At 31.9% G+C, this 72,089-nt stretch overlaps 2 protein-coding genes and 1 long non-coding RNA gene across 3 annotated transcripts; all 3 read left to right on the top strand.

Moving 5' to 3' along the window:
* Positions 1 to 1,561: 1,561 nt before the first annotated feature.
* Positions 1,562 to 24,453, top strand: LOC132732793 (neural cell adhesion molecule 1-B-like; the record flags this gene model as incomplete). Its single annotated transcript, XM_060719304.1, has 6 exons — positions 1,562 to 1,861; positions 3,229 to 3,416; positions 4,364 to 4,418; positions 7,220 to 7,403; positions 23,663 to 23,805; positions 24,092 to 24,453. Coding segments are annotated over 6 exons (1,232 nt in total), but the record flags the coding sequence as incomplete, so codon positions are not given.
* On the top strand, positions 20,783 to 22,929 carry LOC132732795 (uncharacterized). Its single transcript, XR_009626096.1, has 3 exons — positions 20,783 to 21,500; positions 21,857 to 22,030; positions 22,380 to 22,929. It is a non-coding gene; the product is annotated as an uncharacterized LOC132732795 (long non-coding RNA).
* Positions 24,454 to 35,889: 11,436 nt separating the features above from the next.
* LOC132732792 (protein amalgam-like) lies at positions 35,890 to 57,920 on the top strand. The gene is made up of 6 exons (XM_060719303.1): positions 35,890 to 36,011; positions 36,691 to 36,966; positions 38,141 to 38,250; positions 39,703 to 39,877; positions 53,046 to 53,393; positions 57,793 to 57,920. Exons 1-6 carry the CDS (start codon positions 35,963 to 35,965, stop codon positions 57,918 to 57,920), a joined length of 1,086 nt encoding a protein of 361 aa, XP_060575286.1. The 5' UTR covers positions 35,890 to 35,962.
* The last annotated feature ends 14,169 nt before the right edge of the window (positions 57,921 to 72,089 follow it).

Genomic DNA, 72,089 nt, shown 5'->3' with positions numbered 1-72,089 from the left:
GCTATATCATTAGAGGTGAAAAAATTCCATTTTTTTTTTAGATCAATAGAACAGAGCCTAGTAAATGTTTCCCAATCTGCTTTCTTAAATTTAAAAGTTTGGCGTCCTTCATCTGGTATAGAGTCATTTGATGTAAGTAACAATGGATAATGATCACACATAATCCATAAAAAAGCATAAAATGACAAAATTGAAAATGTTGCAGGCTCGGTTTTTTTTAGCCTGTTCATGAACGGTACTGGGAAATTAAAGTTGCCGTCCACGCCCACTAATACAAGCAAGCAGAATTCAACGTTTAAACACAAAAATGATTTGAATTCGGAAACATCTACAGATGTGCTCATAGGACGGTCCTCGTGGTATTTTCAATTGAAATTTCATTTAATAAAAGCGGCGTAGGCCCCCGTAAAACATGGGTGCCTTAACAGAGAACAAGGGGGAACAAAAAAAAAGTTATTTTAAAAGGGGGTTTAGGGGTTGAACCCTCATCACAGAAATAATAAAAAAGACAATTTAAAAGCAGAAAACATATCCAAAGTCCAGTCAGATATATACGAAACCCATCACGAATCAGAAAAAACACGATAACAAGAATACCAATACAAAATATCAGTATTACAAAATTTAATTTTCAAACATTTTTTTTATTTTTTTCAAATTTTTTAACATAAGAATTTTTTTAAATTAAAAACTTTTACCTTTTAGGTTAATGTTAAATTGCAAAGACCAAAAATAAAAAAAAATTGAGCAAACAATATATGGGGGAAAACTGAGCCAAACTGTTACCAAATGAAGTCAAAAGCACCTGTGCCCGGGTTTTACTAAATAAAAGGAAATTTTTTAGCTTTTAAGCCAGAACTACGCCCCAGGGCACTATCCAACATCTAAAAGAAAAAAAATCCAAAACTTAAAAATTATAAACTTAAAATTTTATAAAAACCCCTTGTAAATGTATAAAAGGGAATTTGATAGAATGACTTTAAAATATACATTCTTAAAAATACTTTAACTTTTTCATAAAAAGTTAGTACACTTCTTTTTAAAATTTTTGATGTAATTTTTCTAGTATTTGGTTAAACTGAGTAAAAATTTTTTAGAAAAATTCGGGCCCTAAAAAATGTACATAGATAAAAAATAAATCGTATTATAAAACCCCAGGTTGTTTAAGTAAATTATTAGGTTAATAAAACGGAAGAATAATTTAAATAATTTTATGTTAAAAAGAAGGAGGAGAGCTAGGGATAAAAATTTTGGGATATGTCATTGGTAATTTTATTTGAGTAATTGTTAAAACAAAAAATTGGGTTTCATTAGTCTTTCCAAGTTTTAAAAACCCTGAAATGTAAATTTTCGTTTTTTTGGTAAAACAGCAGACCTGTAAAATTTCATTAAAAAATTTAAAAAAACATATTTTTTAAATTTTTATAAATCGATCATTTAATTCTGTCTAAATGACCTTTTAATTTCCATTGTATATTTAAATTTTCACGCACACATTCAAGTGAGGTTAAGGAAAATAGGAACTGTTTTGAATTATCTATTTTAATCATACAATTTCCAGTGTTGTGTACAGCTCAAGATATACAACAACAGACAGTAACAGCTGAAGATGATGTTACTTTACCATGCACATTTGCAACAGACTATCCAACATGGACTGGTCCAGAACTTCATAATGGATATACACAACAATATAACAATCACGGTCAGAGTAGCTTCCCAAACCCAAATGTTCCTGAACAGAAGAGGTTACGACTCGGTTGGGCCGATGATAAAAGTAGTTTGATTATACGTGATGTGATATTCAGTGACCGGGGACTCTATCAGTGTTCTCTTGTTAAAATAAATCTATCTATCAGAGGTATGTTCCAGTTGATAAAAAATATTTTATTGACTAGAAATAATGTTTTGATAAATTTTTCGATTTTTTATTCGTATTTTGTTTATTATTTAAAGTAAAGAGAAAATGTCTTAAATGACAAATACGACCATTACTGCATTTTGCATCGCAAATAGAAGTCCAGAAGTCCATGAACGAGTAAGTGGTTATAATTATAGTAAATATTACATTGCGAAACAATTGAATAATGTATATGATTCAAACGATGTGAATCATTATTGTCATTACTCATTATATTGTTAATCTTCCACGAGTCTCATTTCTCATGGTTTAAATGTTATCACAAATTATTCTACAGAGATAATACAGTCGATATGAAAAGTATTCATTTTCAGTGAGAATAAAAGTGTTCATTGGGTGTTGGATCGAGCTGCTCGGGAAGCCAACATTTTATTTTTTGTACTTTTTAATTATTTTGTCTATCTTAATTCGTTTTTTTTTTTGGGGGGGGGGGTTATGAATTAAGATAAAGTTACACATTTATATGTACTTTTTAATATTACATTATGAAAATATGGCATTTTTACAACATAAAAAGTTAATATTCCCAAATCAGGATGGTAAACCTCCCTTATTTTTGACATAGTTGTCCATAATTGTATCCAGATAAGTATTTGTTGCAAATATAAGGATGCCCCATTATCAAATAACAAATATGGTCAGTTTGAACCATCTCCGCTTTCTTTTTGATCAAATCTGACGTATACCTGTTTCAATTAACCAACTTTTTTCTAAAATGCTTCTACTTTTGCTTTTGTTTTCTTTGTCATTTCTAAACGCAAGAATGGGAGTAAATTAAAACTGTTCTTTCACTCACAATAACACACATATTTGTCTGATTGGTTGTTTTGTTTTGAGTTAATTACTGGTACACAAAAAATGCTGTGAAAATTGCCCCATATTCTTTCAACAGTATGGTTATGGATTTGTTAATCTTTTTAAGATTTCTGTCAACCGAGAGTAGAGATAAAAGCTATCAATAATTTACGTTTTTAAATGAACTTTGAAACACTGAAAATTATAATCAAATACCTTAAGTAACACCATATGCCACAAAATTTTAATATCATTTAATTTATCTACTTTAATTCTGAAATCATGATTATATATGCGTTTACATATACAATTCGTAACATTGTATGACAAAGGTTTTAAACTGTCGTATTTGTGGGAAAAATCTCAATGGAATATTTCTATTTTGTTTTGGTACATAACAATCATATGTTAGCAATACATTTCCAAAGTGATTTATGATTAATTTCGAAACAAGATACCTAAACTATGTCAACATGTCAATTTCTAATGTGAAGTTTTTTTCTATGTTCAAGTACCACCAAGATCTCCAATGATATCAAACACAGAGATATCAGCAGACGACACACTTATTATCAAAACATCTGAGTCACAAGAAACAAGCCTAGTTTGTACATCGTCTGGAGGTTATCCTCAACCACTGGTTCAATGGTACAGAGGAAACACCCCGGACGCAAACCCTTACCATCTCGTCACATCTCGAGTGGGGCATAATTATCAATTATGGATTGTATCCACAGGAGAAATTACTTAATTAGGTAGTTAACGACACAGACTATACGTTTTCACCTCAGGACAAGATGACGTTTTAGTTCTATCATGTTATTGCAGTCTTCAATTCCAGAAGCACCGTGCACGTACATATTTAACAACAACCTAGAGTGAATTGTATTTCTTATATTGTGAGTAGATTGAGTTGTAAATACTTGACTTCTCAATTGCTGAGATATAAAAAACTGATTTTTGACTCTGATTTAATCGAAGAATAATTAAAAGTGCTATAACTCTTATTTATTTATTTATTTATTTTATTATAATCATGACCCTTTAACGCTAGGAAAGCTAATTAATTCGATCATTAAATAAAATGCCAATTATTATATTATTATACATTGATTTTTCTGTGTCAGATTTTCCTTTTTGATTCATCGCGTGGCAGTTATGTAGTGTTTGACTGGTATATTTCTATGTACCATTATAGTCAAATATTAATTTAGTGATATTGTATTTATTATTTTCGAGAAAGAGAAATAATATTATATTCGGTTTGAATAATGTTTAATCTTTCAATTTACTGAACGTAAGAAAGCAACCTGGCTCACTATGTTCATTGCAAGTGTTTCTTGTTTTCAAAATGTTTGCATCATTAACGGACCTTATATCATTAAAGTTAAAAAACACAGTATTCACACCAACAAAGTGTAGCGAATAGCATTATCTCAGGTGTTACAGCGGCACCATATCAAGAGCGACGTAGTAAACGTGTACAACTACTAGGAGAGTAAGAATCACGGCTGCCACTATTATTATCTGGTCGTTAAACAGAATAAGAGCTATGATGATACAGTATATACGGACTGGTTGAACAGACGTTCATGTGCATGGTGAACATTAGACAAATTAACTTATACGAGATGGTATCTTTGTTAGTTCACTCATGATGATTTCAAGCTTGAAGAGACCAATGAGGACACAAACTGGTCCAGTGAGTTAAAGTGAACACACTGATTGTGTATTAACCTTAATAAACTCGGCTCCAAGCTGAATGAGAGCGAGCGATATCAATATTAGAGATAGACATTGTAAAGTTTTAGACCATTATATGTATAGTTTTTATTGAAACTGTTCGATATATAAACTGACTCCAATCAGATTGTTAATAAAGTTAATCAAAGATCAAATTAATATAAAAACATGCTTGTACCTTATCTTGGATCTATCCATGTCGTTCCAGACATCGCCTACATTGACCTTACCAGTACTGATGTATAGTAGGGATCGGATACACCATTTCTGAATTTGCAGATATTTTATGTATATGCAAAGCCTTCCTTTATTTAAGCATGGACCGTAAATGTTAGGATATCTCTCTTTTATATCATCATAACTATGATTTCACGTGAATAAAAGCGTTATATATAAAGTTTTTTTCAAGGTATAGGCAACTGTGTCAAATTATATTTTTGTCATTATATAATAGTATACTGGAAAGATTATATTTATTTAACGTCTCGGGATTAGTAAATATAATACAATGTACTCACATGGATATCGAAAATAAATTGTTAGAAAAATTACTTTTTAATATTATCAAATCTATATAAGAAATGAAAAAATTTCCCATTTATTGAAATATATAACTCGGTGACAGTTTTGTAAAATGACCATTCTAAATTCCCATAGAAATAAATCATGTAAATGCTTTCAATATAACGAGCTCTTTACAGAAGTCACATTAAGAATTAATGAATACACTCTTTTTAATAATATTATTCTGACATTCTATGAAACAGAATAATATATTTCAGAAAAATTGCAAATACATTTAAACCTGATACGTGGTTATACTTGAACATTATAAGCCAAATCTATCATGTTAACATAGGCCATAAAAGGAATATGCGGAAGTCAGATGGGCGAGATATACCGAACACGTGAAACGTATAACAGGTCACTTTATTAGATAACTTTGCGTGCCACAGTGCTTGCCTATTTTAATGTCCAATTAAATGAGTTTTGGAACACAATTAGGGTGCACCTTTACCTCCTTTATCTTGTTTATTATGTGTTATTTGCCGAAGCAACATCTTAGACGAAGATATATCCTTTTTTTTATATTGCAAGGTATTCGAATCAACGACACTTTTTTGAACATTTTCACATCTAATCGTTAATCAAAACGAAAATGCCATCGCGCCTTGCATATTAGTCCATTTCCATTTGTTCGTTAACGAGGATTACCAGACACCAGAAATTTGAGCATTCAGGATGCGTTGATCGGGTTGTTGGCGAATTATATTCCGGATTTTAGTAGACATTTTGCAAAATTCTTATAGTTGGTTTTATTTAACTATACTACAGGGCTGGGACATGGTTTACACAGGGCATTAAAGGTTGTCTGTCCTTGGTGAGAAGGTGAACGAACAGGGGGTGGTGGTGGATGGTATGGGGGGTAGTGGCGACTGTACTCGAGACTGTAATTGGTATGGCATATCAAACGATAGATCATCCTGGCTACCATCTAGCTCCCTGTAACTGAATTTTAAAAAAAAAATTTAACATTAAAAGACCTACATTAATTTTGAAATTGTTATTTATATTTTGGGATATTCAAGCAAAGTAGAATTTCAAAACAAGTTTTATCCAGTTAATTTACTTAAAGTCCAATATAAGTAAAACATTTGTAGATTTTTTTTTGAGAGATTGGAGCCATGACCAACATGTTTCTTATATACTAGGGCGGTTACGAATAGCCGTTCTATATTTTTATCTGAAATTATAATTATTCAATGTTATGTATAGAGTGAATGAATTAATTGTCGAGAATGCCGCGCGCAATTGTCTCTCCCTGAGCAGTGCACACACAACAGATAATAATAAGAACCAGAGCCCTGCCCCATCCTTATCCTGCCGAATTGGCATTAATAAAGGCATACCCAACAAGTTAAGGTGGTAGTAGCACTGAGCGATGGTGGTTCGAACATGATTCCAAGATTGTGTCCAGGCGTATGACTTCTTGCCCGTGTTGAGTGAGTATCAGTAACACGGAAGTGAGCAAAACACTTGATTAAAACAGCTTTAACAACTACGATTAGCGAAAACTCCCGGTTTTTGTTACACCCCTTGTACGGTTGTCCTAGAAACAATAATACCCGGAAATTAAGATTTTTGGTACAAACACAGAATTTGTAGAGGCGAAGCAAAACGGCGGAGCATAACAAAGTTGTCTGGTAACATAAAAGAAATGTAAATTGATATCAAAAAACATCGATTATTGTACACCACTAACTATTTCCTCACAAATCTGTTTACAACGTCTTAATATAATTATATTGCTATGCTTGGATGTTTTATTGACTGTTCTTTATTGCCATATTAAATGCAATTTACTCTATATCTAAGCAATGCAATCTGGATCACAATTATTTTTTAAGCATAAATGACAACTTATTTTTATCAACTTTGTGTCGACTTAACCAAGCAAAAGCATCCACAATTGGAATTTCCTAGCTTCTAAATAACGATACCTAGTCTATAGACAATTTTTACTGGCTAGATGCGAATTTCATTTATTTCATGAATGAAACTAATGCTAGAGGGTGCCCGAGTTTTCTTATAGGAACACTTGATAAATTTCCGGAGTCGATTCTCGGTCCTTAAATAAATTCGTATTCACAAGGCTAGTTATGTCGCTTTTGTTTTTGTCTTCTACTTCTAAACTGATTGTTATCCATCTCATGTGATAACATTCTTAAATTTATACCATAGCACCTATATGGTTTTCAGCCTTTCCAGTCATTGTCAGTTTAGATGCTAAAATTGCCAGCCGATTAAATAGAAATATAACTGTTGAAGTTGAATATTTTTCAAACATAGCAGGATCAGATGTGAAACTGTACAAAATTGTAAATGATGCAATGAAAGCAGTGACTTTATTGTCTGTGAATCCAGTTGAAATCAAAGTACCAGTGTTTTCACATTAATGTGACGCGCCCAGCGATTTTTGGCCCAATTGAGTTTTTAATCATTGTGAGAAAAACGCTTGTAAAGTCACGCGAGTTTTCATGTCTTAATTTTTAGGGTTTCCCTTCAAAACAGAGTATGCTTTTGAGAGTTGAAAGAATAAAAATAAACTAGAAAGACCATCAAAACAATACTTTTGTGGTGGAACAGTCGCGCACCTTCGTACACTTAGCTGTTCACCAAATAAACTTTCCCAAAATCTATATTTAAGAATAAATAACACCGTACCCTTGTGTAAACCTTAGAGAGTGCAGGTCAGGAGTAACAAACACATGATGTTCATCTACATTGTACAGTCCAGAATACTAACCTTACGATGGATGTTACTAGAAAGTATTTATATCTTGGAGGGTTTTCAAAAACTATAATTGAAATACACAAAGTAAGTATCTGGCCATCTTTTATTTTAATTTTTATGCTTATATATCTATGTTTCGATTGGAATACATTGCAATTATTTTTTCTGATATTTGAAAATAATGAAGATATTTAACTCCATAACCCGTATATTTACCTTTAAAAGAATGAAGAATATTAATGGGGAGCACATGAACTTGAACTGGGTTTATACTAATAAAAAACCATTATGGCCGTGTAACGTATGTAAAAAGTGACCTTGCCACCCCCATAAGAATAATGACCCCGCCGGATCATTAATTCATAATAGGGGAACAATAATGACCCCCTTTCTATAAAATATTTCTGACTCTCCTTTAGTAACAACTTGACCCCCAATTTTATCTTGTAAATATTTGACCCCCACACTTAGCTGTTAATAAACATATCTTACATATCAATTCAGTTATCTAAGTCGTGTTTTTCTAATTTGTTACATTTTATATTTGTGATTAGAGTTAGTTTAAGTTTATTTGCACTTTCACTGGAGACCGAGCTATGCATGTTACATATGAGCTGCAACGAAAATGATGCTGTGTCTACATACTATTAGTTACAATGAAATATAAGGATTAGCTATCCCATTTGATTATTCACTTATAAAATTATCAATCATAGGTGTAGGAGTACAAATAATACATTAAAAGGTGGCTTTAAAACAAGTAATAATGATATCAATTCTCAAAGACAAACATTGTTCGTGAACACTATTCATCTGACGTATATATAAATGCCTATTTGTTTTCATTTACTATGAGTGGAGGCAAGTTGCTTAAAAAACGGTAATGGTTCATTAAAATATGCAAGGACTTGTGGGAGTGAGCTTATATATTATGCATACATTGTTATAAGTGACATGACTTTACATTAAGTTATCCATTGATGTACACTGAGACGGTGAGATATATTTTTATGTTTATATTTGCAGCCTTGCATCAATTTCTAACAAATTAGATTTCAGTATTTGGATTTACCTTAATTCAGAAAAGACGCGCTTAGTTTCAAATCATCAAAGAGAAGAGAATATTAAACAACGTACACAGCGAGAACCGAATTAGCACTAGTTCTACGTAAAACGGCGTGTATATAATTTAAAGGTTGTGATAGCAGTTCAGTCTCACGGGACCTTAAGGCAGGTTGCGATGGAGACAGAGAAAGATTACAACAGCTGTACTAGAGTTATGTTAAAAAATGAGGAAGATATCTACGTTTCGTAAAAGAGACAGCATAGAATACATAAATAGAGGAAGTTAATTATCGTAAGAATATTGCTATTAACTCCTATATAGTTTATCTGATGACAGGGTTGTATATATAAAGAATATCACCAGCTCAATCAAAACGTCTGCACAAGTATTGTGTAAAGTTACAAGGAAGACATAATGACATCATTCAGAGCTAATAAGCAATTCGTACCAGAAATCACGAGGAGGACATTTTTAGGGGAAAAGCTAGTCCAACAACGTTAGGTTTTAGCGGACTAGAAGACTATTTTCAGCATTTTTTAAATATATTTATACACTTATCATAACACCTTTTGGTTCTTTTAAAATGTTGGGCTATTTATTTATAAATTACCCTTTTGTACTTTAGCAAAATTTAAGGCTAATTACCCAAGAAAAGGAGTATAAGTATAGGAGGAACAACAAGCGGATATTGTGTTTAGGTATCCGCGATTTTTCATTTTCCTTAAGATTAATATTTTGTATTTTTGGCTGTTCCAGAATTAAATGCATTCATTTGTTATATCATCTTTATATGTCCAATTTATTGTGGCATGATACGGTTAATTTTAGATTAATTTTTATAATTTAGATTTTACGATTAAGCTCGTTATATACATCAAGCCGTACCGTTGAATCCGACTCCGACAAGTAAATTACGGGAAGATATTAATATTCGTCGTAATAAAACGAACTCAGATTTCTCCGTTTTAATAAGAACGAACAATTAGTCCGTTGTTATTAAGATTGCCACGGGATTATGACGTAGGACCAACGGACCCAATCGAGAAGCGTAATACAACCGTTATCTAGGCAGGGGATTACCCATCAAAAGTTAATTTACATTAATTAATTCTTATAAAAACCAGTCATGTATTGTGATAAAACAAAGGCGATATCAGATGATATATTCGTATTACAAATCTTAAACATTAAGCCTCTAGATCTTTGTATCAGTATGATTAGAATTTTTTCGGAATTATACAATAACTAGTAAATATATTATGAGAAACAGTCCTTCGAAACGCAAAGTATTTTTATGGTTTTCGCTGACAAAACACATTATCTGGAAAAAAGGTAACAGAATATATAATTAATGCGGATAAACGTGTTATATAAATGTGAATTAATATAGATGGATGAACAGGATTTGGATCATTCCAATATGATTAGATTAAAAATAAAATATTAAGTGTTTATGTCTATATATTGTCCGCTTTTTCATGCATTTATAGGAGTTAATATGTATAGGAATAGATCATGAGTACCAGTTGGATGTGAGATTTGATCAAACTCGCTTCAAAGCTCGTTGATAAATCTCACATCCAACGGTAACGAGCGTCTAATCTGACTTGACCACAGGTAGTTTCCTTATGTTTTAAAAGAGGTGAAAGAATTTAACATTTAAACGAATTTATTTCGTCTTTTCACAAACAATTACATAGGGATATCCAATTTTTCCTTATTCATTATTTTGGCCTTATTGTATCCAAATTGCAGAGGCAAAATGGCCAATAATTCATGATTTCTTGGTGAGAATCGAATAAGTTAACTGAATACAACATTATTTATATAGTGAGAGATGTATTGGTATTATGTGACATTCCTTTATAAAAATTATCTAATCACGGGAGATATTGGCAACATGACGGTGCGTTTTGAGATGCGTCAGACAGGGAGTCTTTCATAAATCAAGATTTCTATCGAATATGAATTGACTTATAAGGTTAATAAGTTTTGATTTTTATACTATACGTCAGGGGACGGTTAGTAATGAAAAGACAGGTCGGTGAATACGTGCAAGGATAGTAGAGTATTACATAATTAAACAAGTGAGGATGCGACATATATTTGGCAGGGTTGAACAGTTATGTTTAGTTATTAACGGATTAGTTCCACATAGGTTACTAAATGAGTTTAAATATGTTTTGCTGCAATTTGTTTATCAGATGAATAGAAATCAATCGACTCAAGGAGTTTATACTGGAAACGGGAGTGTATTTCGAAGAAAGTATGTAAACTACACAGACGATACATATATTACAGTACTTGCGTTCATACTTCAATCTTGTCAGAATTAGCGAGAACCCTGAAGACAGCAAAGGATTAAGTCCCAACTGCGAGACATCACTTACTATAGTTTCCCACCGAGGCCTTTCAAAGCAAGTGGGCATGGACATTATAGGTCATCTACCTTAAGAGGAACCATGCTTTAATACGGAAGGGTAAGTTTTGTCTGTCCGGTTATGAGTTGGTGACTAACTGTGGTCTGATTGGTAGACCCCGCTGGTTGACTGATCGTAGACAAATGATATGTCGGGGCACTCTTGCTCAGGTGCCCGGGCGGATAGGTCGGATGTTTGTCACTATGAGGGCAAAATAAGATTGTCAAGGAAACTTTTTTTACGCGGGCGGATTTTCAACGCATAAGAGGGCATGTTTTAGGCGGCCAGAAAGGCCCCCCTTTCGCCGCATAAGAACCCAATATACATTTACTAGATTTATCACTTTCTATGAGAGTACAACAAGACCAGGATCTAGTTTTCATCGTACTCATCTCTCTTTCCCCTGAAAAGTCTTAAGTTAGGAAGTTGATCATTCACCATTCTTCTCAAGTGGAGGACATGTTGTTTTATCTTCACCTATAAGGCATTTATAAACAACATTTGGGATAAAAACATTGATACAGCAAACTACTCCTGAACACCCCGCTTGGTGGATTTCGTTCAAACTTTCACAGATGATCAACCTTAATGTGTAGATGATCGTAAAGATCAGGAATTTTGGCTGTGATTGGTTTTAGCAAAATTATGGCCTTTTGATGTTTTATTCACTAAACATTATATGGAGTGCAGATAAAAATTGAGTGGGATACCTGCAATAACTTCTCCTAACACAGCTTGGGAGATTTTGTTAAAAACTTTCAACACCCAGAGGTCAGGGATGATCAACCTTAATATGTTTGATGATCCGGTAAAAGACGGAATTTTGCTGCGTTTTAGTCTTAACAGAATTATGGGCCCTTTGTTGTGTTAAGTTCACTAATACATTCATATAAGAGGAATTGATTATTGTGTGACAAAGTAATACACTTTTTGTAGGTGGTAATATATAATTTCATGTATTAATTGTGACATTATTTGAACACCAACAAGCTTATGTGCTGTGACCTGATGGTTCAAGAACAAATTCAATTATGAACGATAACCTTGACTCTGATGACTCCTTGAACGTTCAAATTTAAGGGCCTCATAAGGCCCATCTTGTTGTTTGGAGTGGCTGGCCACTCAATTTATCTGAGTGACTAAACGTAAGCTACAAGAAATTATATATTCTCATTCCAGTTAAATTATACATAAGGAATTAGTGAACTGTTTTCCTTAAAGCTTTATTTAAACAGATTTGTCGTAATGATCCAATAAGCATTATAAGGCGAAAACACAATATTCTTTTACCCGCCCAGTCCCTCCTTATTCTTTTTACCCAATTATGATTTACATGTAGAAGGTATAAAAGTAGGAGTGTTTCTTTTACGCTTTATTGTTCGACCATTCATAAATTTCACGACAAATGTTAAACCCATTTAACAATACAAACAATGGAAGAAGCCTTTACTAGGCGATTATTAAAGTTTGAAATTTGTCTCCCAAATGTTGTGAGACTAACTATTGCCCTATTCCTACGTTATTGACGTTTTTCTTTCATTCTTATTAGGTGTGAATAGCACACACACCTTTTTAAAGTAAGACAACCTTGACAATGCGCTATTAAGGTTTTCAAATTTATTTAATATGGTGTAGAAGATGTCAATTATATATCATCCATGTACAGGGGGGGGCACCAGTAGTGCATAATGTGATTATCATAATCTAGTTGATATTTGCAGCTTGCTAATGTATCACTCCGCATTTAAAGGTGGGTCACCACTCATATGATGCAGGAATAAGCAAAATCACCAGCAATATAAACGAGTTCCGACGCACCTGTTATGCGGCAACAACCGATATGCGGCACCACAGGGCATGATTATATGTTTATGACCCCCGCTACACTAATAACACTATTTATGACTGGGTCATAAATAACTAATGATGGGTTCATAATATATACCGGGGGGTCATAATAATGTGACCGGGGGTCATAATATTACGACTCCTCCACACATAGGAAAATGAGTCTCACACAAAACCACTATATGAGGGTTATTTTCTGTGTGAGGCAGAGTCATAATATTGTGCCCCCGGTCATAAACTGTGACTGGGGGTAATAATTTTACAACTCCCCTACACATAGAAAACGCCATTCACATAGTACAAACGGTTGCACTGCTCATTTTTAGTCACTTTTATGCATAAAAGTAATGATGCGACTCATATTTCTATAAGGATCAGTTTGCTAAGTTACAATATACTTATATTGTTAAACTCACCATGTCCAGTCTTCACGTGGTTTGATGGTGAAGTTAATGCTAAATGATGGTGGAAAACAACCTACTGGGTATTTCACCTCTGTACCACCGTACTCATTTGAAACGTTGTAATACATTGTGAGATTTTTAGTTACTGGAGCGGTAGAGACGTATCGGTAATGCACCTGTTGAGTGGTGGTAAACTGAAATAGATTTTACGCAGTTTACTATTAGTTACAAGCAAAGCGACCGCCAATGTGAAACAGGGCCATGTGCGAAAGCAACTGCATTTCTTTTTAAGCACTGTAAATATATGTCCTATTTTTACAGGAAAACCATAGTTTATTAAGTTAAATTTTGATAGTTCTGTATTTTTACGGAAAAACCATAGTTTATTAAATTAAATTTTGATAGTTCTGTAACTTAAACGCCGTCGACGGTTGCCAGCTGATATGTCAATGTACCAGCTGTTTATGACCTGTCAGTCAAATATGATCAGGCTTATTAGTCCCCTACCGGTGTAATCGGAGAGAACTATAGGAATGCCCTCCGTCAGTCTGTCCGTCCGTCCGTCTGTCCGTCCGTCCGAAAATCTGGATCCCGCGATATCTCCAAAATACTTAGAATTTTTTCATGAAACTTGGAATAGTGATAAAAGGCAATATGGAGATTATGCACGTCTTTTTATTTATTTTTTTTTTTCGTTTTTGCGTCCGTCTGTCTGTCTGCTTTAAAAAACATTCAACACATCTTGAACCTAACTGGATCCCACTATATCTCCAAAAGTACATTGAATTTTTTTATGGAACTCCCCTACCGGTGTAACCGAGATAGAATTGCCCTCCGTCCGTCTGTCCCGTCTGTCCGTCCTTCCAAGTTTTGTTTCCGGGCTATTTCTTGAAGACTATTGGCCAGATTTCAATTAATTTTTTTTAAGAGTTATAGCATTTGACTAGCAATTTGCAATTTTCAAGCGAAATGAATGGGGGAATTTTTTCTTAAAGTAGTTTGTATAGAACATATCAACTGTAAACTTGAGAAAGATATTATTAAGAAACAGAGTAGTGCTTTTTTTATTTTCCTTCCATTTTTGTCGAGCCCACCTTCGGTGAACTCGACCCTTAGTCGCCAGTTTTTGATGTTCGCTATATGTGCGTGCATGTGTCCGTCCTGATTTTTACGGACCATAACTCCAATTTGAATGAAAATGGAGGAATTTCTGTAAAAACTTCACACAAGTGATCACCTCCATGAGTTCTAGTTCTGCGCGCATGAACTGGGTTTATGGGTCAAAGGTAAAGGTCTTCTTAGAGATCACTGATAAATGCTTGTGCAGGGCATATCTGGTAACTGCATGAAGAGATTTTTTTACTATAACTTCACACAAATGTTAACTACCATGAGATCTAGTGTCGCACGCATCAACCAGGTCTCCAGTTAAAGGTAAAGATAACAGAGGTCATTAGAAGTGCTTTTCTAGAGGATATCCTATATGCATGAGGGAATTTTTATGCAACAACATCTTAAAACTGCGATGCTGGCCCGTAGACATGCAGAATGAAATTCTAGTTTCTATGCAAATTCAAACTTGAAAAGAAACATCTATCGGCTGGGGATATACTAGTATTGTCTTTGACAATGCATCGTTGATTAAAATAAGTATTGTAAAATGCTTTACATTTATACATTTCAGGAAACAAGTTCATTGTCGTTATAACAGAATATTTGACAAAATGGGTAGAGGCAGAAGGGATTCCAGACAAGTCATCTGAAACTGTACTATCAGTATTCACGAAGTTTGTCACGACACATGGTTGCCCCAGCGTATTAATAACGGATCAGGGGAGAGAATTCTGCAACGACTTGAATGAAAAGTTTTGCAAGCAGTTTGGGATAGAACATAGAATTGCATCAGCATATCACCCACAAACAGGAGGACATACTGAAAGATTTAACAGGACTTTGTGCGATATGCTTGTGCACAGTGTAGATTTGTCGCAGAAAAATTGGGACATTAAGTTACCATACGTACTGTTTGCCTATAGAACGTCTAAACATGAGTCGACGAAACAAACACCATTCTATCTTGTGTTTGGAAGGCACGCACGCTTACCAATAGAACTAGACTTAGCAATGCAATCGGATGATAACCAAGACTCTGAATTGTCACTAAAGGAAAGAATAGACTCGTTCATTAAACTGTCGTGCAACAGAAAAATCCAATATTAAAACGGCACAATCGAAGCAGAAGAAATATTACGATTCTTCACTACACAAGACGATACAGCAGGTTTTGAAGTCGGCGACCAAGTCCTTCTTCATAACACCAGAAAATTGACGAGAAAAGGAGGGAAATTGGGTCTTAAATGGAAAGGACCATTCAAAATAACAAAAGTAACTAAAAAAGGCACTTATTTCCTAGAAGGAATGAAAACAAGTGTAAGTGGGAACAGACTGAATCGTTATAGGCAGAGTAATGACGATGCTGCTACAGATAACACAGAAAAGCGACCAACTGAAGGTCCAAAAGATGACCACAGTCTAATAAACAAAGAAACAGGAACCCAAGCAAACGAGAAAGCGTTTGAAAGACCTGCAAAAAGAAACGATAAATCTGACGACTGCAATCTCCCTCCAAAAAAGAGAAGAGTATCGCGAGAAGATGTTGCAACACAACCTACCAATTCTACAGAATCTACTAATCAAGAACCCCAACCATTTCAATTCAGACCATCTAATCAAGAATGGCAGGATCAAATCTCGTGTGTATTTAAGTCGACAGTAAAAAACACGTATGCATCCGGTCCAGACAAATATATACGACGGGACGCCAAACCTACTAAAACTGTAAACACGCGTTGGGATGGCAATTGTTTGTTTAGAACATTCAGTTATTTAGTTTTTGGCGTACAAACACACCATAGCTTGATAAGGCAAGCGATTGTTGACTTCATGAAAGAAAACGAAACACTAATATAAGGCATTACACGTGATTCGGTTTCCAGATATCTAGACACGTCAATGATGGCCTCCGAAAACACTTGGGGAACAGAAGTGGAGATATTTGCTTTTGCAACTCTCACCAGAAGCGTTGTGTATGTTTATTCACAGTATGGCAATAAGGAACAGTGGCGTTGGTTAGAATACAAACCGTTAGGCCTCATTGGTGGTAATTTAAGGGGTCGAGCAGTGTACATTCAGAATACCAGCGACCATTTTGTCCCGGTGCTAGAGGTAAATGGCGAAGAGTTCTCAAGAAAGCCATACAAACGAATTCGAAACCACATTCCAGAAAGATACCACGCCCTTATAAGTCATGACCTATTAGATGCTGCTGTAGTGAATTGTTACGCAGACGAAGCCTTGCTATTAAAACTTGACAAAAGTGTAAATACTGTATATGTGAAGGCTTTTACTAACACGCCTTACAATGTAGATGGGCTGCGTGGGTATCTGACGTGGTGGATGCAAATATTTTCAATATAGTATGTGACTGGAGCGATGTCGAAAACAAACTTAATTGATAAGTGACATGTGCAAGAATAAATCAACAAATCAGTGGAGAACGATACAATTTATGCTAAAGTTGGTTTAAAATATTGCATCTGATGAGCATAACAATGCGTGCTAAATATACCTTGTGTGATTTACTAACTAAAATAATAGCTTAAGATATAATTAAACAGATGTGACATGTAGTTTTACCAAAGCACAGGTCAACACCCTGGGACATTTTGTTGGACTTGCCTCTATCTATATTCCATACAGTTTTAAACAAAGAGTCCTTTCGTTTATGAGTTGTCCTTATTATATACCGAACAACACTCCCGAACCACGGATATATAGGATCTCAAATGAGTTGTCATATGATATAAGATTTTATTAAACGAGCTCAAGAAAATGTTATATAGCGAGCCTCGGGCGAGCTTTATAACATTTTCTTGAACGAGTTGAATAAAATATTATATTTTTGACAAAGAATGTGAGATTCGTTTTATCACATGACTTAAAACATAAAAATAAAACATATAAAATAAACCCTTTTTACCGCTATGAATACGCACGCTTTTCACGCCTTTTTTCTATATGGAATGTATTGGCGGAAATGAGTCACGTCAAAGTTATATTACACGTGTTAAATATAAAGAAATTCGTAATGATTATATTACATGAAAAACAAGCGATTTCATGTGATAAAATCAGATCTAGCAAATTCAACGATAATGCTACCAAGACCCGTATCTATATTCACACAAAAGTAAAAACACTCTAGAGGCCACATTTTTATACGAATCTTTATAAAATTTGGTCAGAATGCTAGTTAATTCGAGTGAGTTTAAAACTGAGTCATGTTAGGTCAAAATTAGAAGTATGTCCGTCCGTCTGTCCGTTTGTCCGTCCGTCCGTCTGTCTGTCTTCCGGTAAAGTCAAACACCCCTGAGGACGTACACATGGTTGCGCTTCAAAATCGCAAGAAGGTTTAAAGAGTAGTTTAAAAAGATTTAAAAGAATGTTTAAAAGGGTTAACTAGAAATACATTCTGCATGCCCACGGGCAGAATGTCGAGCCCGCTTTGTAGGTTTAAATTTTCACAGAAAGATTCATAAGAGACATTTGTGAAGATGAAAGAATGATAATGACCTTGACTTTTGATATTGTGACCCCAAAAACAATAGGGGTCATTTACTCAATATGGGTGATCATCCTATCAGGTTTGGCAGCTGAAGGTTGAACAATAATTAAGTTATTGAGCGGAAACCGTTTTCAGTTTTAAGGTCTATGTAACCTTCAACTTGTTATTTGACATTTGACCTCTAAGTGTGACCTTGACCTTTGCCACAGAGACCTAAATTTTTCGCGCGACACACCGCCTTGCCATTGAGAACATTTATGCCAAATTATATTAAAATCCCTCCATCCATATAGAAGTTATGCTCCGGACACGGATTTTGCGCCGACTCCAAGTGTGACCTTGACCGTTGACAAGCGGATCTGTGTGTTGTGCGCGCACGTCTTCTCATTAAGGTTAAAATATATCTCAAGTTAATGTTGAATTCCTTCAAAAAATGAGCGAGATATAGGCCGGACAAATCCGCATTATTTGACCTCTAAGTGTGACCTTGACCTTTGACGCAGAGACCTAAATTTTTCGCGCGACACACCGCCTTGCTATGGAGCACATTTATGCCAAATTATATTAAAATCCTTCCATCCATATAGAAGATATGCTCAAGAAACGGATTTTGCGCCGACCCCTAAGTGTGACCTTGACCTTTGACGAGCGGATCTGGGTGTTATGCGCGACACGTCTTCTCATTAAGGTAAACATACATCTCAAATTATTTTGAATTCCTTCAGAAAATGAGCGAGATATAGGCTGGACAAATCCGGACGGACGGACGGACGCACATACACCGAACCAAACTGCCAAAAGTGGCGACAAAGTCGAGCTCACCGCAAGCGGGCTGTACAACTAAGGCGAGACATGTTCAATGCTAGATATAGCTGCACTGAACTGCTCAGGGGTAGGGAGGAGGGCAACAGTAAGTGGTATGTTATTCAAATGGTACGTATAAGAGGTTGCTATCATTAACCTGTAACTCTAAGTGTGACCTTGACCTTTGACGCAGAGACCTTAATTTTTCGCGCGACACACCGCCTTGCTATGGAGCACATTAATGCCAAATTATATTAAAATCCTTCCATCCATATAGAAGATATGCCCGAGAAACGGATTTTGCGCCGACCCGTAAGTGTGACCTTGACTTTTGACGAGCGGATCTGGGTGTTGAGCGCGACACGTCTTCTCATTAAGGTAAACATACATCTCAAGTTATTTTGAATTCCTTCAAAAAATGAGCGAGATATAGGCCGGACAATTCCGGACGGACGGAAGTACGCACATACACCGAACCAAACTGCAAAAAGTGGCGACAAAGTCGAGCTCACCGCAAGCGGGCTGTACAACTAAGGCGAGACATGTTCAATGCTAGATATAGCTGCACTGAACTGCTCAGGGGTAGGGAGGAGGGCAACAGTAAGTGGTATGTTGTTCCAATGGTACACAGTCCTGGGGAAGAAAGAAAATTTATGATAATAAGAGGTTGCTGTAATTAACCTGTAACTCAGATCTTTTGCATGAATTGCTTATCCTTTTTGTGCTAAATGATTTCTAAAACCATTTTTCGAATGGTCATGAAAAGAAAACAGGGATAATATTTTTAAGTTATTCATCATTGCTAGTTCCATTAGTTTAACTGTGTGGGACGTTTACTCACTATTCAACTTTGATGACTACGAAAATGATTCAAACCACTAACAAACACTTGTCACTTACAGTGCACTTACAGTGATTCTGCTTGCATAATTAATAATTATTTGATTTCAATCGCAGAGAGGTTTATATAGTTGACTCCTAATCCAGTTGCCCAGATTCGATTCCCAGGCTAGGACGCTATCGAAGTATGTTACATCAGATCAGGATTAGACGAGTTCTGGTAAGAAGTCCAACGATACTAGATTGAAATCCAGCCACCCTCGCCCCCTGAAAACTAGCTAGTTCTGTGATTATAAATATTTTTGATGATTGATATTCAAACAGGCCGTAAATTACAACAAGTAGTTGCGTATTTTGTTGATGGAACGTTCCTATGCAGTCCATCGCCTATGTTTTAAATGATAAACTGAGCAGCGCACAGTTTGTATGCCTGTCACCCATACACGACCCTGGTAGGCGTCGAACTCACAACGGTGAGGGGCAAGTGATTCTCAGTCGGAGACTTTAACCATTTTTTCTTTCCACACAACCTAGTGGTAATCCCTGAAGCTTGGATCAATTCCATCTAACTGCGGTAAAAAAAAAAAGCGTGCAGTATGGACGCATGCACGGACGGGTGCCATCACTCCTCCGATGTCTATGGATGAAGATAATTATGTTGTGTAAGAGTACCTTAGATAGGTTAGGTCAAGGTTTGGATTGGGGGGTCCTTATTCTATAGGGGGTCACATTTCTACGTGAGGGGTCATTTTTCTACGTGTGAGGAGTCATAATATAATGACCCCCCAGTCATAATATAATGACCGCGGAGTCAATACTTTATATAAAATAATGACCGGGGGGTCATTATTTTATATAAAATAATGACCGGGGGGTCATTATTCTATGGGGGTCACTTTACAACGTTACACCGGCATCTAGGTCAGCTCATGACAGACATATTTTTTTGGGATACATTAAAAGAAAAATGAAAACATAAGTTGGCACTTCATTTTTGTTTACACATCACTATGACAAAAAGTGTAACTGGACACATAACATATTTTGCAATTTGTTTACAATGAATGAGCTTGACATAGATCTACATCAAGTAGATTTATACTGAGTGTATAAAATATTTCTAAAAAAGGAAATATATGACAAGGCTTCAGTACAGTATTGTAATTATTGACAAATGAATTTCTATTACAATTCAAGATCAATTTAGTAAAGGAAATGTTATCCCTGTACTGCATGCTGCTTTTGAAATACAATGAATATATCTGGTACTGTGATTGAAGATGTGACCATAGATAAATATTAAAATGCATTTATTTTTATTAGCCCTTTGCCTTTGGTAGTATCTACAATAAATCATATTATATTCACATTACTAATACCACATAGCATATTCTACCAGCAGGGTTTCCGTTAAATTCCAAACATTGGCAGTCAAAGACTGCAAACTGTATATAATTGGAAGTCACTTTGTAGGTAAAGAATGAAAAGCATTACATTTTGGAAGCCAAAATCAAGATGTAAATGATTCCCAAACTTTAATAACAGAAGCCCTGCTACCAGGATATTTTTAACATTTATGAGCCAGCACTTTTTGCTGATGAAATATTTTGTGTTGTTGTTTTAGGTCTGACAGCCAATTGAACATACATTTAAGATCTTCAACATAGTTCATCAGAGTTTTGAAGTAGATAATATGATTATCCAGCATGTTGGAGCCATATTCTTCAAGGAAATGTACTTGTAAGTGTTTTGATACTTGGTTTAAAGATCAAATGATTTACTATGAATGTAATCTTTGTATACATATGTAAACAATCATCATAAACTGACCATTCTCAACCCTTTTTATCAAATAATGGTATTGATAAATTTCCTGAAATGCAGTTGAAAGTAATGCAACTTATTTGCAATTTAGCATTTTATATATGAAGTTAGATGAGATTTTAAATATATTGTTTTAAAATTACATTACTCTCAGTCTGTACAGTAACATGAACTAAATTTTAAGTTTATATTTAAAAATAATGCTGTATTGTTTTATGCAAATACTCTGTCAATAATGCTAAGCTCTTAAAGTATATATACATAATTTTCAGAAGACATAGATAGTTCACCTATTTGCTGATGAATATACTAAACTATTGTTGGAATGGAGGCACAATGTGTGACATAGTTCTATGCCCTATTGAGCACCGGGGTTATGGAGTAAAAAAGACAATCACTTGTATCAACGGTACTGTATTGGTCATGATAAAAAACACTTCAATTGGGTAAGCATGTATATTTATGCAATATTCCACATTCTCTTTACTTTTGAAATAAAGAGTGTGGTGTTCCAACCACAATACATGCACATATGTAGATTTAGATTATTTTAGTCATGTTCAAGATGAATGTTACTGCCACTTGTACATGCTATATAGACTGTTATATATTTAACACAAGACCTTACATGATGAACAAGACATTATATGAACCCAATAGCTGTGCAACACTATACAACAATTTACTTATAGTTCATTTCTGTTCAGTCAAATATCATATACACTATATTGTAGTTAAATCATCATATACACTATATTGTTTCATTTATACTTATTCAGGTTTTTGTTATTTCAGGATGGCATGTGAGAAGTCAATGACTTGTCTATGTTTGACAGTATACCAAAAGTGAATTACATTCTCATAGACTTTGTCTTTAGAAGTATCCCTGAAAAAGCTGAATAATACAGTGGCAGGTGTTACAGTATTTTTACTTAATTGTGAAACAAGTTTTATATATGAATCACTTTTTGCTTACAAAAACTGAAGACATATGAGGAGACATAGTTGCTATTACCCTGTTTGGGTCAAACCCTCAACATGGGGTTGCAAGACTTTAATTCAAGGACATAAGTGAACTCTCATTTGTGACTTTCCATGTGATTGCTAGAGTCTGTTATTGTAATTGTTTTAAATTAATTGAAATTATTTCAATTTAAAAATATACTAATATGTTATTCATATTATACAATTTAATTAAAACACACTGATCAGAATATGATTACACTGTCAATATCTGTAACTGAAAATTTAGTCAGGAACATAACTAGTGCAAGCCCTTTCTATTTATTTTTTTGGTTAAAATTCTGAAAGACTTTTGAAGTTATTGTGAAAAGGAATATTTTTTTATAAAATGCAATTATTTTAAATCATTCAGTTATTTTTGCATTTTTTGTTACCATGGCAACCAAAATACACCGTTTTTGCAATCAGTGCATTAAAGAATATTTGTTTTGCATTGGATTCATATTGTATATGCTATCATGTTATAGATGTGTATTTTAAAGTTGACTAACTTAAGTTATGTTATTAACCTTAATCATGGAAAAGTTACTGTAATTCTGAGTATTTAATTCTTATGTTTAAAGTTAATATCAATAACTATTAAAGGGTAAAATGAAAAATCCTTTTTATTTTCTGAAAAGTCTTTAATATTGTTGTCTTTTAATATAATATATGCATTAATTTGGTGATGAATTAATCATGTTAAGTGCAAAAATATTGCATTTGATGATTTTTTTATATTTTTGTTGCCATGGCAACCGATTTTTTTTTAAAACAAACGATTGTTTTTATATCAAGATATTACATATATTACACTAAGATGAATGATCACTTAATTTTTTATTTTATTTTATTGTGTATAACAATAGAATTATTTATAATTTGCATATACCAATAAAAGTTAAAAATGTAATTTTTGTTGTTATGGTGATGTTATACAAATTCGAATATTTCATAAAATATCAAGTATTTTTTAAAATTAATTGTTTCCAGCTATTCAGCAGATGTTGTTCTACCACAAACTAGTCATAACTCATTTTCGCCCAAATATCACATTTGGGCCAAAAATCGCTGAGCTTGTCACATTTAATCAAAGCAAAAGGAACAAGAGCTTATTTTACTGTTCAGATAAAATCCGAGGAAGATTATGGATTCTATTATGTCGTTGTATCAAACATTATAGGATCCAGTAACAAATCGTTTGAAATAATACCGACAAGTAAGTCATTTATTATTAATAAGAAGATAATTTACATTTTATAGCAACATTGTACTTGTTAAACGTTGTTTTAGGGAAATTTCGATTGTACACGATATAAAAAATATTTTATATGTTTTACAATGCAAGGTTGTTGTGTTTGACTATTTCTGTGAATAGGAACGTCATAGCTGTGCATTTTGTTAACAGACAATGACACAATGACAGACACTGATTTAATAAATCAACATTTGTTGATGTGAACAAGTTGTGCTTATTTCCGTTTGTCAAAATGTATTCATTTTAGAGCCGCCAGTTTCACCTAGTGATTTTACAATAGACTATATTCAGCATAACAAGGCCCGTTTGTCGTGGAGGCGTGGATACAATGGAGGATTGACACAAACATTCGTCATACAACTAGGAACAGATGAAAAATGGAATGACGTAGAAGTGTTTGACAGAAATACAGAAGACAGAGACCGTATTTCCACAATCTTGACAGATCTTTTTGATTCAACAACATACTTTGTTCGACTATATGCATATAACGAGGAGGGAAATAGCCCTTTGTCGGAAACTCTTTATTTTACCACTTCTCCAATCAAAGGTAACAATTTTAAATTGCCATCGTTGTCATCAACACCGACCTTTCATGTCAACATTTAAACAAACCAAACTATCATTGGTTACTAGAGTTTTTAAAACATGTCCAGTTGAGTATGCAGGTATTGTACATTGAAATTTGTTTGTGTTTCTTTGCAATCTTATCTTACTACGTTTGATCAGTGTTTTTCATTTATATTATATGTTTTTCATTTCCCTAAGAAATAAATCTGTTGGCTGTGCATTTATTTAAATAAACTTTTCTATTTAACTTGGTATTCAGTGAAAACTACAGTTGAGACAAACAACACTGCGATGCTTATAATAGGAACAGTTCTTGGAATAATCATAGTTGCTATGGTGGTATTTTCAATATATATGATAGTACAGAGAAGACGTGAACTGATTCGGAATAAAGGTAACTCAATATATATTTGTATATATTGTTGCTTTTGTATGGTTATAAACGTTAAATAAGCATAAGCTTTTCCATGCGACGATATAAAATATGCTGTAGATGAACAGCCTTTCAAGAGTTTGGGATATTTGTTAATTTGTTTGCTTGTATGTTTGTTTGTTTGTTCCATTAATTAATTGCGTAGGGTTGATATCTTATTTTGTTTTTGGGTTCATGTTTTATTTTTTTTCTATTGTTGTACATCTGTATTTGAAACTTCTATTTTATATCAGTGATATTATCAAAATTGTTCTGGTACTCTCGATTTAGTGATTTTAATACTTTCGGGGTTAAGAATGAATTATGCTCCAGATAGCCTAAAAGACGTTGCAGTTTGAAACTTTCAAATATTTGGCTTTTCCGTGGCCCTTTTATGTTTGCTTTATGGAATATTAGAATTTTTCCATTGTCGGACATATCAGTATTATATGTCATGTACTCCATTTATATTGAATATTTTGAAAAAAACTTGTGTCATGTTATACATTTTTTAAAGAATTACAGCCATACGATTTGTGAAAAAAATTTTTATCAAAGCGTTACATAAGTCATGTGCGATGTGAAATGTTCTCCATTCATAATGAATATATGAATAACAACTTGAGTCATGTGATTATCCTTTTCAAAATGATTGAAAACTTAATCGTGTAAAATACTTTACTTACTTGTAACTGCAATGTTTTTTTTTTTTTTTTTATTTTTTTTTTTTTTTTTTTGTTTTTTTTTTGTAATTTCAGCAAAAACAAGTTTTGCCCGTTTATTGATCCCCGTCAAATTTGGAGAGTAGGGTCGGAGAACCATCCCTACTGCCCCTTACAAAAACTCTTTACATATAATTTTATATACTTTAACATGACTGGTATAAAAGTGTTATTTAGAATTTGTAGTACGTTCATGGGGTTTCTGTTTTTATAACATAGAAGAGAAATAACAAACAAATTTATACAGAAATAATCCTAAAGCAAACATTTTCCAAAGACTTTCTAAAACATAAAGTAAAATAAAAGTTTATCAAAATACTTCATTTTGAAAAAGATAACCATTTTTTTGTTTCAACTTATCCTCTTGAGAGTTGCTTCCCTTTGACCTAATATTTTTTAGAACAAAAAATATTTTCAGCAAAATTAAAGTAGTATTCTTTTTTTTTTTCAATGTCACAAAAATGTTTGAAACATAATTTATGTTAAAAGAAAGTTGTTACATTTACCCATCAAATATTTACCTACTGTTTTTTTTTCTTAAAATAAATAAAAAATCTCATACAACAATTAACTGAGTCTTTACAAAAGACTGAGATGGTCTCAAATAAATCTTATCATTCTGCTATCAGGTTCAATAGGAATGAAACATGTAATCTTTTTAGTTTTAACACATTTTGTTTTCCTACTATTAAAAACAAATGAAAAGTGTGTATTTCAAAATTGGTGATGTCACTTTGACCACAGAATTATATCACATAAAAAAACTTTACTAAAAAAAAATACCAAGATTTACTTTCCTCAAGTAAATGTTAAAACTATCATGCAATATTTACCTGAAAATTTATAAGATATTGAGTAGGTCAAAAGAAATTTTAACTCTTTTGCAACTATGTGCATTAAGAATAGAACATTAAGAAAAGAATAGAACTGACATATAAATCAATGTACTTAGCTATAACTTTAACAATTATTTTTTTTTATGATGAGCAACAATTGGTCAATGTGTTTTTGTAAAATCATGACAGTCACTTTTAACTTGAATGTCTCTTTGATTTACAAGGAGTACAATCTATTCAAGAAAACTTAAATATTTAATTGTAAAGAGCAAAAATGTACTGTGTGATAGTCATTTAAACTAATCATTACTGTTTCTTAAACTGTATAAACATAATACACAAAACAAAGCAACAATTTGCTTAAAACTATGATATTCTACTGAAGGGAGGAAGGATCATGGTGGGAGAGAGGGGGAATTGAGGGGGGAGGAAAGAGGGGAAAAATAGGGAAAATATCAAATAAAAGGTTATTGGTGTAAACTACTTTGGCTTTCGTCTCTGCTGTTTAGTAAAAAACATATCTTTAAACAGTGTTTTGGGTTGGTGGAAGGCTCCATACATTGCAATATTACCAAATGTCCAGTCTAAATACATATGAGATGGCTAAGCAAAAGAAAATTAATGTTCTGAATTATATTGAAAGACTAAATTATCATACTTCTCCCATGTCTTTTCAAAAAACTCATACTTTGAAGTTTGTTTTGCAGTATATTTTTCAATCTTATAGTTGACTACTATTTGATTCTTAAAATTTTCTAGGTTAGGCCTTATTTTCTTAATCCTACTGTAATATATATGACTTTTTGCAATCAAAATTATTTTGTTTAACACAATATCAAGTTTTGTACTGCCAAATAAGATATCTGTTGCCAGCCAATTATGGAAATCAATATTACATTTCTCTTTAACATAATTTTGAACTTGTAACCAGAATTGTTTTATTATTGGGCAATCACAAAACAGGTGGAACAAAGTTTCTGATTCATTTTGACAAAATGTACAGGTATCATCATCAATAATATTCATTTTTTTAAGTAAATAGTTTGTTGCAAGGATTCGATGGTTGATTCTAAATTGTAACCATATGATTTTTTGATCTTTTGTATATCTATGAACCATATCATATATTGAATTATTTTGAAAAAAAGAAAGGTCCGAAAAAGCCGTCAAATTATCTTTCCATTTTTGTAAAGAGTTTGGATACTGGTTTATATTTTGCATTGCTTTATATATAGATCTACAACCTTTTTTATCTTTATTTAAAAGTATCAGGCTATGAGGAATGTGGATAATATAGTTGAACTTCTGGGGCAAATGTAAAATATTATTAACTTCTAGGTATTTTTTTAGGGCATTTACAATACCCCTATATTCTAAAAAATTACTTCTAATATTGTAGGTTGTAGTAAACTCATCATAAGAATAAAATTCACCATCTTGATTGAGGAGGTCTCCTAAAAACAAGATTCCTCTTGAAATCCATCTTTGTAAATACACACTTGAGTTACCAACTTTAATTCCTGGATTTTTCCAGATATGAACTGAAAAACATTGTTTGCTGTTTTCAGGTTTTAAGTTTACAGAAAGGGTAAAATAACTGTATAAAACATCTTTCCAGAATGGATTGATATCTTCATGAAGTTTTGACTTAATAAAGTCTGTACCAAATTTAAATATTTGACTTATGAAGGGACATGTACCATCAATAAAACTACTAAATTTACTATTTGAGTTGATCAGTCTTCGTAGCCATGTCACCTTTAGACTATTAATAAATATTTTCAAATCTATCATTTTGAGTCCTCCATACTTGTAGTCCTGTGTTATAACCTTTCTTTTAACTTTGTCATGAGATTCATTCCATAGAAATTTAAAGAATAAGTTTTGAATTATATTGATTTTGACTAAAGAAGGATTTGGAATACTTAAAATCAGATGATTTAGTTTTGCTAGAGCAAGGGATTTAATTACTACAATTTTACCTATAGGGGAAAGGATTCTTTTTGACCAATTTGCAAATAGCTTTTTAATTTCTTCAATTTTTAAATCATAGTTCAAGTCTACTATTTCTGAGAGATTATTAGAAAATTTGACCCCAAGAACAGTAAATACTTCATCATTCCATGCCAGATTATATTCTGGACAAATAATGGTATTACTATTTTTCCTTGATCCAATCCATATTGCCTTAGTTTTCTCTGTATTTATATTCAGGCCTGAAACACTAGCATAGAATTTTAATGTCAACATTATGTTTTGTAAAGACTTTTTTGTACCATCCAAAAACAAACTTGTGTCATCAGCATACTGTGATATTTTATATTCTTTACCCTGAATTAGTATACCTTTAATATTTTTGTTATTCCTAATTAGAATTGAAAGTATCTCAGCACATAAAATGAACAGGTAGGGTGACAGAGCATCGCCTTGACGGCATCCTCTATGAAGTAAGAACCAATCAGACATGTGTCCGTTCACAATGACACACGATTCTATATTTGTATAAAACAATTTTATCCATTTACGTATAGATGGACCAAAGTTAAAGAACTCTAAGACTTGGTGCATGAAATCCCATGACACAGTGTCGAAAGCAGCAGCAAAGTCAATCAGGAGAAGTAAACCAGGGATATTATTCTTCTCCGTATAAAATAAAATGTCATATAACATTCTAATATTAGATGCCATTAATCGGCCAGGTAAAAATCCTGTTTGGTCTTCATTAATAACATTTGCTAAAATATTTTTTAAACGAAATGCAACTGAGGCAGAAGCGATTTTATATGCCACATTCAAAAGTGAAATAGGCCTCCAATTTTTCAAATAAAGTTTATCTTTATTTCCCTTAGGTATGCAAGTTATGACCCCTTGTTTTTGTGTAACTGATAATTCTCCTTTTGCATAGGCATAATTTATAGATCTTACCAAGAAAACCCCTATGTCTTTCCAAAAAAACTTAAAGAATTCTACTGTAAAGCCATCATTTCCAGGGCTTGTATTATTTGACATTCTCTTTAGAGAGTTTAACATTTCATTGTATGTCAGAGTTCCCTCAATGGACTGCTTGATTGTTTCTGAGAGTTTTGGTATATCAAAATGATCCAAAGTATTATTTAGAGATATAGTTTCTGTCTCTTTTAACTTATACAAGTTTTCGTAGTGATGTTTTGTCTCTAAAAGAATTTCATTTTGTGATTTTAAATGTTGACCTTTATCTGAAATAAGTGAGTTCATAAGTTTAGAAACATAGTTTCTGTTTTCTAGATTACAGAAATACCGTGTGGGCTTTTCTCCTTCATGTAGCCATTTTGCTTTAGATCTAATAAAAATACCATTCATTTTTTTCTTTCTTAATTCTGAGAGTTCTCTTTTTTTATTTTCTAGATGTTGGAAATTTATGTTTGTATCTTTTTCAATCTTTTCAATTTCTTTCAAAATGTTTTCTTCCTTATTTGCCTCTAGTTTTTTCTTACTTGAAGCATGGCTTATTGTTACACCTCTAATGTTTAATAAGAGAGTTTCAAAAAATAACTGATCATTTATATTGAAAAGCAAGTCTTGTGATGGAATATTATCTACCTCATGTATATTGTCTGGTTGGTCAGCTATATACTGTAACTTTGTATCATTGATAATCTTTTTTACCTTATCTATATAAACTTCATCCCTAAGTAAAGAATTATTAAACTTCCAATATGACAAACCTTTTTTAAATTTACCAAATTCTAAAGATATGAATATACGAGAATGATCAGTATGATATCCAGGTAAAATAACAGTACTATCAATATCAGTATACAAATTGTTCGAAATAAGAAAGAAATCTAGGCGTGCCTTTTTGATAGGATTTTTCCTAAACCATGTATATTCTCTTTTTTCAATATTATTCTCTCGCCAGCAATCCATCAAGTTATACTCTGACATTAAATTAATGACCTTGTCTCTGGCATTCGGATTATTCAAGTGTAGATAATTATAACTATCTTTGTCTGGATCAAGTACTAAGTTAAAATCCCCTGCCAAAATAAATAAAGAGTCCTCAAATTTGGACATTTTTTCAAAAACCTTTTCATAAAATTTGGATTGTCTCTATTTGGTCCATAAATGTTTACAAGTGTAATATCTTTCTCACATATATTGCATACCCCACGTGACTGGCTACTAAAATTAGAAAAATATGTATCATAGCCCCAAATAGAGCGTATGTACTTTTCATCTTTAGTAATAAAATGAGTATCTTGTAAGAAACATATCGAATATTTTTTACTCTTCAAAAAATTTATAACATCTCTTCGCTTGCTTCTGTCACCCAAACCCTGCGCATTCATGGAGACTATAGAAACTTTACTAGTCATAATTAAATATCAAAGTACCAGATTGACTTGAAAGACATGTGAAGATTAAACAAAATCTCGAAAAAGATTGGTTATATAAAAAGTTTCTAGAATTATATTGGTGCACATTTATCATTAAGGAGCAAATTTCACCATGCATTGTAGGGAAGCCATCCACCAGAACTTTGCCGAGACTGTTCATTAAGCTTGGATTAAACATATATGGTTGAAAGGAGCTTGGGAATTTGTTTAGGTGAGATCTGCACTTTACTTTATTGCAGTTCTGTTAAACAAAAAACACAGGCATTTACATGTACATAAAGATACCAAATGGAAAGGCGAAAAATAAAAAAAAACCTATTTTATCGTAGATATTGTATTAAAAAAAATATATATATTTATATATGTGATAATCCCTGAAAGTAAAGTATACAATGTATAAAATGTTCTAGATTTTTAAAATAATTTAAATAAACTTTTTCCATTATTTATATTAAAGAAAATCATACTGTTTGTCCTGTGCCTCCATTTTTATGTTTATTCAATAAGCTCAGCAAGATGTCTTTCTAATTCTAATGCATAAAAAACTAAAGCACGCTTTGTGAATAAATTATGTTTTTATAGTACAAACTGATAAAAACAAATTATTATTGTTATTTAACATTTCTTTATTTACAGATTTCTCCAGAAATACAAGCAGCAGAAGGTATGTTTCTATGTATATATATATTAATTAACTATTTTCATTTGTTAGAAGTTTTCAAACAAAGCACGCTATTAATACTGGTATCATATAAATATTTTTAAATAAGTTTTATTACATGATAATAAAACGTGCACTTGAAATTCTTAAAAGGGAAGAGTAATAAAGCTATAAATCATCATGTGAAATTAATGTATGATAGTTTTAGCAAAATACAAATAGAATGGTTGGATACTCTAACACTGCAAAAACGTTTTGGATATGTAAAATTTACTTCTAAATGTAACGGATTTACTTCTACTTCAAGGTATGTCAATGTGGATGGCTCGAAAACTCTTCAAACAAAAGATGTAAAACTGAAAAACACATCTCACGATGTTCAAGCCTCAGAAAGTCAATATACAGAACTGGATAAAGATCTGAAGGAAGCAGAATCTGCATATGATGCTATTTCAACTATGTGAACTTTCGACATAAAAGGGTTATTAAGTACACGTTCGTTGCACGTTTGAGAAAAACGGAAAAATGACTTTTGACCTGTTAATGTTCATAAATTGAATGTTTCTGATTTTCATTGCCTTTAAAAGATCTATTATGACATAAAAAGAAAAACATGAAAAACAAAGGAAATAAAAAGCTAATATTTAAGATTTGAAAGATATTTCGACGGCTAGTATATATAGAGATATATAATTTAGATATCCATATTAACTTCCTGCATTCTTTGTGAATAGAGAAAAGCATTGTAACAGGCTGCTATCAAATCCATAAAATGTCCTTATATGACTAGAAATAAACATGTGATTTAAGCAAGGGTTGATTGAGTTCACACGTCTTTTCGCGACACGTATAACATTACCATTACTTTTTTCTATAGATTTTTGATTCTGTCTCTTTATATAATCATGTTAAAAATAAAATTGCATGTTTCTAATCAAATGATTAAAATGTTTTTCTCATGCATTATACTGCTTCCAGATAACATATATTTAAAAACAAGCAATTAACGTTGATGACAGCAGTATATTATTAAATTGGGACTGTTTAATTTGTATGTAAGTTGTGAGGATGAAATCGCTATTTAAATGTTGAGCCGCGTGACAACGTTGATGTTGATCACGTAAGTGACGCCTCTGTTGTTTGACTGTTTATAATGCCAAACATAAGTTTAACGCTACCAGAAACAAACACAGTTATTACAATTTCAATCGAATGATGCTAAGAATTCATGATTTATGAATCACAACATATCTTATGAAATGATAAAAAGATATTTATAAGTCTAGAAAACTGTATGATGCGCGGAAAGTATTACAAAAAAACTTTAGTACGTATTAAATGTTACATAAACTGCGAATGCATTAAAGACTTTTCTTTCAATAAAGCTTAATCATTGATCTCAAAATAATTGATCTGTAATGATTCCATGAAAACAAACATGAAGTCCCGTCAGATCAGCTTTAACAATATATGATAAAGATTATACTTCACAAAGAAAACATACGTAAATGAAATTAGCCTCATAACTGACCCTTAAATATTTTCCCGAATAGCATAGCATTCGCGTAAGTCAACAAAACCTCATGAGGCACACTCTCGTTATTAAGTAATTATTGAGGTCAGGTAAAATAATAAAATCATGAAGATATCAGAAAATTCAACTAATAATTAAGCGATGATGAACTGGTTTTTTTTAGTGATCTTTCATTTCAAATACATTTTAATTGTATTTTGGAGTTATTTTCTTTATTTTGAATAAATAGAACTTTGTTTGATGTTATAAATTATGCTTTAGGCTAATTAGTGTTGACGTTTAATTCTCTGTACTGGTAAAATAATGGTAGTATTCGAAAGACAATATCAAAACTTTACAACTGTGACCACTTAAAGTAAATGTATGGATCATATACGATATATAACATTGTATACGTTTAAAACAAATATTGCATGTACATTGTACATGTATATCACGTTATGCTTAGAATCTCAGTTTCGTTTAGAAACATATAGTGATTAGTTCATTATCAGATAGATAGAAAAACTAAATTGTTTGTATATTTGTGATGCAAAAGGGTATTGTAAAATAAAAAATGTTTAACGAATGTACTAAAAGGATTCGATTGCTTCTTCAGAAGTCTTCAATACACAACACAAATTGCACTGTTCTGTCAATGACAAATGCGTTGTTTTAAGTCATATATGTCTATAATAAAGTCTCTTTTGAAGAATTAGATCGCCGATTTTGGACTCATACATGTTTTTTTGTTTGTTTGTTTTGGGTTTTACGTCACATCAACACAGTACACAGTACAGTACAACTCATACATGTATTTTGGAGTATTTTCAATTGCACTTAATAACACGCAAAAAATATTTGCTTGACTTTTGATGCCAATTACAGTAGGCCGTTAATGCTTTTTTTTATTGATTCATTTTCAACAGATTTATGGGTAAATAAACATGGTGGATTTGTATTTCTGACGTCCTGCAAACAGGTACAATTTTTGCATTATTTCGCATACAAATGGACACAAATTCTTAGAGCTCTATATCTAATGCTTCTCCTGGTCCAGAAAGGCCATACATGAACATGTTCGAACCCCTTTCTGACTCCTGGACCTATATAAATCGATCCAAGAGAGCGCCACACTCAACGGGTGGGGAAATGTTGGACTGGTCGTGTACCCTACAACATCCACCATACTCTCATCTTACCAGCGATCATCTTGACCTTAATGAAATTAAAAAGCCCCCAAAAGACGACAAATGAATTATATATTAGAAGGGATGTCTAATCTTGGACTTTCAAAGTACAGAATTGATAATATTGAATCACATCTACATGTATATGTTCAAAGCGCCACGCTAGATGTTACGCAACAACGAATTCGTTAACTAGAATATAAAATTATAGACATAGAGGTCCCTAGTAGAGAAAACAATATTGTTTTACCTGGTATTCCCGAATCAAACAACGTGGACCCGGTGAATTTAGTGAAAAACTTTATTTATGCCAATTTGCAACTTGACACGTCTCAATTTTTCCTCATGCCTGCATTTAGACTTGGCCTCGTGTTCACATCACGAGCGTCACATCTTAAAAGGAATTAACCTAAACCAAGATGTTCATTGGCCACATGCAGCAACACTGGTGAGATTAGTGCACTGATTGGCTATGCACATCGTCTAAACATTCTGGTACTGGCATTTCTAGGGATTACCTAAGGGAGAGAAGAGCCCGAATTCTAGCTTAAACGAGATGAATTTGTAAAGACAATGTGAAAATATGGTACCCAGCTGCACTGCTAGTTAATGGTCGTATCACTCGCAAATTCTTTCCAGATTTGCACGATATTCTCAAGGAATCTTGAATTACCGACGTGCACAAACGCATATCTGATACTCTTGAATCCGAATCAGAGTGTATTCGACAAGCATATGATGTATAGCTTTCAACCCTTGATATATTGGGTCTGACGATAGCCCGATCCGCCACCTTACATATCAAATCTAGTTGAAGGGTTAGTTGTTGTTACATGAGTACATTTAGATGTTTCATCACTGTTCCCATGTTAATTACCAATACAATGTTTAATTCTTTATTTTCTGTCATGTTGTTCTGTATATGCGCCTGGCAGGAATAAAATTTTTATTTTGTTATTAGTACGGAAAACGGACACAATAATTTGTCTGCTGTTGACTTATTTAAAGATAAATCATTGCATGACTAAGAGTAAAAAGCACATGTATTACTTTCAGTACATTCGTAAAGTGTTCCTTTAAAATAATAACAGCATCCCATGACAAATTATTTGTAAACTTATAAATACAGAATATGAAAAACATCAGAGCCTTATTATGTAAGCAGATTTTTCAGTTGGGTTTATATTGGATATAATAAAGGTTTCATTCTCAATCAAAGATTTATTTTCAGACTAGAACCATTACTGGTCTTTCATTCAATGTAAAATTGTAGGTTCCTTTGAGTTATTGCAGCTAAAGTTAGAAGGCTCGTTGTCGTGTATTGCTTGAGGACTTGGCGGTGTAACATTTTAGAATTAGTCAGTTTATGCAACTTACTTACGGATCGTCTCAAAAGAAGTATATCATGAACACAATTGTCTATCTATTTTCATTCAATTCATATACGCATGATAAAACTTCAAAATTGTTTGCGTACGAATGATAACAGCTCAAATGTTTAAGTGGATAGCTATAATTGAAGTGGTTAAATTTGTAATTGAAAGACCATGATATGTTTTGTAAGACAATGGTGCGTTTTGTTTTTATTTCACTGTGTATGTAACGAGGATATCTTTGTTTAAATTTCAGAGATATATCTATGTACTTTGCTGGTTTAAATTCCTGTTAGTGTATTTTAAACTATATCTTAAGTTAAATAAACCAGGGTATGATTGATGTATAAACATTTTTCATCTTAATACATTTCGATGTGTATACATGATATATATATACACGCAAAAATACAACTAGGAAGTTTTAAACGTTTATTGACATGACTTAAATGTATTTTAATAATCATGTTTTTCTCTATACTTATCATTGGAATATGTATTTCGTTCTCACAAGGTAGTCCTTAAAACATATATATTTCTATATAACTCTTGTTTTATTAAACGAAGGGCTTTCATTTTATGTTTTTAAAAGTTTCATTCAGTGCTTTTCGTCCGCAACTTGTATATTTGTTAAGAGAACTATTATATTTCATTTTGAAAAATTATTTCATTGTTGTCAACTGATATATTGAATAACCTGATACAGAATCTTTAGTATTTATGTTTAACAGTACAAAATGTATACATAATTGTTAGTTATGAAAGACTATTATGTGTCGTATCGGATAATAGTACTAAGTACGTATCACAAAGTTTTTGAACGCAAACATTTACATCATAATTAAAATACATAAGACAAAAATGTGAATTTAACGGCTTTATAAATTATAAATTATACTTACTTAAAATTAAACATTCACGGTGTTTTCTAAAGAATAGATACGTTACATTTTTATCACTAGTCGGTAATTTTCTGTATAATTATCATCAAGATATCTTTCCTAACACACTTTTATTAAATGAAGAAGGCTGACATAATTTATTTGGAAGCAAAGTTTGGGAAATCATACGAGTGCTCACTATTATTTAAATACTAGAACAAAGCAACTAATATACAAAATGTTGAGAAATGTCGTAACTTAACTTGACATTACACTATAATGACATTTGATCTTTAATATTTAACTTTGTAGGTACACTTACTATTCAAGTACCAAGTGCTGGTAACTGTGGTGATGATACAGTTCTAACCTGTCAGTTTACTGGTAAAATTGCCGCCTCTATTGGCTGGTATGGATTGAACAGATCCTTAGTAACAGTAAGACCAGAGGACAACAACAAATATACAGAAACAATTGGAACATCATCGTTTACATTGACAATACACAACACTGACATTACTGATGGAGGAGATTATAGATGTAAAAATGGATTTGATCAGAGTCAGTTTAAACGTCTTAAAATAGAATGTAAGTTTTTAAACAAAGCAACAAATAATACAATACAAAGCATATATCAATGTTATTTGTGAAAAGAAATAACATTCAAATATTTAGACAGATTGATATTCCATTTTAGGATATTATGTTAAATACATGTAAATAGAAGATATTGAATAAGTGTATGTTTGATATTAAATTTACTGAACGAGTTGAATGAAATCATATCGTGAGAGCCTCTACACGAATAAAATATTCTATTTACCACATATATAATATAAGAACGGTAAACTGTTAAAAAGAGTCATTTTGCATTGACGCGCCTATAGTGTAACGTTAATATTAGCGCACTTAAACGCTATTTTTATATCTTAAACGTAAATAACGTCATGTCAAAGTGTTATTATACTAGTGTTGTATCGTTTTTATTAAATTGCTCCAAGGTTTATGTGATAAATGACTTTAATTTGATATCGCCCTCATTTGATATATCATAATACAAAAATGAAACAACTAAACTGCTTGTACATGTATATTGCTTGAAACATTGCAAATGATAGCTCTTACATTGTTCAACGTCTTTGCCATATGTTATTATTACGAAAAGCAACGGGATGAGTATCTACACATATACCATGAAGTATAGAAAGATCGTATTGTTCCATTCGTACAAGATCAATATATTTCGAAATTATTGAAACAGAAAAATAAAGCTTTGAAATGTCAAAACAAGGATAATTTATCATATACTTATAAAATGAAATATTGATAAATATTGAAATAAAATGAATATTTTAATTTTCCGTATTTTCACTTTTGTCGTACCGGACTAATTTATTCTAAATTCAGTCATTAAACAAAATTAAAGGGGAAGTCTTTCGAAACGTAAAGTCAAAGAAAAAGAGGAAAGGTATGTAATAATAAAAAAAACGAGATTTTTTTATCAATAACAGATTTATTTTCATCTCGTGGTTTGAAAATTATGTTTCACTCGTGGCTACCGTCACTCGTGAAAATCGATTTATATGTACCACCCGATGAAAAATTAATCCCGTCTTTATAGGCAAGTTTTAAAGTTTTTATTATATATGTATGATATTATCTTAACGGTATTTTATTATTATTTATAAATTATAATTATGCACACCCCTTGCACATTGAAGTAAAGTGTTTATAATCAAGTAAAAATGTTTTTATTTTGTAGGTAAAGCATCATCAGCTACACACAGTGTAACAAGTGGAAAGAAAGTACAGATAACTGTAGATAAACTATATCCTGCCTCACCAACACTCACTATTACATTTAAAAGACAGGTATTATTCTACATGTATTTTATGAAAAAGGTAGTGATACACAAAATTCACTAATTGATAAACAGAGAACTTTTATTGAATATAAGTGACGAAATTAAAGGTTTAACAATGTACATGTGTACTCGTATGCTATTGTAAAAAAAAACATGCAAGAATATTTTGAAACATTTGGTAGCATCAGAGCTGAACTGATAAGGAAACATAAATCGATAAATAGAATACTGGGCCTCCGTGGCCGAGTGGTTAAGGTCGCTGACTTGAGATCACAGGTCCCTCACCGCTGTAGGTTCGATCCTCACTCGGGTAGAAATGTGAGGAAGCCATCCAGCTGGCTTACGGAAGGTCGGTGGTTCTACCCAGGTGCCCGCTCGTGCCTGAAATAATGACCGGAGGGGCACCTGGGGTCTTCCTCCACCAATAAAGCTGGAAAAATCGACGAAAAAATCTCGGCGGGACGCTCTAGGATGGCCCGACTTGAGTGTACGGTCGCCCATATGGGCTTTCCGGCGGCGACCTTAAATAAACGCATTAAAAAAATAGAATATTCATTGTGGCTTGATTTTATTATATGCACCCATGTTTTAGAAGTTTTTCCTAAACTATGCTTACATGTAAATGAAAATCGGTGTAGTGTAGTAGATTCTATTTTTCATTAAAAATCTTCAGAACATCTACATATTAATGTTCCATTATGTGACTTAGTTCTCACTAAGGCAGTTTTATGTTTAACTTAGTAAATACTGATGTACAGCTACGTGGACCTATTTACATTATAGTTGGGCTTATTCACTTAAGTTTCTTTTGCATGCTGCAGTAAGCCGCTACATTTGACAAATTTGCTTTCAGCTTTTAAATAAGAAATCTATTAAATTACAAAAGAGATCATTTAAAAACCATCAACATAGCTTAGCGCTAAATATTTGAGAAAATGCTTCAAATAACGAGGACTTCGATCATAACGATGTGACTGAAGAGCTGTCTGTACATGTACAAATATATATTCGTTGTGTGTATGTGTGTGTGTGTGCGTGCGTGCGTGTGTGTGTGTGTGTGTGTGTGTGTGTGTGCGTTGGTGCGTGCTTGGGTGTGTGCGTGCGTGCGTGCGTTGGTGCGCGTGTGTGTGTGCGTGCGTGCGTTTGTGTATGTCCATGAAGTAAAGTATGAAATTAATATGCAGGTATAAGAATAAACAATAGACAAGAATAAACCTTTCAAAATCATTCCGATAGCTGAGTAGAGGTCAGTTTTATTTCGAGATATTTCGATAAAAATAAATAATCTCCATCAAGAAAGAAATGCTGTTTTAAATGGCATAAGATCATTATTGTACTCCCATGTTGCCTTAATAACCAGTGAATACAAAAAGTTTTAAAACCATTTAAACCCTGAGATTTCTTATAATTATAAAGACCATATGCCAAATCTATTGAATAATGATACCTATATAAACAGGATAATTCCATCCAGATATCAGGATCTTCAGCATGTTCAAGTAGTACACAGTATACAGGCTACTACAGATGTGTGTGGACTTCTAGAAACTCTTTAGATGACGGGTCGTATACTTACAGCATTGTTGTTACAACCATCACACAAGCTACTCCACTAACAGGATCATTTAAATTAGGTATGTTAGCTGTGATTCTTATCATAATTATTGTTGATATTCAAATATTTATCAACTTCAGATATATCCACTAATTACATAATATTGACCTTTGATATACATATAACGACATCTATAAAAGCCACTTTTTTTTGTAAAATGATGATGATCTCCCCCTGGGCTCCTTGCCATTGGTTCTTGTTGCTGGGTCATATGGGGGTTGCGTTCATTGAACACCGCCTTTCCTTGTTGATCTTGTTTATCATATTTTCAACACATTTGTCATGCAAAGAAGAAATCTTTAAATACACTCAATGCATTATAGATATACAAGTACAAACAATTACAAACTTTATATTAGTACATGTAGGGTGAACGTTTCGGTTGTCAAAAATAGCGTTTTTCGTGCGTCCGTTTTTCGTGTAACGTGCGTGCGTATAGCGTGCAACGTGCGTTTGCTGAAACGCTTTCTCAAGCGTGCATCGTTTTCAAGCGTTTAACGTTTTTCGTTTTCCGTGTATCGTTTTTCGTTTATCGTGCGTCTGAAAGCGTGCGTTTCTTATTTAGCGTGCGTCTGCGTTCGTCTAAGCGCTTAATAAAGTACCATGTTTTGCGTCTGTTACTATACAAGATACAAGAAACTTTATTTTAAGTCGGCTAATAAGCTATTTACCGACAATAACAAAAGCATAAAACATATTTACTTACATACAACAGTTCTGAAAATAAAAACATATAAAACTATTAGCAGCTTAAGCATGAAATAAGAGTATCAAGGTTAAGAAGAACTTTACAATAAGATGGTAAATTAAGGCATGATAGCTTGATGACATGCACAGTACATATTGTATTAAAGGTAATAACAGTTTCTAAAAGTAATAAATGCCTGTAGTCTAGAAATTTAAGTATGATACATATAGCAATGTGAAATAGATAAAAATAATAATAATAAATAAAAAATTATTAAAATAGTAATAGTTATAAGTTAACATCTACAATTTATAAATACGTAATTGAAGGTTTCCTAAAAAATATATATAAATAAATAAATAGATAAAATTAAACTTACTTATAAAAGTGCATAAAAATTTATGATAGAACTTATACAGCATAAAAAAGAAACAAGATATAGCACATACAGTGTAACAAACAAAGTAAACTAAAATTAAGGTGGTTGCATGCACAGCCTAATGGAATGGGGAATAAGGAGTTTTAATATGAACAAAGCATACAAACACAACAAAGATTCAACTAGCATAAAATACAAGGGTTTAAGAAAAATTAACACACAACATATAAACAAAGCATCATAGCAAACTAAAAGGGATGCACAAAAGCAAGGCAAACAAACAAAACATGTAGTCTAAGCATTTACATAAATTAAAACTAAGCAGAATAAACAAACACATAGCAAATTTACAAGCACATAGCACATTTACAGCTTGGGCCACTCCAGACCTGGATCAGTCTCCCAAACTCTTTGTAATTTTCAACCTTGCGGATGTCATTAGGGAGACTGTTCCATATCTGGGCACCTTCAAACTTAAAAGAATTCTTACCGTATGTTACTGTTTTGACCCTTGGGACATTTACACTTTTTTGATACCTAAAAGAATAATTGGAATTTTTAAATTGAATTAAATCATTTATATATGGTGGTGATTTTCCGTAAAGGCATTTAAACACTTCTTTGGCTATTATTTTAATTCTTGACAAATGTAAAGTAGGCATATTAACTTTTTTTATTAATGTGTCATATGAAGAATTAAAATCATTAAATACTATTTTTAGAGCTCTATAAAGAAGTAAAAGAATATCTTAGATAGATATATTATGTAAATTTCTTGTTTCTTAAACATGTAAGAGATGTTCTGCGTCCCTGTCAAAGAATAGAAATATTATATAAAGAAGTATTATTGTGATGTTTACATTAAAGTTTTAAAGTTTGTGACCTCGCGGTGAATACTGGTCAGATTTCTACATGCTTTTCGCCGAAGATTAATTAGTTTTAATCCTAGTTTACATACGCATATAACATTTAGTAACTTATTAATTGCAACATTTTTGATATTAAATTCAGCAAACAGGTGTTTATATGCGAACCAATATATATTAGATATGAGGTTCGTCAGACATCAAATGATGGTAATCAGACTAGCACCCCACCCCCTTTACAAGTTCATCTTCTGACTTTTCATCAAAGACTGTCCGAACCCAATCCGAATCCTATTTAGGGTGATAATTATTTTAGACAGTTCCTCCCTATTTTTCTTGACAGATTTATATTGATATTTTACAGCCTGGCAGGGGAAAAGAGTCAACTCGGCCCTATACCAACTCGGCACGGGTCAACTCGGCACGGGTCAACTCGGCCCACTTTACAAAAATATATATAACGTATTAACTTTGCTTTGCATGTTGTTAAGGTAAATGAATAATGAGAAATATCTTATTATTATATAATTTTACATTGTAGAACCCCTGACACTGGGAATACCATTCCGCGGCTCTTGAGTTCCTCCGAGCTATTCGGCCGCTTACACGTTTTACTTGTTAAAATACTGAATCGTTATAAACCTACTGTGTATGCAAATATTTCTTCGATTTTCCCAGGGTTATTTAGCATTGTGATTTAATTTCTACCTGGGCTATACAAATGTTATATCAGCCACAGGGTGAGAAAAAAGTGCATCCTGACATGGACTCGAACCCGTGACCCTCTAAATACCGTACCGCGGCTGTAGCGACATTTGTTAATAGTTTCATTCTTTGTACATGTATAGTGAACATTTTACTAATCATACATTGTACTATTTCTATATTTTTGTACAAATAAAAATAGCTATATTTTTTTCTAGATAAATTCTATGGTGGCTAAAATATACCATGATGTACTTTTTAGACATGTAATCACAACAGACAGGCTGAGCAAGTCCCTTTACAAAATTCCCCTATCTGTCAGCTCATTATCAAAGCATAGAATACTATTTTTGTATGTGGCCTGGGCTTTTAAAGCCCTTTATTTTGTTTCAAGATCTGTCTGACAGTCATATTGATGTATTGTTATTGTGATATTTAATAATAATCTTTTGTTAAATAATGATACCTTGATTTGGGATTTCTATGAATTTCAACCAGTCCAATCAAACAAAGAGAATACAATGATATAGCAATATTCCTATTATGTACAATAAAAAAACACTTACAATTATTATTTTAGCAATCTTAATAAAATTGTCAATCCTTGTTTCCTGATCCAGTTCAGTGTTTACATGTCAAAAGTTAAATGAGCCGCGTCATGACAAAACCAACATAGTGGTCCGGCGACCAGCATGGATCCAGACCAGCCTGCAGTGAACAAATAAATGTTGCCGTACTTGATAGTTAAGCAAATTTGCGGCTCAGATTTGTTTCCGTACTTATTTTCGGCGTGTCAGATTTTTTGTGGTTACGTTACTTGTATAATGATTACGTCACATGTCTAAATATAGAATGTCAAACTGTGCATCTGTTGCATAATAACACACACTTTCCGTTCTTCTACGTCAATAGGGTAAATGCGGGTCATGTTAGAATATATTATAACCCATAATGCATGGTATTTATTATATATATTTATCAAATTGAAAAAAAGGTGGTTAAAAATTGAGGTTGAAACTTTCAGGGCCGAAACGTCCAGGAGGTGTAAAGTCCTGAAACATATAGATTTAGCCCTTGTCTGGAAAATATGTTGGGCTGCCCGTCTGCAATGTATGTTTTCCTTTGTGTAAAAAGGTCATGTATTAATTTCGTTCGCCTGTATGTAAATGATTTGATAATTTGATCGCTGATTTGCTAAAGTTACTACCATTCGTTTTATTTTGTTTAAGCCAGAAGCGGTGTCGAAGTAATTATTATCTATCTAAGAGATTCCTGGTATAAAGCAAAGTATTTTTTCAGAAATGTGCATAAGACGACCCTGTTAAATAATTTTTAATGCATGTATTAGCGCTTGATGGCTTATAATTTCAATAATCATTTGTTTAGGCTGCCCGACAAAAAATAATATTGTGCCAGGTTGAGTGCATTCGCGGATTGATATCATTACAGCTCTAACCTGGGACATAAGATAAGTTAGTTAACATAAACCCGTTTAAAATACATGAATGACTAGCTATCATTTAATCAAATCACTAAACGATCTAGCTAAAGTTGTTAAAAATGTATATGATAAAGATATTTTATTAACGTTTAGAAACATTTTCTATTTTGCATGCGTTTTAGCGTGCGTATATCGTGTAGAGTATTTCGTTTTGCATGCGTCTGCGTATTTCGTTTCATTAAGGGTGCGTGTAACGTGTGTTCGTATAGCATGTAACATGCATGCGTTTTTTCCAGAATGTGCATTTTGAGTGTAAACTGAAACGTTCACCCTACTGTATCACATACACAAAATAAAGACCGTTTAAAGTGAAATAAGAGTAGTTTTTCATTTACACGTCTATAGTATAACGCTAACATTTAGCGCGTCTTTACACAATGTTTTTATAACGCTAATGACGTCATGTCAAATTATATGCACGGATGTGCAATACCATATTTACTGAGTGGCAAAATCGGCACTGGTGTGTGATAAAGCATATTAATACATGTTAAGCGCATGTCAATAAATTTAAACTTTTAAGTGATACAATGTATGAAAAATATTTTCTTCTGTGCTGTCTTTGTAAATCCAATAATTTTCCTCATTTTTTTTCCTCTTGATTACAGTTTCAGACCTAAAATAAAATTGCGTTCTTAATATTTATATAGATCTATACTAATATATTGTAATGCCCTAGAAATTTTACCTTTTTTAGTGATTTCGCTGATTATTTCTACTTTCACTTTCGTTTTGAGAAGCTTTTACTGGCGACAAGACAGTAAATCATATGCGTGTCCTAATGGAACATACAGGACATCAACTTAAATCTACGTATTGTGCCAGCAATTTAATCATTCTTGATTCTGGAAGCTTTTCCTTTAATGTTATCCATTTCCCTCAATGTTATCCGTGGTAGAATCCTGTGTTTTTAATCTGTTTTCGTGACTTCTGTCAAAATAGTTAATTCCTTTATTTTACACTCAAGATTATATAGTTCTATTGTTTATGATGCAGCCTCACTTAATATATAGATTTGCCTCATAAATCCATCTGAATTTAATTGTTAGCACTGTATATTTATGAAAATTTGCAATGAATTTTTCAATGTCGGCCATTTTGGACTATTACGTAGAGATTACGTAGTGAATGCAAGGGATAGTTCTTTATCCGATTGCGATAAAAAGGAACACGTTACCCTAACTTTTTTACTTTCGATATTAGCGCATGATAGCTTATAAATATATCTAAAAATCATTTGTTGAGGCTGTGACAAAAATTAATTTCGGTGCTAGGTTGAGTGCATTTCAGTTCTTACATAAACTCGTTTAAAATACATTTCTAGCTACCATACAGTATATAGATCTATATGATAATCAAAATTTATCGCTTAAACGTTCTACATGTAGCTAAAGTTGTTAAAAACTTAAAATGATTACGATGTTTTAATAAAGGTTTAGAAACGTTTTCATTTTGCGTGCGTTTTAGCGTGCGTATATCGTTTAGCGTATTTCGTTTAGCGTATATCGTTTTGCGTGCGTCTGCGTATTTCGTTTCGTTTTGCGTGCGTATAACGTGCGTTTGTATAGCGTGTAACGTGCGTTCGTATAGCGTGTAATGTGCGTTTTGCGTGTAAACTGACACGTTCACCCTACTGTATGTCCTATAATGCAGACACTGAGGTGTTCAGATCCAATATCAGTAAGGAAGTGTTCCCTTCCCTGTCAGGGGACCATTACTGGCATGGTATATGGAATCACAAAAAGGATACCGTAAAACTGATTTTTTCATTTCTACAGATAAGAACTGTTCACTATTGAGGGGAGGAGTATGCAAGCGGATTGATAGCTTAGCCGGTAGTCAGCCTCGACACTGTATTCAAGGGGTCCCTGTAGTGTTGTTAGTATTTAGAGCTAAGCTCCGCCTACTTGATTAAATATGCACACTCTGAGAACTCTCTCTCTGAGCCCTCTTTGATAGACAGTTTAGATTACACATGCAATGTAGCAACATCTCTGTGAATACTCTTGTAAATAAATCTTAGAATAGAATGTTTATATTGAGTTTTCAATACAGTACAATGGCGACGAGGATTTAAAAAGAAAAATTGGATAACATGATATTTGTTTGTTTAAATTAAATAAGTGAACACCGGAAATTTACACATTTTGGAATTTAAAGTTTAAAACACTTTTCCTGGACTTTGTTACAACTTAGCTCTATCAATAATACTGATACAGTGACAGTATGGCACAAAGATTGCCAGTTTTTCCGGCATTTGGTGTAAGTGAACCTGGTGTTGACACAAGATGGAGGAAATGGACAGGTCGATTCGAAAACTTAATGATTGGCATGGACATTAAAGATAAAAAAACGTCAGAGAGCCTTATTTCTACACTATGCAGGGGAAGAGGTAAATGACATCTTCGACGTACTGCAGAATACAGGGGATGACTACGAATCAGCAAAAATAAAGCTAACAGAGTACTTTGCCCCCAAGAAAAACACAGAATTTGAGATATATAAATTTAGACAGGCAAAACCGGAATCTAATGAAAACATTGATAGTTTTCACACACGTTTAAGACACTTAAGTATAAACTGTGAATTTCCGGAAACAGACAAAGAAATTAAGTCACAAATCATTCAAGGCTGCACCTCAACTCGACTGCGTCGCAAAGCACTACGCGATGACCTGACATTAGACAGTCTCATCAAAGAAGCAAGGACACTAAAACTATCAGATCAACAAGCATCTGAAATTGAAGGTCAAGCAAAATATGACGTCGTTAATGCTATAAAATCACAACAAAGACAAAATCAAAAGGCGCAAAAAGAAAGACGCAGACACATCATTAAGGAATCAATATGCAGATACTGTGGCTATGAATATCCACACAAATCAGGAAAATGCCCAGCCAGTGGAAAAACATGTACATTTTGCTCGAAGACAAATCATTTTGAAGCAGTATGCTTGTCAAAGAGACAGGACAATAATTTCACAAACAAACTTAATTGATACTTCACAAAGTGAAAGTGATAGTGACAAAGACAGAGAGGATGATGCAAACAAAATAATAGGACTTTACTGTAAATTCCATGCAATTGCAGAGACCAAATTTTTAAAAGTCTATATCAATGGCTGCAAAATCAAAGCACTTGTAGACACCGGATCATCAATAAATGTGATAGATGAAAGAAACTTACTCAAAACTATTTAATTTAAAGTAAAGTTCGGTCTGAAGAAAGCTCATACCAAGGTATACGCATATGGCTCTAGTAAAGTGACATTATTAGGCAAATTTTCAGGCACAAATGAATCTAAAAGCAAATAACATCAGCTCCAGTATATGTGACGAAAGGGCAATAGTGGAAATCTTCTATCATATCAAACATCCGTTGACCTTGGCATCATTCCAGTAATAAACGCAGTCACACATAGCAATGTGGATGAACTCTGCAAGAAGTACCAATCAGTGTTTACAGGCATGCGGAAAATGAAGGGAACTAAAAGTCAAAACTATGCATAGATAGCAATGTTCAACCTGTTACTCAGCCACACAGACGCATACCATTTCATTTAAGGAAAGCAAGTAGAGAAAGAGCTCCAGAGGCTTGAAGACTTGGATATAATTGAGAAAGTCGAGGGTCCCACAGATTGGGTATCACCAATTGTTGTTACACCAAAAGCCGAAAAGTAACAATAAACCAAATAAGGATCTGTGTCGACATGAGGCTACCTAATCAAGCCATAAAGCGCACAAGACATGTGTAATTCCGACGATAAGATGATATGATTGGTGGACTTAAGTGGTGCCAGGGTCTTCTCCAAACTAGATCTAAACCATGGATATTCATCAGTTGGAACTATCAGAAGAATCCCGTAACATTACGACATTCACCACACATGTTGGATTAAGGAGATACAAACGCCTTAGTTTCGGCATTAATAGTGCAGCTGAAATATTTCAAAATGCTTTATGCACGGCACTAGAAGGTCTCGACGGTGTAAGGAACATCTCGGACGACATAATAATATGGGCAAAGGATCAAGCAGAGCATGACCGAAGACTTGAAGCAGTGTTAAAACGACTCCAGCACAAAAATATCACCATGAACAAAAAATAAATGCGAGTTTAACAAGCAGAGACTCGAGTTCTTCGGTATATATTTTAGTAAAGATGGAATGTCAGCCGACCCCAGAAAAGTGGAAACAATCAAAAACACAAAGCCTCCAAAAACAGTGGCTGAAGTAAGAAGCTTCCTTGCTATGACAAACTATGTATCACGTTTCATACCGAACTACAGCACTATAGCCGAGCCAATACGTCGTCTAATCAAGAAGAATGCAAAATGGGTATGGCAAAATGAGCAAGAAGAAGCATTCATCAAACTTAAATCCATTCTGAGCAGTGACACTGTAATGACTTACTTTGATCCTAATAAGGAAACACAAATAATTACAGATGCATCTCCAGTCGAAGTGGCTTCAATTATGCTCCAAGAAGATAAAGTTGTGTGTTATGCAAGCAGATCACTGACAGATGTTGAACGAAGATCTTATAGTCAACAAGAGAAAGAAAACCTATCATTAGTTTGGTCATTAGAACATTGGCACATATACTTATTTGGACATAAATTCACAGTCATAACTGATGCAAAATTCCTTGAGAATATCTACAATAATCCTAAATTAAAACTTGGATCTGCAAGACTGGAACGTTGGAGAATGCGCCTGTTATCATATGACTTCAGGATCGTGCACAAACCTGGAGAGTCAAACATGTCAGATTATCTAAGCAGACATCCAGACACAGGACAAGGCAGCAAATCAAGCATAGCTGAAGAATATGTAAGTTTTCTTGCATATCATGATGTACCTGTTGCAATGAACATGAATGAAATTATTCAGGCAACTTCTACGGACAATGACCTCCAAATGGCCATTAAATCCATAAAGACGGGTTGTTGGAGCAACACCCAATAAAAAATAAAGTATTTGATACGTTCTCTCGCTGTAAGAATGAATTATCGGTAGTAAATCTCCAGGGAGGTGAAATTTTACTGCATGAATCAAGAATTGTTATTCCTAGGCAGTTGCAAGATAAAACGATATTATTAGGTCATGAAGGTCATCAGGGAATTGTTAAAACCAAACAACTTTTAAGAGAGAAAGTGTACTTCCCAGGCATGGATCAACAAGTTGAAAATATGTGCAAAAGCTGCATTCCGTGCTTAGCAGCAACAAATTCAAAACAGCATGAACCTTTAAACATGAGTTATATGCCAAAATACCCTTTTCAAATGATTAGTTTGGATTTTTGTGGCCCATTTCCAGATGGAAAATATCTGCTTGTACTAATTGACGAATATTCACGTTTTCCTTTCGTAGAAGTCTTAAATTCCATAACAGGAAATACAGTGATCCCTGTGCTGGACAAAATATTCTCAGAAACGGGAATTCCTGAAATTCTCAAGTCAGACAACGGCAGTCCTATGAACTCTCACCTATTTAAAAGTTTTGCAAAACACATGGGCTTCAAACATAGGAAAATAACCCCATTATGGCCACAAGCAAATGCTGAATGTGAGCGATTCATGAAAACCATAGGCAAGTCAATACGAGCTTCTAATGTGCACCATACAAACTGGAAACAAGACATGTATGCATTTTTAAGGAATTATAGATCTACACCACATGGGACAAACGGCCGAAACCCCTGCACAATTGTTCTACGGAAGGCCTATTAACATCAAAATTCCCCATGGTTCAAAAACAAAAGAAATCTAAAAATGACATAAAGGCCAGAGAAAATGACAGAAAAATCAAAACAAAAAATGAAAGAATACGCTGATAAACGAAGAAACGCTCGAAAAACTGAAGTTAAAATAGGCGACAGTGTGTTAGTAAAGCAAACCAAACAAAACAAACTCACAACTCACATACGACCCTAAACCGTATGAAGTAACCAAGAAAAAAGGATCAATGATAACGGCAGAGCGAGAAGACAAACAAATCACTAGAAATTCATCACATTTTAAACGTGTCGGCAACTCTCAGACCCAAAGTCTAAATGGAACTTCTCCCTTAAATATCGAGGGTGAACACAGTAATACAGAACCAATTTACAACGAAACGAGCATAGAATCACAACCCGATGAAAGCACAATGTTTGAAACTTTACCTACATCAAATGATTATACTTCTTTGCGAAGATCTGAAAGGCACAGAAAACCACCTGACTATTTGAAGGATTATATGTGTAAATAGTGTAAAACAGTGGCATAATAATCCACTAAAAGTTAGCTAAATTAGTGAAAACCACCTGTATATATATGACTATTTAGAAGAATAAATGTGTAAACAGTGTTAAACAGTGGCATAATAATCCACTAAAAGTTAGCTTCAACTTAAAAGGAACATTCATTCAAACAAATGATTATTTAAACTGTCGATGTACACAAACATTCTAAACAGGGATTTAATATAACTGCTGATAATCATACAATTCTTTACTATGTGCTTAAATCTCCAGAGGAAAATGGAATACAAGTATAAATGAAACATTCAATTGACATTTTGATACTTAAACTAATTGTGTATCATTTAGATTCTATCTTCAATCTTTATTCTAATTTGTTTTATTTCATGCTGATAAAACCTGTTTGTATTCTGTAAACATTGACAATTTACTCAACACAGTTTAGACATTAAGTTAATTTATTGGACTACGGACAGTCAGTAACTTTCTAGACTTATTGCCTCTAGAACATAAACTGAGATTAAATGTGATAGCAATCAAGAGACTATCATTACTGGATATAAAATAATCATTAACTTGTAGTGGCAACGCCAGCTTGAAATAAACACCTGTGAATCAATGGATATCTGAGACAATAACATGACTGTCAGACAAATAATTAATGTCCTTCATTAGGACTGACCAGTGAACTTTAAACCTAAGCAAGGCGGAGATGTAGTGTTGTTAGTATTTAGAGATTAGCTCCGCCTACTTGATTAAATATGCACACTCTGAGAACTCTCTCTCTCTGAGCCCTCTTTGATAGACAGTTTAGATTACACATGCAATGTAGCAACATCTCTGTGAATACTCTTGTAAATAAATCTTAGAATAGAATGTTTATATTGAGTTTTCAATACAGTACAGTCCCGGGCGGCTCAAGTCTCAGTCAGGCTGCATATTTAAAGTGTGTCTTTACACAATGTTTGTATAACGCTATTGACGTCATGTCAATTATATGCACAGATGTGCAATACCATATTTACGGAGTGGCAAAATTGGCACCGGTGTGTGATAAAGCATTATATTATCACACACCAGTGCCGATTTTGCGACTCCGTAAATATGGTATTGTACGGCCGTGCATATATTTTTATGTGACGTCATTAGCGTTATACAAACATAGTGTAAAGACGTGCTAAATGTTAGTGTTAAACTATAGGCGCGTCGTTGAAAAATGACTCTGATTTCACTTTAAACGGTCTTTATTTTTAGTATGTGTTAAATAGAATATTATATTAAATTTGTGTATGTTCATTACTGAATTTATTGCACTCATTGAATAAAGTAAATATTATGCTCACCAGAGGTCGCATAATATAATTTTATTCAACTCGTGCAATAAATTCAGCATTGAACTTACACTCATTCAATATCCTCTTTTTAATACATATTAAGCGCACGTCAATAAATTTCAATTTTAAGTGATATGAAAAATATTTTCTGTTGCGCTGTCTTTGTAAATCCAATAACTTTACATCACAACCGGTTTCCTTATTTTCCTCATTTTTTTCCTCTCGACTACTGTTTCAGACCTAAAATAAAATTGCGTTCTTAATATTTATATATACTCATATATTGTAATGCCCTAGAAATTTTACCTTTTTTTGTGATTTCACTGGATTTCAGTAGACTGTTTATTTCTACTTTCACTTTCGTTTTGAGAAGATTTTACTGGCGACAAGACAAGATAAATCATGCGGTGTCCTAATGAAACATACAGGACATCAACTTAAATCTACGTATTGTGCCAGCAATTTAATCATTCCTGATTCTGGAAGCTTTTCCCTTAATGTTATCCATTTCCCTTAATGTTATCCGTGGTAGAATCCTGTGTTTTTAATCTGTTTTCGTGACTTCTGTCAAAATAGTTTATTCCTTTATTTTACACTCAAGATTATATAGTTCGATTGTTTATCATGCAGCCTCACTTAAAATATAGATATGCCTCATAAATCCATCTGAATTTAATTGTTAGCGCTGAATATTTATAAAAATTTGCAATGCATAATTCAATGTCGGCCATGTTGGACTATTACGTATAGATTACGTAGTGAATGCAAGGGATATTTATTTATTTGATTGCGCATAAAAAGGAACACGTTATCCTAACTATTTTACTTTCGATATTAGCGCACGATAGCTTATAAATATTTCTAAAAATCATTTGTTGAGGCTGTGATAAAAAATTAACTTCGGTGCTAGGTTGAGTGCATTTCAGTTCTTACATAAACTCGTTTAAAATACATTTCTAGCTACCATACAGTATAGATCTAGATCTATATGATAATCAAAATTTATCGCTAAACGATCTACATGTAGCTAAAGTTGTTAAAAACCTAAAATGATTACGATGTTTTAATAAAGGTTTAGAAACGTTTTCATTTTGCGTGCGTTTTAGCGTGCGTATATCGTTTAGCGTATTTCGTTTAGCGCATATCGTTTTGCGTGCGTCTGCGTATTTCGTTTCGTTTTGCGTGCGTATAACGTGCGTTCGTATAGCGTGTAACGTGCGTTCGTATAGCGTGTAACGTGCGTTTTGCGTGTAAACTGACACGTTCACCCTACTGTACATAATCAGTTGTTGGACAGTAACATGATGTATAGTATTTAACGTAAAAAAGTTCTTACAAAAATTGAATAAAAGAAATTATGACGTACTGACCGGCTAGGTAAAATCATACTTTCAGATTATCTAGTGCGTTATCATACAATTTTTTTAATGAAACAACTTGACATTAATATGAAGCTGATTTGATCATTTCAGCATCACCTGGAAAACCCTTAATCTCAGATGTCGTGCAATTGAATGCTAGTCGTGAAGTTGTTAACGGAAATGATGGACAATGTCTGACAATACAATGTACTTCAACTGGAGGATATCCCTCACCAACGGTAACCTGGTATAAGAACAGTATATCTAGCTCTAACCAATTGGCATCTACAAGTTCAGGGACATTACAAAGTGACGGTACATATACTGTCAACTTACAACATACATTTACACCTGCTACATCAGATGATAGGATATATTTGATATGTAGATCGTACTATCCTCAAGCTGATAGTGCTAAAGTCGGATCAAACAGCAAGTCTGTGTTACTTTACCTAAGATGTGAGTATTGAGTTTTAATAATAATATCTGTCATATTTTGCGGTTCGGCCCGGGGAAATACCCGCCCCAAAGGGGACCCGCCTTTGGGCGGAAAAACGAGGTTTCCCCCCGAGTTACCCCCAGGGGCGGGTTCCCGAGGGACGGAAATATTCCGATCCAAACCCCGAAAAAAATATGTTAGATTTTTTTTTTCTTGATTTCCCTGCATATTTTTTCCCATTTTTTAAAATTTTGGTTTTTCCCTCAATTTTAAATATATAAATCAGGGAAATTAAATCATTTCCCTCCCAAGGGATTTTCTTAAAAAATGGGGTATGATTTACAATTTTAAAATAAAAAACAAGTGAAATAAACGTCATCAAAAGCACCATTTTCCCCCTTCTAAAAAAACGTCTTTTAAAACGGGGTTTTTATTCAAAAAGTGGGCTAAAATAAACTTGTTGTTTGGCACGGGGCGACTCGCCCTGGAACCCCCAAATCCCAAAGATGAAATTTCCAGCGGGTTTAAAAAACCCCTGGGAAACGCCGCCCGATTTTGCAAAAACTTTTTTCTTATAAAGGAAAAAATCCCCAGAAGTTATTAAAGGGCCGTAAAATTTTCCTCATATTTGGGCATTTTTTTGTCAATAATTATTTTGCTTAAAAAGTGAAATTTGCCCAAAAAGGTATATTGAGAAAAGGGGGAAAAGTAAAACATAAATTTTAAATTTTGCCAATAAATCCTTCAATTTTGATATTTAAGTTCCAAAAACCCAAATAATTTAAAAACCAAATCCAAAAAAAAATTTTCTGAAAACCGTTTTACATTAGAATTTCCTTTAACGTTTGGTTTAAAAAAAGGGAGTGGGGCAGTTTTTAAAAAATTTTTTAGGCAAAATTTAAAATTTTTCCCTCCAAACTTTTTCCCTAATACAATTTTGGTTTCAAACCCCAAATATTTACAGTCCACCCTTTTTAAAAAATATAAAGTAATTCAGCTAAATTTGGGACTCTGAAAATTGAGCAAAAACTTTCACTTTAAGGTTGCGATGGGAAGGGGGGGAAACCAGGGAGGTGGGTTTATATATATCATTCTAAAAAAATAAAATTAAAATTTTTGGGAGAGTTTGCCTTTTTAAAAATTTTTAATTTGTGAAAGATTCGATTTATTTTTCATTAAAAAAAAGGAAAGTTCAAAAAAACCCAATATCCCTTTTAATTTTTGATGTTTTAAAACTCTTTTTTAACTTTGCAACCTAGAATACTATCAAACAAACTATTGATTTTGCAATTATGTAAAATTTCACAAAACTTTCACGCAACTTTATAAGGAATTCATTTTTTTTTTCAATTCAAACGAATCATGATTAATATGATTACCATATAAGTGGTTTTTTCTGCGGTGACTTTATTTCTGCGTTTTCTGCGGTCAGTTTCATGACCGCAGAAATAAAAACCGCAGAATATTTTACTCACCTGCTACGATATGTGTCCTGCATTATGACCTGTTTCGTCTACAGTAATAACGACTAACGTATTATAACGGTAAGGGGGTTTTCAAATTGTATTTAATTGCTGTAGGCTTATTATGTAATCTGTGTTTTTAAAGGACGTACTAATTGTTAATGATGCTAATTTAAGAATATAGCTATTTCAAACCATTTCAACCCTTATACTGCTAAATAATCGTTGTCTACTATAATTGTCATCTGATTTACGGTCAACTGCTATCAACATTTTAATTATACAATTAAAGATACTACTGGGTTATATTTTTCACACGTCATTTCACGATGATCAAAAGCTGCATACCTTTCTATTGTTGCGCATTATATTTGTTTGCAAGCAAACAGTACATTTGTTTGTAATTACTTTATTGTTTTGCGGTGACGAAGCTAAACAAATGTGTATGTGCGAAAAAATAGGTTGAGAAATGTGACTTAGATTTTGATAAGACGAGTCGCAGAATTTAAATCACGTTTGTCCAAAGAATGTGCCGCAGAAATAAAGTCCGCAGAAATAAAAACAAGTAATATAGGATATTGATCCTCTCCCCCACCCTAAAAAATAAAAAAATAATTTCCAGTTATACCCCCTTTTTTTATAACCTACTTTTTTAAAATAAAAAAATTTTATCCCCCGGCGTGATTCGAACCCGCGACCCGGAAAAATAAAAAAATTAATAGACACCGCACATAATGGCACCTTTAAAAAAAAATATTTTTTTCTTCTTATTTTCTGAATGAAGAATGATTTGACACGAGAAAAAAAAAATTTTTTATCCCCGGCGGGACTCGAACCCACACCCCCTAAAAAATTTAAAAAAATTAACCTCTAGAGGGATCCCTTTGAAAACATTAAAATTTTATAAAAAGCAAAATGCAATAATACCTATTACTATACTTCCTACTATTAATGCTGTTTTTTTATCTTCGTGTTCTATTGATATATTTTTTTCTTTTTTTTCTATTCCATCTGACACTTTAACTAAAGATTTAGCTATTTCTTTATGTTCTGGTAAAGATTTCTTTGTTGGCGTTCCTTTAATTTCTGTATGTATAATTGTTGGAATTGGTTGAATATTAACATCATTATTCAATCCAAGCTTTTGATAATCAGTTGCTACTATAATTTTATTATTATAATTTTGTATTTCTCCGATTCTTAATTCCATATCACTGGGTGTCATATATAATCCAATTCCAAAAACATAATCAACTTTACTTCTTGCATATTTTAACGTGTTTTGATATCTTTTAATTTGACTCGGTAAATCTACGGGACTATTAATTGCATCCTCAACGTTTTGCAAGAAATTGTTTCTGCGCATCAAAAGCTGTTCCTGTTCCGAGTATATCCGTTCTAGTTTGAGATTGTGAACCAAGAATAGCCCAACAATAGGTTTCTTATTGATTTGTTAATCCGTTGAACACCTGCTCTCGTAAAACCTTCTGACTTATCGAGAATAAATGTGGTCCAAACATCCTTAACATCATCTTCTTGTTGAATATAATCAATATGAATTTTCTTTGGCGGAAGATATTCACATGATGAAATACCACATTTTCTTCCACCTGGAACTTCAGGCCGAATGTCATTTTAGAAAAATCTAAATCAGATGATGTGCTGCTAGAAATATGTTTGAAGAATAATCATGTCTAAAATCAGTTCGTTTCCATGCAGAGTGACTAGTTGTGTGAACTAATCCTAAACCATTTCCACTTTTATACATTTTTTGTTTCCAATCTGAATGAGGGTCTACATTAAACTCTTTACATATTCTTTCGTAAGCACCACGGTCATAACTATTGTTGAACGCATTCCAACTTTTATCTTGTGGTAGAGCAATGCCTAATTCAAATAATATTCTTCTTGTTTGGTAGTAAACGTGAAATAAGAAATAGTGAACCGGTCAACCCTCCTGCTTTTAAATGGTTGTTAACATCTATACCACAACCTGTAGTAGCACACCATATAGCGAAGTTTAATTGATTTTGCCAAAACGATAACCAGTCTGCATTCCATCTATTAACTATTTCATTTGATGATATTTTTGGGTAATAGGTAATTTTCAAATATATTTGGGAAATCCGCATTAAAACTTTTCTTATCTGATGAAATAATAACGGATTGTTTTATTATATTTATAGGTTTTTTAAGATATATTCCTCCTGTATTATAAACTACTTCTTCGTTGTATTTGAAATTATGTACTGTCATTTTTATTCATTAAAAAATGTATCAAACAATTTCAAACATTGAAAAACACTATAAATTTACTACAATATATAGATAACAAATGTGGTAATAAGATAATCGGATTAAAGAGTTTTACTTATACTATAGGTTGGTATAATTTAATTGATGAATATATAAAAAAAGGATTTTGATAGTCCTAACAAGATTACAAATGGTTATTACAGTTTTCAACAAATAGTAGATATATTTGACAATTATAATATTACATTAACTGTAAATGAAACAAATGGTATTGCCTCTTTTAATTACTTCAGATAATTTGAATATAAGTAAAGGTTTAAAAAAAATATTAGGGTTTAAAAATAAGAAAAGATTTACTGCTAATGAAACGAACTATGGTGAAAGAACAATAGATTTTGCACCTTAAAACAACTATATGTTCATCTTGAGCAGGATAAATAGTTCTTACAATTTCTTTGATGGTGCTCCTAGTAATATTCTTTGTGTTGTTCCCGTTGAAAATAAACCATTCGGTGATATTGTTCATATTAATTTTAGTAATCCACAATACAAACAATTGACACATGGTTGATATTTCTGAATTAAGTATAAGCGTTTGTGATGAGAAAGGTCAGAAAATAAACAACAATGGATTAACAATTAGTTGTGTTTTGGAAATTATATAGTTTTTTTTTTACTTTTTTATTAATATAATTATTAGCAGCTGCATACAACATTCCGGCAACAAGAACAATACAGGCCATAAATGTTCATCAAACCAGGATACAACTTTACCGCGGGAAGAAGCAGCAACCCAACGGAACAATAGCAACGATAAATACCGGGTAATGCTTCTGGCAGCTTTTACCAAGCTAGAGTAGCTTAACAGTTTTACAAGATATTGATAATTGGTTTTTTTATCCGTCTTTTTCAAAGCCCTTCCATCTTTTGGAGGAGGCTTTAGGTGTTTATAGTTCCACCACCGGTAGTGGAATAAAAAATCTCAACAAGTATCAACCCAAATATATCCGAAAGCATTAAAACACTAACACATTTCTTTGTATTCATTGTTCTCTAAATAAGGGTTTTTATTCTCTTCGGCTTGTAGTGTCTTCTTTTAAATATTTATTTTTTGTTTCTTTATCCTATTTACCTGACTACGTAAAATTTATTCTATTAACATTTAATCACTTCCAGTTTGCACTTTTTTTTCAAACTCCAAAAATGCTCTTATTCGGTACTTATTTCCCTTTCTATTTGGAATTCATCATTTTGATTTGGCTTGTTCTAATTTACGGTTTTCTTTTTTCTATGTTTTATTTTTTCATTCAATTTGTCATTAATTTGCAATCTCCTTCTTTTACAGTAGTCATTCGCTTTGAGGACACCACATTTCCTTTTGTCAAAATCTTTTGTGTTTTCTTGTTCGTCAGTAAATGATGTTTCTATTACTTTCAAATGCAGTTTAAGCTGCATAAAAGGTAAATCAGTCTTTTATATTATCAAAACATTAAGGTAGACATCTTTCGCCTTTTTGCAAAAGTTTTAGCCGCGCTTGGTTGCTGATAATGTTTTAGTTGTAGTTTGTAATCAGGTAAGCTTTTAAATAAGTCTCTAATTGCATTTGCTCCACCACTACCAATTCAACTCGCCAAAGAACTCAAGTTTATAAAACTACACCTTTGTTGGCAGTAATTTGAATATCTATATCACCTAACTTTAAAAATAGTGTTTTATTATCAGGACCAAGTTCAAAGTTTGAATATCAATAAATACTGGGTCTAAACCATACTTTTCTTTTATCAACTTGTTAATATTCTTTAAACTACATATTGTTTTCTGTTTTACTATTAATTGTGTTTCTTGTAATCAACATCATCACCGATATCTTCAATATGAGCACTTTGGGTTTTGTATAGTTCTATTAAATTCATCCATCCTCATCTACAATTAATTCATTATCCTCATCATAGTCATCTTTATCAAACGCAGAATTATCAAATTCAAATCCGCCTTCAGCCATTTTTATTACTTAAAAAATATCCTTAAAAAATTTCCCTTTAAAAATGTCGGCTTTTGGAGAAAAAGTTAAAACCGCTTAACAGAAAATTAAAGAGAACCACGTGGTTATAAGAGGAATCGTCAAAGTGTTCGTTATAAACCAATAACCATTTTTTCTTTTTTTTTTTTTTTTTTTTTTTTTTTTTTTTTTTTTTTTTCAACTATTGACCAAAAAATCAACAATTGTAGTGAGATTTTCCTGAATCTAAGTAGTAATGCGTGTATTGCTTCCCGGACTCAGTCAGATTAGCATTTGAAATTGAACTAAACTTCTAAAGATGTAAATGCAACAGGTATAATCAAAAACCATAGGAAGATCAATAATTAAAGAAACAACAATTAGAATAAGTGGAAATGAAGTTATGGTCTATGATGAAAGCGATATTTACCATTGTTTATCACCAATTTATGGAAGTCTCCCCCCTGAACGTTTAAATATCGGCCTATCAAGGTATCGGAAAAATAATATGTTAAAACACAGAATTGGTGCTGCAGATGCTTCATCAGACAAAGAAGACGAGGCTGTTAGCAAAAGCATACAAGAACAGATTTTGCATCCCACTTGATTTGAACTAGTAGAAAGTCATATGCCATTTTATCAAGCTGGTCTCGGTGACAGACTCGAATATGAACTTACTTTCAATGATTATGAAAAAGTTATTAAATCAACAGATGCTACTTCAAGTTATACAATCAAAAACATATGTTTGGAATTCGATATGGTGTCTGACCCAGAACTTGCAAGACAAATAAGACAACAGGTAGATGGTAAAATGGTTTTATTTTATATGATAGAAACTCAGACACAGAAAATAACAAAAATAAATCTGATACGCTTTGGAATATTAATCTAAAAGTTCCTGCTAGAAGTATGAAAGGTAATTCTAGATGTTAATCGAAGACAGCCAGATAGAAACATCAACTGAAACTTATTACAACCCGAATATAACAAAAAGTAGAAATGAACAATAGAAGGAGTCCGATAACTATACAGTCAAGGAATGAAATCTATCAACAGTGGGATGAGATAAATAAAATTCTTTGCTTTGAATTCAAAACGAAATAAAGAAGCAAGTATGATTGTAACAAGATTTATGTTTCACTAGTACAACATTAGAAAAATATCATAACCAAACAATTATGCATTATGGTTAGATTTACGTTCAAACGGGATGATAACACACTCCATGGTTCCGGAAGAAAAGTAGAGAATGCATCAGACAGGTATTACAATACAAATCGCGGAGAAGAAGGAGAGCGGATGAACCTATAAATGTTTATTTATATATTATAACAAGATGCACAAAAATTAATTTTGAAGGATGGTAGATTTAAAGAAATTAGTTATTAAGCGAGTAAGTAGAAAATGGAACTACCTAAATATCCACACTGTGCAATTTTTTGCGGTCAAACTGGCTGCGGAAAGACTGAATTTGTTTTAGACTTACTTGAAGATAGATATAGAGGTGTATTTAAGCATATTGTTATACTTTTTCCAACCATTCAATGGAATAAAGCATACAAAAATCGTGGAGTGGATTGGTGATGTCAAAAATCCAAAAAACAAAGAATGCTTATAATCGTGAAATCCGTTAATCAATGGTGAAGAGAAATTACAAGAAACTATTAAGAATATTCTTCAAAAAGTACGCTGGTTCTCCTACTTTATACATCATTGATGATTGCAGTGCTACAAAAGAATTAACGAAGAAAAAAGATATGCTTTCGGAAATGGCTTTCTCAGGAAGACACGCAGAACAATCAGTATGGGTTATATCACAAAGATACAAATTCAGTTTTAAAAGATTTAAGAGAACAAACAAAATGGTTATGTATGTTTTATATACAAAAGATAGAGATAGTTTTGAGAATTGTTTAAGAGAAAATGATGTTGTTCCACATTAGAAGAACGACAAAGATTAAAAGAGGAACTGAAGAAAGAAAAACATAGAAAATTAATATTAAAAACGAGACCAACCTACTAATTATTGGGTAGCTGGTTAAGTAATGGTCAGTAATACCTTCAGTAATGGTCAGTAATTATCAAAAATACTTTAGTAATTTTTCAGTAATTTTTAGTAGTTTTTAAGTATTTTCAGTAACTTTTAGGTAATTGTTCAGTAACTTTTTAAGTAATGCTGTGAAAGTAATGCTTTAGTAATTTTTAGTAATGGTTAAGGTATTACCACGCTCAAATTAAAGTAAAATTTAGTAATGGTTTAAGTAATGGATCAGTAATTTTAGTGTATCGCTTAAGTTACGCTTGAAGGTAAATGCTTGGAGTAGATGCTTTTCGTAATTGTTTAGGTATTATATAAAATATCACCATTAAAAACAATGCTTAATTGAAATGGTTATACTGTAAGCAATGATAATGTGCAAAATATTTGTAGGTTTTATCCCACAACAAGTTATTGATTGGATTTTATTTAAGATTTAAACCGAAAAGATGTATAACGACATAAAAATGGATCTGCTAAAAAATTCTAAGAAGGTGAAATGTTCGATAAAAAAACAAAGATCAAAATAATGAAGCAATGAATAAATGAATTAGATGAATGAAACTTGATAGATGAGCGATCAAATTTGTTGCTGGGGAGGAAGTAAACAATATCTTGGAAAAAGAAAGCCAAAGGTGTCAGACAATTGGATGACAAATGACACCAAACAAAATAAATAAACTGATACTGCAGATTATGAAAGCTAAGCATTAGGAGCAAAGTAGGACTAAGAACATTTGGAGAACTCTTTTATTTAATTTATGATGTTAGGGTGTACAAGAATATTAATGTAGTGGGAATCCCCCAAAATTAATACAGCATGATTTAGAAGAAGACCATTTGTAAATATGCACTGAATAGGCATGTTGTAAACTTTATTAATAGATGATGGAATGTACCGTTGCTGCGCTTTTACTGCATGTTAACAGACAGCAAAACATTTATTGATTTGTAATAAACCTCCTGATGAAATTACTACAGATAATGAATTAAAAAATATTACTATAAAAAAATGACGAGTGAAAAAGTTGAAATTATTATGCCGGATGAAAAAGAAAAAAAACTAAGAAAAAACGAAAAAACCCAAAAAGAGTATCTGCAGGTAAAAGAATTGCAGCAGCAAAAAAAAATAAAAGCAGAATTAAAAAGAAAAGAAAATGAAGAAATAAAGAAAGAAACATAAAATTAAAAATCTATAACAAAAGATGATGATGATGATGAAGTTAAAAAAGTTAAAGAATTTCCAAGTTTAAATATAAACAAAAATTATATACCTTTATGTCTAATTGGAGTTGCCGGATTGGGAATATATATTTATAAGACTAAACAAGTTAAACATGTGATACAAACAGCAACCGTGATACAAAAGCAACTACCATACAAAAAAAAAGAAATTGAGTCAAAAGAAAATAGTATAGGAAGTTGGTAAAAAAATTGTTTAAATTTGATATATAAAAATGGCGACACAAATTGATGGAAAACAAATAGCGAACATGTTATATCATGCTGGAGTGGAAACTGTATTAACAATTGGGTATTCAGAAATAGGAAGAAAACTATTGAAAAAACCAGCACCAAAAGTAGATTTTAATATGGGTGATATTGGAATGTTATCTATTGATAATATTACTCGCAATGGCAAACAAAAGATATGTTGGTTAAGCAGGGTATTATACCAGCAGATATTATGAAGTAATTATTTTATTTTATTTATTTAAAAATGGCGAGTGCAGTAATAATGATGATTGGCGGTGCAGCGGTTAATGCGTTAGCCTTTTCGGGTAGTAATTATTTGTTTTCACATATGGGTAAAAATAGTGACGAATAGAAAGAAAAAAGACACGATAAAGCGATGGAAAAATTACAAGAAGAAACAACTGCATGGAATGAAAAGAGAACAGAAAGATTAGATTTTATTAATGAACAAATGAAAAAGGAACGCCATGCTACGGAAGAATTTGATAATGCTGATACAGCAATGAAAGAATATTATTATATTACTGGAAAACAATTACCGGCTTTACCTCCGAAACCAGTATTAAGTGATTTTTACACTCCGTCAGAAGACCAGAAAAATAGAGAGATTGCATTTATTGTTGGTGGTATGGTATTAACTGGGTTTCTTGTATATAAAATTAAGTAAAATAACCATACGGTAAAGTATCTATTCCATTATCACATATATATCTTTTATCATCAAATGGTGACATACTTATTTTATTTATTTCATTAACATACATTTCGTGTTTATTTGAGTTTAGTGTATACATTTTATTCATTTTAGTTTTATTATTAAAAAGACAATCTTTATAATCATCAACTTAATATCTTTCTTTATTGTTGTTTTTCCAATTCCTTTTAATTTTTTTTCTTCTTCTACTTTTTGATTACTTAAATCTGTTAACGTGAAAGAATATGCTTTACTTCTCAGGAAAAACTATTTCATTCATAATTTTACCATTTAGTTCATCTTTAAATTTACCAATTACTTTTTTATTTTTTTTCCGAATATAAAGGATGATCTTTAGGATAACCTGATGTATCTAATTCATCTTTTATTTTTTCCATATCTTCATAAATATCTTTAGTTTTAATACTTAAGAATATAGAATCAGTATCACTTGCAACTAATTCATTCTTTTCCCATAATTTATTAATGGTATTATAATAAAAGTCATACATTAAATTGTTTTGAATAATCTAATACAGCTTGTCCTAAATAAATAGGTTTGTTAAATTTAACGGATGTAACATTATTTATTATTGCAACAAAGTTATCGTTAAATATTACTGAATCTTTAAAATTTGCTTTGTTTACATATTTCTTTACTTCATCTCTATTTATTGATAATTTTACATTTGTTCTATCTCTTATATTTTCTAAAGTTTTTCCATAGAAACTATTGTTCATTAACTTTCCATAAGTCTTTTTCAAAATCTGATTTTCCATCCTTTCTTTGTTCGGTATTAAAATCAATATATTTTTTTAACCATTTACTTTCTTCAAAGGAAATAGTTCTATATACTTTTTTTACTTTCATACCGAGTTTAATATATTCCTTTAAAATACTATTATGAACAATATATTTCTTTTTATCATATAATGTTAAGAATAGTTTTTTTTCTTTACCTAATGGTTTATCTCCTAATAAATTTAGTTGATAATCAGATAATTCTTCTTTGTTTACTTTTATTTTTTTGGTGCTAGAGGATATCTAAATGTTTTCTTTTTGCATTTATTTGTATATTCTAAATCACATTCAACTATACATCCTCTACCTTCTGGAATATTTTTATATATTCAGGATTTTTCTTCCCATTTAAAATCTTTAGTTGGTAACTTTTGCGACATTGCCCAACCATATAAATTATTAGCATCAAGATATAGTAAATATTTTTCATCACCATTCTTTAATATTTCTAAATATTCTTTCATTTCGTTTTCATCATCATAGTTAGGAGTATACTTATTAAAAGCTTTTACATGTCTTGGACCTAAAACACCTGAAAATCCTCCTCTGATTCCATGTTCAAACATTTGCAACATATCATAATCAGTTAATAATTCTAATTCTATTTTTGTATATTTTAATCCACATTGCCATGTTAGACCTGGAGCAGAATAACAATAACAGGGATCAATTTCATGATGTTTTAAAAAGAAGTTTCTAAACTTTTCGAATGCATCTGCTAAAATAAGTACATCCGTCTTAAGATACAGCTCGTGATAATCCTGTAAAGTTTTTACAATTATAATGTTCCCATACTTTTTGTGCATGTTCATACTCTTTTTCTGTAATTGTTTGTTGGGTTAATGTTGAATAAAATTCTTTAATATCTGGCAATTTATCATCTTTTAATTGTTTTATAGAATCAATGTATTCGTACGGATAGAATCCTTTTTGTTTTAGTAGACTAATATTTCCGTCAAACTCTTTTTCTAAAATAGGAAACTCATCCATTGATTTGGCAATATTTGATAAGCCTTTTAACATAAATCTGTATGAATCAAGGAATCTTAATTTTTAAATGCTGTTCCATAATCTATTGAAATATATTCTTCTGAGTTTTTAGAAAGAAGTTTTACTTTATTATATTCATCTTCATATTTCATCAATTCTTCAATTATGAAATGGAAATCATAATTTGATCCATTATGAAAAAACACTGGTATTAATTTTGTTGCTTTACCTTCTTTTGTATTACAAGATTGACACGCTGCTCCTCTATATTTACCAGAAAAGATGATTATGTTCCCTTATTTTACAATTATCTTCAAATTCTTTTTTACAAATATAACATTCAGTTGCTTCTTGAAATTCATCTTCTTCTTGTTTACTTAAACATGGTTTTTTTCTTTTCATTTAGATACATCTGATAAGTAATCTTTTTAAAAATTTTAACTATATTTTTCAACATATTTTTCTTTTGCATCGTTTCCAACATAAGAAATGTATTCTGATTTATAGATTTCTGGATTATTAGATTTAACATATATTCCATAACTATTTATTTCTTGTTTACTTATCGGATTTGTATAAGATTTATTAGGATTTGGTTGAGATGACTTTATGGGAATATTGTTTGATTCAAAATCAGAATAGATAACAAATGGTAATTTATTTTTAAAATGATAATTTTTAAATTTAAGAATATTTTCCCTGGTTTTGGCATAATGGTTTTACAATATTTATTATCATTACATATTTCTTTATGTTTTATTAGTGTTTCTTCTCTTTCGAAATCCTTGTAAACAATTTCTGCATGTAAATGATTTATGCTTATTCTTATCACACATGTAACTATCTAAATCTTTAATTAAACAATAATGGGTATTTTCATTACTTTCAATGTATATAAGAGATCAATTACATTTTCACTTTCTATATTTGAAATATAAACAGGATATAAAGATTGTTTATTTGTTTGGTCTTCTAACGCAAATACGTTTATACTAAGATTATTTTGTTTCTCTACTTTTGGGATATCTTTTATTGATACAGGATATTCAATTCCTTTCATATTAATTTTATTTTCATATTCTTTATATTTAGTTACTCTTTCTTTATGATCAGAAGCAGGATATAACTTTGATAATAAAGACCAAAGAAAACATTTGTTATCATTTTTGTTTTGAACATTGATGATATTACTCGATTTAAATTGAAGAGGAATATAAGATGAAGCTTTCTGATAATCATATTTATATTGTTTTACTATTACACTTTTAATATTGTTGAAAACAAAACCAGATCCTCTTTCTTGAAATTCATCTATCCATGCTTCAAATTTATTTATTAAACTTTTATAGAATTTAGATATATTATTTTGTGTTAGGATTACTTGAGCAGGATGAGAGTAATGACTTTCTATTATATCAAATGCCATAGGAGTTGAAAATTCACTCGTTATTATTATTTTTATTTTAAGAGGAAATTGATTGATATCTATTTTATCTTTTAATAAGTTTATATATTTAGTTATATCCTCTTCGTCTATATCATCAATAATAGTTTCAGTAATAAGATCTTTAAATGATTTTGTAGCTTTGGATTTTTTGGGTGACATTTTATTAGAAAACAATTTGAATAAGCTATAATTTTTTATCGTGATAATAATTAGGATTTCTTGTCATAAATTCTTGAAAAGACTGTTTATATTTTTCTTTGTTTTTCTGATAATGTTTTTGTTTTACTATTTTTCTACATTGTTTACATTGACACTCAACACCCATAGGTTTATCCTTTGCTTTATAATAATCACTTAATAATTTGTATTCCTTACAAGTAGTACAGATTTTTCTTTCTGTCATTTTTATGAAAACAATTTTTTATATATATTAAAAATGGAGCATCCAAAAATATATTGTTTACGTTGTAAAAAAACATACCGATAATGATTCAGTAGAGCAAGTAACAACAACTAATAATAGACAAATGCTAAAAGCTAAATGTTCTGAATGCGGATCTAAAAAAAGTAGATTTATAGCTGGTTTAACAAATAAATTAGCAGATGAATTACATCATAGAGTTATAAAAAAATTTACTAAAAGACGGGTTTATGTTCATTCAGTAGATCAGACATGGGCAGTTGATTTGGCAGATATGCAACAATATTCAAAACAAAATAAACACTATAAATATTTATTAGCAGTTATAGATGTTTTTAGTAAATACGGTTGGTAATTCCCTTAAAAAATAAAACAGGAGTAACGGTAAGTGAAGCATTTAAAACATTATTTGAAGAAAGAAAACCGATGTATATTTGGTCAGATAAAGGTTCTGAATTTTATAACCGGCAAGTAAAAGAATTGTTAAAAGAGAATAACATAAAGTTATATTCAACTGAAAATAAAGAAAAATCTAGTGTAGTAGAACGCTGGATAGGAACAATGAAACAACGTATGTTTAAATATTTTACTGCTCACGAAACTAATAAATATTATGATGTATTAGATGATTTAGTTAAAGATTATAACAATACAGTTCATTCTTCAATTAAAATGACACCTGTTGAAGCAAGTAAAAAAGAGAATGAATCAACAGTGTATGAACATTTATATCCCGAAAAAGAAGAAGAAATTAAAAAACCTAAATTCAAAGTTGGAGATAGAGTAAGAATTGCAAAAATGAAAGGTAAATTTGAAAAAGGTTATACTACCCGTTGGAGAAGAGAAATATTTGTAATTGATGAAGTTTTAAATACAGATCCTTTACTTATAAAATAAAAGATTTAAAAGATGAAGAATTAAAGGTAGTTTTTATGAACAAGAATTACAGCATACTGATTTTTAGAATATAAAAATGAGTATCTTTGGAATCAAAAAACATAAAAGAAACAACTCTGAACTTGGTAATAAAATGAATATACCATTAGATATGAGCGGTAACTCTATAATTAATTTAGGAAATCCAGAAAAACCAAGTGATGCTGTTAGCAAAAGATTTGTCTTTAGGAAAATTAAAAGTGTAATAGACGACTATGAATTGGAAGACATAAAAAACATTAAAGACTTACTTCAAACAGAAAAGTCAGACATTGATCAACTTAATGAAAGTATTAAAAATAATGAAGAAGCAATAATCACACTGCACGGTCAACTCCAGAAAGAAATGACAATCTTATCAGAATCATTAAAAGACCTTGATAAAACAGATAATGAAATAAAAGTTGCATTAAGGCAAAACATTCTTTTAATCGCAAACCGAATTGATAATATAAAGAATAGCATGATTAAACACAACGAACTTAAGAACAAACTTGCTGAAGTTGAGAAAAATCTAAAAAATATGTATAAGTTAGAAATAAAAGAAGAAATAAAAACGTTAAAAGATGACTCAACGGAATTGTTTAATACATTTTCTGAAAAGTTTGATGAATTCAAAGCACAACTAGAACAATCTGCTTCACAAAGAAACGATGCTCAAGATGGAGAAATTAATAATTTAAAAGTTAAATTAAATCAAATGAAAGATTTGCTTACTGATAATCTGCAGAAAGAAATTACCAGACTTGATGTGGATGTTAAGAAAAATGCAGATGATACTAGAGATGAAGTAAACAAAATAGATACAAAAATAGAAAGTCTCGAAGAGGTTCAAACAAAACGTGTTAATGATTTAGGTAAAACAATACTTGATACAGTCTCAGACCTTTCAGAGGCGAAAAGAGCGATTTCTGATATTATTAACAACAAAATATATCATGTTCCTTTATTCCATATGCGGAATGATTCTACTCTAGAAGTTAAAGTTTTACCTACTACTTACGAAATCGGTAAAAATAATCGTTATATTAAAACTCATAACCTATTTAAGTTTTTTAATTATCATTATTCACCTGTTGTAAATTATAATGATTATATAGAAGAGGAACTTGATATGAATATAGGTGACTTTAGAAACGTGAGTGGTTTTACAACTAAAAAAGATGGAACATACTACATTAATATAAAACTTATAATAAAGGGTAAAAGCGACTTTTTATTGATATGGCAGGAAAATTACAGATCTGAAAACGAAGACAGGACTCATGAAGTACTTTTAAAAAGATCAACTGATGAAAATATTTTTGAAGACGTTATAAAGCAACAGTTTTTAAAGAATACATCAATTGCAATTATTCCAGTCTCGGTTACTAACCAATTATTTACTATTGAAAAAGGCAGCTACATTAGATTTACATATTCTTGGGAATAAATTGTATTCAAAAAATTCCCTTTAAAAATGAAGACACCTACAGCACCGGATCCTTTATATCCAGAATTACCAGTAGAAGATGGTCAAAATTATAGATTACAGAAGATATCAGAAATAGAAAAAAAATTAATTAATGAGAGGGATACTCGTAAATCATTATACAAGAAATATAAACGCGGAATTAATATTACTGACGGTGTTGATACTGGTTTAATATCAACATCCGTTATTTTAGCCGGTACTAGCTTAGCTATTCCTTTTATGTTACCTTTAGGAATTGCAGCCGCTGTATGCGGAAGTTTAGGAGTATGTGTTAAATTTATTAGACGTAAATTACAATCAAAAACAAAAAAACATTATGAGATTAAAACTATTGCTGATAGTAAATTAAATAGTATAAAAGATTTAACTTCAAAAGCTTTAACAGACGGACAAATATCTGAAAATGAATTTAAATTGATTTTAGATGAATTAGATAAATATAATAAATTGAAAGATAGCATACATTCAAAACAAACAGGATTGAGTGATACAGAAAGAAAAAAACTTATTGAGGAAGGAAAGGCACAGGCTTTAAACGAGTTAAAAAAAAAAATGGGAAATGTTTAATTTTATTTAATAAAGTTACAATAGTAAATGATCCACCGCCGAAATATAAAAGTTAACCAGACGTTTTATTATTTTTATTTTTTATTTTTTAACAATGAGTAAAATATAAATACATACACAAACTTTTAAAACGCATTTAAATACAAACTTTAAATTCACCCGGTTATGCATAACCGTTTCTAAATATAACATTGAGAAATACAAACTTTAAATACACCGGTTATGCATAACCGTTTTTAAATATTGCATTGACAAATAGTCCCGGTTATGCATAACCGTTTCTAAATATAGCATTGACAAATAGTCACTGTGGTTGTATGATTCAATGGTATCAATCAACGACCCCATATTTTGATAGAATATTCGATGCTCATTAATCAATTGTTTTTCGGTAGAAGTCCATTGTTGTTCTTGTTGCTGTTCCATATCTGTAAAATCACATATTTCACGTTCTAAAGAACTAAAATCCACTGTATCCTGAGACATTATGAAAGTTCTTCATTTATTGGGAATGTCTACCGTAGCCATGTCACAAACCCATTGAAGTCTTCTTGAAAGATTTTGAATGTTTCCTTATCCCTGAAAATAAGAATATCATAGATTATAGATATAGATTATAGCGATTATAGATTATTACATGCTTTCTAGGTCGAAGGAATATTGGTTATATTATATCTATAAAACTTCTCTCCATTAACAATATAGAACACAAAATATTAAATAAAATGCAGTACTTACATGGTTTAGCCCTTTGATTTGCCTTTTTTAGAAGTTAATTTAACGTGTTGTTGTAATGAATGCTGTTAACAAGAGGCAAGGTAAAAACGTCTTCTCACACTGATAATTTGAAATGAAAGACCGCACCCTTTACAAACCGGTTTTCAATGTAAAACCACAAATATCCACGCATTACTACACAATACGCTTGGCTTGTCAATGTGAATTTTACATCATTAAATTTTCGTTTTATAAAATTTCCTATTTGTCATACCACAGATTTATTTTTTTAGGGTCGATGGTTCGAGTCCCGCCGGGGATAATTTTTTTTTTTAGGTGTGATGGAGAAGAAAATCTTTTTAAAAAAGTAGGTTATAAAAAAGGGGGTATAACTGGAAATTTTTTTTTTCTACTATAAATTCAGATTCCATTCAGAAAAAAAATATTTTTTTCTCGTGTCAAATCATTCTTCATTCAGAAAATAAGAAGAAAAAAAAAATTTTTTTTAAAGGTGCCATTATGTGCGGTGTCTATTAATTTTTTTATTTTTTAGGGGTGTGGGTTCGAATCACGCCGGGGGATAATTTTTTTTTTTTTTTTTAGGGTGGTCTAGACTCGCCCAAGTACCGCACGTTATTTTTTAATGATTTTTTGGTTAGTGGGTATCAGTTTGTGTAATTATTTCATTATTTGATGATTTTGTTTGCTTATTGTTTGGATTGTGGTAAATATGTTAAATTATTGGGTTAGTGGAGGTGAAATGTGGTTATTATCACCTAAAAAGTAAAAAAATTAATTAAGGTGGTCTAGACTCGCCCAAGTATCATACTACTTGCGTAGTCACTGAATTGTTATTTTATCTAACAATGGATTTTATAAGTTTTTACAAGTCATAATCTGATTGATATCTATTATTGTATATGTTCCTTTAACCATAAAGAATTGCGTATTAACATAATGTAAATTTCAGACCTGTAGGCCATAATTCAACTTGTATTTTAACAAGGCAAGTAGTTAATTTGTCATTGAATAACTTTTTATAATATATCTTTGTTTTGAAAATGATAAAAAATATGATATGATGATATTACTAAATGATTATCAGTTACTGAAATATTGACATTTTAGTACACTTCCGGTATCATATAACACTCATTTCTGTAATGTGTGTATCTTTTTTGTGTTCGTGTTAATAACGACAACATGTTTTTCTTCACATGTCATCATTTATTTCGTTTTCTGAAGATAAATGCAGATACAATTTTGTTTTGTATTATAAATTTCATTTTAATCTAGTATAGACTAAATGTAAAGAAAACCTTAATAAGTTTACTTGAAGTTTCATGTCATGTACAAATGTTAGATAATATTATTACATGTATGATTATATGATTATACTTATTATGACTTATATATATATAAAGTTTATAATA

This window comes from Ruditapes philippinarum, unplaced genomic scaffold (assembly GCF_026571515.1).
Source record: "Ruditapes philippinarum isolate M1 unplaced genomic scaffold, ASM2657151v2 ctg963_1_1_1_1, whole genome shotgun sequence".
Classification (NCBI taxonomy): Eukaryota; Metazoa; Mollusca; class Bivalvia; order Venerida; family Veneridae; genus Ruditapes; species Ruditapes philippinarum.
The sequence above is the reverse complement of the archived record's forward strand: the minus strand, read 5'-3'. Positions and strand labels throughout refer to the sequence as shown.

What these genes read in the sequence shown, in the direction of transcription:
- LOC132732792 (XM_060719303.1), top strand. Translation starts at nt 35,963, where the DNA reads ATGTTTTTCTCTATACTTATCATTGGAATATGTATTTCGTTCTCACAA. An exon ending in ATGTATTTCGTTCTCACAAG is followed by an intron (nt 36,012 to 36,690) that starts GTAGTCCTTAAA and finishes TTAACTTTGTAG; the next exon opens with GTACACTTACTATTCAAGTA. An exon ending in TGTGTTACTTTACCTAAGAT is followed by an intron (nt 53,394 to 57,792) that starts GTGAGTATTGAG and finishes TATAATTATTAG; the next exon opens with CAGCTGCATACAACATTCCG.